The sequence below is a fragment of the Boleophthalmus pectinirostris genome, unplaced genomic scaffold, assembly GCF_026225935.1.
Source record: "Boleophthalmus pectinirostris isolate CB_2022bp ecotype Guang Dong unplaced genomic scaffold, ASM2622593v1 HiC_scaffold_7, whole genome shotgun sequence".
Classification (NCBI taxonomy): Eukaryota; Metazoa; Chordata; class Actinopteri; order Gobiiformes; family Gobiidae; genus Boleophthalmus; species Boleophthalmus pectinirostris.
Genome location: NW_026571473.1, coordinates 32,153,742 through 32,225,830, shown reverse-complemented (window position 1 = coordinate 32,225,830; position 72,089 = coordinate 32,153,742). Strand labels below are relative to the sequence as shown.

Below are 72,089 nucleotides of genomic sequence, written 5' to 3'. Positions count from 1 at the left end.
TTGCTTTGTCTGCAATGTTTCATAATACAGTATTAAACCTTTTTATCTTCATGAAGACTAAACCAGACCAAGTCACGAGTCAGATCTGTGAAGAGTGTCTGTTTTTCTAAGTATTTTTGAGCTACAAAACCACCTGTAGTTGAATACATATAAGGTAAAGTTGCTTAATGTCATATTGTGAAACATTTTAGGGAGAAAAGGTCAGAACCATATATCATTTAAAAAATATCTTTTTTTCCTTCAAATTCTTCGCATTTTTACACTGATTAAATCCGAGGGGGCTGATAATTTTACATGAATTCCTGGACTTTTTGCGTCATTACAAGTCTGTAAATCTCATGTTTAGTGAGATTTGCTTCAGTTTCGACATGTCTCTCGGGCTACGTTCAGAATGCAGCCTGAAGTGACCCAAATCTGATTTTTTCAGCCCTATGCACCTGTATCTGACCTATTAATGACACAGATCCGATTTTTTCAAATGCGACCCAGGCCACTTGGATATGTGCTCCTAAAACCGATACATATCCGATCTTTTGACATGCGACTTCAGTCTGAACGACCAGGTCACATTCATCCCACCTACATGTCAGGCTCGGAGTCTAGTCGAGTCTAGTCAATGGAGGGAAAATGAGGTTGACGAGTTAATTAATATTTGGGGGAACTCTGTATTCAGGCCAAATTGGAGGAGTCTTGGAGGGAACCGGGTGTTTTTTTAAATGACTGTCAGAGAAATGGCCGAGTGCGACTACAGGCGGTCCTGGCTCCAATATCAACAAAAAAATAAAGAGCCTGCGAGTCAAATACAAGGAGGCTAAAGACTCAAACAAACGAAGCAGCCGCGAACGTGTAACCTGTCTATTTTACGAAGAACTGGACCGTATTTTGGGAGACACGTCAAGCGTTTATGAGACTTCCGTAAACAATAAGCATGTTCATGTGTGTGACATCGTGCGGGACACTTTTGGGGTGTTTAAAAGTTGTATAGAGGATTTTCCAAGGAACGAGAAATCCAGCGACTGTTTGTCCTTTTTCAAATGTTGCGCATGCGTGAAACCCCCCCCTCCCCTACAGCTCCCTACGTAGAAACGCCTCCTCCCGCCTCCTCTTTACGCCAGAAACAGGTTTGTTTACAGCCGGTGCTGCACATGACTTGTAAACAACTAACTACAGTGTTGGTTAGGCAAGGCGGAGAAGTGAGGAGCGGGGGGAGCGGGTGTGCGGACATTTCGTTCGCGGACGAGAAGTGAGGAGCAGGGAGAAGAGCGGAGAGAGGAGAGAGGAGAGGAGAGAGGAGAGGGGAGCGGTGCGCGGAGATTCCGTGCCCGGAGAAGTGAGGAGCAGGGGAAGAGCGGAACGGGCAGCGGGGACAGGAGCAGGAAAGGGGTGCAGAGAAGGTTGCGCGGAGATTCCGTGCGAATGAACTAGCTACAACACGCAGCAGCAAGCAGACTCTTTCTTTGCCTTGAAAATTACGTTTTCAGACATAGGATATCGCTTTCGTGTCCTGAAAAACGTTTGACTAGCTCTTGGAAATAAAGTACGTTTTCATAATAAGCAGAAGTGACCTGTCCAGGAGTAATTTGGCGACCAGTGCGTCAGTCTTTAGACCCTGCGTCTGCTTCAGTCGCGCCATCGCTGGAATGAATCTTCAAGAATCACCTTAGTTTGGCTTCGCTGCTTTTCCCCTTGTCTTCTTCTTTCAGCGACCTCAAAAACGGACTTTCTTTTGCGGCTAACTGCTCCTGGATTCTTTTCTGCCATTGCAACAAACTTTGTGCGAACTGCGAGGAAGATATAGGTAAAAAAAAGCCGCTAAGAACTGTTGCGTTGGTGGAGTAAACAGCGTCTGTGCGGCTTGCGTCTGTGGACTGCGTGACAGGCGTACGTAAACCACGTACCGGCGGCGCGCAGGCAAGTCAGTTACGCTAGAAACGTAGGGAGATTGACTGACAGCCTGTCAGCTAACAGATAACGAGGCAGTGTCGTTATCTATTGGCAAATGTTTAGCTGGCCCCACCACGTCCAGAGTTGATGAATTTTTATTCTCTTTTTTTTGGTCATCATAATTACAAGGCTACTGCACCTCTATAATGCTATCATTGACAACTTGAAACAAAAAAAATCCTCCATACAACCTTTAAAGTTCACACTGGATATCACGTACAAGTCGCATTTGATTGGAAATGTGAACAACCTCGCAAACAAAATTGGATTTCACACAAAAAAAAAAAAAAACGAACTGAGCATTAAGCCCAGGCTGAACGTAGCCTCAGACCATCCCCAGGGACACCAGCTATACCTTTTCTTATAATTACCCCGTCTGACTTTCCTCTTTGTAGAGCTTGTTCTCACTTACAATGAGAGTAGATCAGAGGACAAAACTCCAAAGCCGCAGCTTCAGAAAGACTCCAGCCATTTCTTCATATCTGCGCTTCAAAAGGTTCAGAAACAGATTCCATTTTAACTGAGAATCATTTTAGTCATGCGTGTTTGGAAAAATAGGCCAAAACACAACAGGTTACCACTAATCCGAAGTAAGAGCTTTTCATACACAAAACACATATTTGGCAGCGTTTTTATTATTATTACTGTAGCTCAACTTGTTATTTGGAATATGCATCATTTCAGTGGGTAAACACACACACACGCTCGCAGTTTGAACCATTTTAAACAGATCTGAGTCTTGGTCATTTCTCTCTGTGATTAATTTATTGTTGAGACGTATTGTCACGTTGGCTTCTGTCGTCTAAATAAATATTAACCGAGCCAGGCTTTTGAACGACTCTTTGATGGAGATTCGGATCCCACAAAAGAGCCAAAAGTCCCATTACTAGTGTTGATCTGGTTCCAAAACTGGTCTAGCCTCATTTCAGACATTTCTTTTAAAATGTATTTATTTGAAACCTCATTAACTTCCACAAGGTCGCTAGTCTTTTGACGTTTGAATGATTGCATTATTTCATTCCATTTCATTTACATTTGTGTTATCAAGTCTTTTTAAAAGCCCCTATTATAATATTGCATGGTTCCCACTCTTTTTCACTGCCAAAATTTCAAAACCTTTCCGTAATTTTTCATGACCTAAAGTGAATTTTCCATAACTTTATGACACCCTACATGTGTAGAATTAATGATACTTTCAAGGCTAAATATGAAATGTTAACCTGCTTATTGTTAAAAGTTAGGGAAGTAAATTTGTTACTGTGTTCCTGATGCACTGAGGTTTGAATGTACATTTATGGATTGAGCTCAAACAGAGATGTACAAACTGAATTGCCCTTTGGGATTAATAAAGTTGTTAATTGATTGATTGATTTACCCTTTCCACTCACCTTATGGTTTGGTGTTATAGTTTTTTTAACATTCAAAATAGTGTCAGTGCATTTATTGTCGCCTCTTTTAAACAAAAGGCGCATACGTTGGGAAATAATTAGAACAGCCGAATGAGAACTTAACAGAACGCTGCAGTTGCATGAAAGATATACTAAAATTCCATGACTTTTCCAAAACTGTCATTGAATTTACAAAATGGCATTTTCAATTTCTATGACTTTTCCAGGATTTCCATGACGGTGGAACTCTGTCAGGTGGAAACAAAGGGAAGACCCAAAATGCAGGACTGCTTTAAAGTTATTTAATAACGAACAAAAAAAAAAAAAAAATCCATAAATCCAACAAAATCCCAAAATTGAAAATGAATTGCCATGAAAGGACAAGACGCTAAAAAAAGACAGAGACAATGGCAAATTAAATGGACCAACAAAGGGCAGAGGAGAACACAGGGTATTTTCAGCTGACGTCATTGTTATTAAAAGCCCGCGTTGCATGCTGGGAAATATTTTGGTCGGAGGCAAGAAACAGGATAGCGGTCAAACACAGTGCGTAACCTCGCGTATTTATCCCCGATAATGGTAAATTCCTGCTGCATTATCGGATGCACAAATAGAAGTACGGAAGAAGGAAAATGTCTTTTTCATATTCCGAGTGAAAAAACCCGCTAACGGTGAATTAAATGACTTTCAAACATTCGTAGAGCAAACGTAGAAGATCCTAACAAACCGTGGGCAACAACAAGTTCAACAACGCATCGAGACTCTTGGAGGTTTTCATCTTTTCTGCTGTGAATGGCCCAGGAGTTTCCACCAAGTCATTGTGGATATCGCCGAAGTGAATATTTGTCCAGGTAGTTGGCGATTCTGACCAGAAATTTGGTTTGGTCCACCTTTTGTCGGGGTTGAAAAGGGTGATTTGGCTCCATCGATGCTTATGACCAATTTCTGGTCAAGTGGTCTTCGGTCCTCTGCTGTTAGAGTGGATAAATAACCGGGATCAATACCCTTTACGTGCTTTCTCGCTCCGTCCGTCATGTTGAATTAGTGTTTCTTGCCGCCGACCAAAATAATTCCCAGCATGCAACGCGCGCTTTTGTCAACAATGAAACTCGCCTATATAAGCACACAGATACAGGTGAAACACATGAGGGCGGGGCAAACGATCAAGACAGAAAGTAAAATTCAAAACTATAAGCAGCCAGGACAAATAATACAAAATAAAACACCAAGGGCACATAACACTAAAGAAAAAGATACACCAAAATAAGCAAAAACAACGACTACAAAACATGAACCATGACACTGTATTTTCTGATCTATGCTATAATGTTGCTTGCCAAAAACACACCTGGAGTTGCATTTTGTTTCATCCACGTTTAACACAAAAAAAAAAAAAAAAAAAAAAAAACTCTATATATTTAGGCTGCGTTCTTCTCTAAAACTAAATACTCTGTTCCACTTTGTGATGTCATGTGGCAATACAGGAAGTGCTCCACTGGGCTTTGAAACTTCATAAACCTTCACTAGGCTCTGGAATTTCCAATATGTACAGAAAAAAAAGGTAAAAGGTTGGTGTTAACTTGAAAAACACTGTGATATGACATCAGGTGGAACTTTTTTGAGCTTTGGAGATATAGACAGACTAATAATAAAGGATTACTCAAACGTGTGAATGAAACAAAACACAATTCCAGGTCTGTTTTTGAGGAGGAAACAGCATTATAACATGGCTAAAAGCTCACAAGAGTCAATTTTGTGTCATATCAGACCTTTAAAAGAACATCTACTACTTACTCGCCTTGCACTCCCAGATCGCTGATTCCACACGGCTGAAGATCCAAATATACTCCTCTGACGGTTTAACTTTGAGAAAGGAACAACTAAATCATCAGAGCTGACCTGTTAACCTACTTAAGAGGGTTTTTTTTTTTTCCATTTTTGAGCTGCGGAACAAAAATGGTTTCCACGACACCATCCGCAAAAACATTTCCAAATTACACCTTTTAGGGAAGAAGCTGTGCAAATATTTGTATTGGCTCTGTGTCTGGCATCTTCTTTTTGGCAATGGTGATTGTTTTGCTTTCTCAACTAGTCCAGAAGTTGTTAAAGTTTCTCCAAAATGGTCAGTTATTTAGTTAAATGCAACAGAAATGGTCTTTTTTTCTTGCCTAATCAGCCAGTCGCTTCTATATTCTGTTAATTCTGCTAAAAAGGGTCTGGAACTGGACCGTAGAGCGTGAAAAACCTCTGTCCAAACTTAAAACGATCCAACCACAGCTGCTTATTTGTAGCACGAGTTTTGAAAATTCTCGTAACATTCAGGACAAAATATATAACTTATTTTACCTGAGATAAGTAATAGTTTTGTGCTTTGATTGTTGCTTCTCCATCCAAACTTTTGCTTTTTACTTTTTAATTGTACAAAAATATAATAGCTGGATTAGAGTATGGTCCGTGGAGAATAAATATAGTTGATTTATTTCGTATTTGGACCTAAAATAGTATGTAAAGATGTTTTTCAGTGACCAGACACAGGATAAAACTCACCTGAGGAGCTCTGAGTTTGCAGAATTATAGGAGGTAAAATTTGGGGGAATTTTCACAGACATTTTTACAGACATGGACGATTCACACGGGACTAGAAACACAAACAGCATTCGTAATTTTTACAATTTATCACGGGACCCGAGGTAAAACTAATCCTGTGCGAATAAGGCTTTCGTAAAGTTTTGTGAAAGCGTGGTTCTGTGTTTGTCAGGTAACTATTTTTCTAAGACATGCCTGAATACTCCAAGGTACAGTAGTATTTCCTGGCACATCCGCTGAAAAACAATGGGCTACTGGTTTAGACCTCGCCCGATCATCCAGTCCTTTCTACATTCGGTTTGAATCCAAGGCAAGGTAAGTTTATTTGTAAAGCACACTTCATACACAGTAATTCAAAGTGCTTTAATAAGAAAAAAAACATCAAAATCTTAAATACAAACAAATCAAAACATAAATAATCATCACAAAATTAACATTAAAAGAGAAGGGTCTGGAATTGGACAATAGAGCATGAAAAACCTCTGTCCTAATTTGCTCCGTGCATAGTCTGTGCTACTAAGGCTATGTTTAAACATAGTCAGGTATGTTGAGAAACAAATATTTCCCTCCCTCCATTTTCCAAAATAACAACGTGCACATAGTATTATTTTCAAAAAAAAGTTTTTGTTTAGATCAATCTGCATAAATACGCCACTGAGCACCATCAAACCTACGCCAAGCCTCTGGGCGGCACCTGGATTAGATTTATTTTGTTAACGTTGTAAGTATTACTCAAAAATACCTTGAAAAACGTGCACTACTGAGTGGGCTCGCCTCTCCACAGATCTGTTAAAGAAGTGGCAAAATTGCTGACCTCCAGACCTCATGCGTCTCTGGTCATGGATATGAAACATCAGCTGTGTGAGAAAATGCAAACACATGAAAAGTGTTTGCACCAGAAGAAATGCGACTGCTGCTCTGATGCTCCGTTAACATCATCAGAGCAAAAGTTAAACATTGGTCACACTTTGGGCATGTCAAGCTCCTAAAACTCTGTTTATCTCACTTTACACGTAAATGCAAACCAGTAGTTTTCCAGAATATCCAATCTAGCCGGAGTTTTTAGAAAGATAAATTTTCAGAGGTAAATTTGCCATTCGCGTGTAAAAGATGGTTATAATTAAACGGAAATGTCTCCATTTTAAAAAATATCTGTGTACGTGTAAACGGATCCTAAGCTCAACGTTCACACCAAAGCCTAAATGAAGGTGTCAAAGAGGTAGCGCACATATCTTTTCTGTCATTAGTGTGTTTTAAGCGTCTGCAGAGCCTTCACAATCTGTGTTTAACTTGCTCTGAGCGTTTGCAGTAGTTTAACCACTGACATACTCACATCTTTGAGTCCTCAATCAGGAAAATACAGAGTAGTATCAGATCTGTGACTTGGTCTGAGTTCTCGCCAATACCTGAAAAACGGCATACCATCGCTCCGACACTTCTTGATGCCGCCGTTCTGAAAACCTACTCATAGTTTGGAGCAGAGGTGGGCAAACTTTTTGGCTCGCGGGCCACATAGGGTCCTAAAATTTGCCTGAAGGGCCGGACAGAACAAAAGACATGACGCGTTAAGAGCTCAGCTGCATTATATTCCTATTTTGGCTTATGTAGGAAGTGCACTACGCGCTACGACATCGCCGTGAAAGATCAGAACACACAAAAACCAACAGATCCACTCCACTGCACAGCACAGGTGAAAGTGACTTGTGAGGAATTAGATTTTACAAAGAAACAGAACCCACGCTGCAAAGTCACGGGCGATTCAACAAGACTCTCAAGACATTCTGTATGTTTACTCTTATAACACGACGTCTATAAAGTTCTCGTTTTTAATTTTTACCAACTTAAAATGGAAGCAGTGCAAAGTTATATCTTGAACACCACTACTTCACTCACTTCACACATACTTTAACTCCTGTAAGAACACTTTCCCATAAAGCATTGCGGCCAACATAATACGCCGCACCTCAATGTATATTTATATAGTGCGCCATCTACTGGGAAACGCCGGAAATGCATAAAAAATAAAACATCAACAAGGTTTATTATTGTAATTTATTCCAGTTTGGCGGGCCGGATTAAAAGGTTTAAAGGGCCGCATATGGCCCCCGGGCCGTAGTTTGCCCACCCCTGGTTTGGAGCATCACCTTTTTTGCCTTGTATACGCCGCATGGGCCGCGCCTCTTCCCGTACGCCACGTGGATATATCAGCCAATATCAGTATCTGCATCGGAACAACCCTGGCATAAACTTTTCGCTGATCTTCACTTTCCCCAACTATATTGAAGGTCACTTGAAGGTCTTGAAATGCGAGAAACAGAACTAGTTCATTTGAAATTTATTGCTCTTACTTAATCCAGGCATGCTCATTATTCACCACAACGAGAATAGTTTGTAAGTGCTTTTCACAAGTTTTAGAGGCCACTCGAGCTCTCAGCGTGAAGACTTGGCACCCCTACTACCTGAGTGAAAAGCAGGGATGGAAAATAGGAGGGAAAAGAGCGTGGGAGGAGATAGAGAGAAGGAAAGGGAGCTGGAAGTATGTAGGCCAGGAAGATATGTGTGCGTGAGGTCTGCTCCCGCTCCAAAGCCGATGATAATGACTTCAATCCAGTGCGTATCTAATTTTTATTTAATTAAGTGGGTTAATATATGTTCTAATGATAGTTTTACACAAATGAAGCTGAAAAATATGTTGAGAATTACGGAGTTCCATATTCATGACTTCACACTGGGGACGATTTGGCACAATTTAAGCGTAAGAAACACATTTTTTCCCACAATTTCAACAAAATAAAAGTATTTTCTTATATTTTTGATTTGTCAAATAATAATCTCTGCATACATTAGAGGAGTTTTAACCCAGTGTCCAAATAGTTGCTGGGTTATGAAACAGTTACGGAATTCCCTAGCGTAACGTCCCATTCTTCTAGCCTGATCATCAGCCGGAAACCGTCTGACCTCACAGCTTTAGGACTTTAGTACACTTTAGTTCTTTTTTATTTAACCAATCGCTATTTGTTCGTGACATATGTAATGCGCCAAATCCTGTAAGAAGAAGGGCAATAACGTCTTTCCCCTTGATAAAATTCACCAAACATTCTCTTCGTTACAGCTTTAAATCCTCGATCTCGGGAATCACTGCCAACACAGAATGTATGTCTTCATCTGCATCCATCTCGACCGCTTTGTTTATTGTTGTACCACAAAACGGACCCAGACAGACGCTTGAGTTTGACGTCATGGCTTCACAGCTCTTCACTGATTGCCTGGTGCACGGTCTACAACTTCCTTTCTTGCAAACCGTCTTTTGTATTCCAATTTCTGACCTACTCGCTGGAGAGAAATGAAATTGAGCAGAGGCACTAGGTGGCACCAGCCTGATTCATCAGCCGGTTTCACTTTGTCGAAACGTCTGACCTCACAGCATTAGAATTCGTTCACTCGAAGGTAGGCGGGTATTTTTTTTTTTATTTAACCAATCGCTGATATTTGGTTGTGACATATGTAATGCGCCACTAATGGGTCTAACTGGTATATTAAGCTTTTCCCAAATCTCATAGGAAGAAGGACAATAACATCTTTCCCCTTGATAAAATTCACCAAACATTCTCTTTATTCCTGCTTTAAATCCTCAATCTCAAGAATTGTTGCCAACACAGAATGTATGGCGCTTTGCTGATTGGCTGGTGCCCGAACTCGCACTTCTGGGGTTCTTGCAAGCCGTCTAGTGTATTCCGATTCCTGACCTATTCGCTGGAGAGAAATGAAATTGAGCAGAGGCACTAGGCGGCCCCAGCGTGGCTACCAATCTCCAAACACGAAGTAAAATTTTAAACCTAAAAAAATGGCCAAACTGAATAGATAGGATAGTAACCTTTTTTTGTAAAATCTGAAATATTATGATCTTAACTGTGTTGTAGTAATATGAGTGGTCTAACCTGTCATGGACACTTTAAATTACACTAAAAAGTAAATAATCACAAGGACGCACTGAAGGCCTCACTTTTTATATTGTATCAAAACGGTTACGCAACACTATTGAATCCTACACAAACCATAGTCAGAATGCCTGTTTTTTCAAGGTATTTTTGAGCTATAAAACCACCTGTAATTGAATAAATGTAAGGTAGAGCTGTTTAATGTCATATTGTGGAACGTTCCATGCAGAGTAATGACATATTCATAGAAACAACATCAATTAAATGCTCTTAAAAACTACTGTGAGTGGGTTAATGAGAAGAAAAAAACATAGAACATTGTTAAACAGGGGGTATTTTTCTTCTATGGGGTATTAACTGCTAAAACATAACAGATTTAGATCACCATGTTATCTTTTATGGATTTGAAAATGCTATATTTGCCAAAAACATAAATTTTATGTTCGTTTTGATGCTCTGAGTCTCCCCTCTCCACGCCAAGTCACTCGTCCTTCAGAGCGCGATCACAACAAATCGACATGCATCCCACTAGAGTCCTGCACCGGGTTGGGTACGGGCAAATAGTTGCTGAAACAGGCAGGGTTTAACGTTCTGGAATTTTACGAGCGGGTAGCAATTACACACGGGTGGGTCAGGACTAAACCAGGTCCAGGTCTAAATCAGGACTAAACCAGTACTTATCTTGGACTCAAGAGAGAGAGGACACTGGGCAGGGTGTCCACAAAGCACGATCGGGTGATGGCTGCACTTACCTCTGTGCAGCGCGGAACTCTGCCTCGGTCCTTTCGCCTGCAGTCACCCGAAGGTCTACGCGAGGGCACCTCCTAGCCCGTCTTGACAGGGAGCCCTGGTTCAGTTCTGGTTTAGTCCTGTTTTAGTCCTAGTTCAGTCCTGGTGTAGTCCTTCTGGTTCAGTCCTGGAATCAGTCCTAGATTAATTCTGGTTTAGTCCTCGTTCAGTCCGTATGTGGCACAAAACTCTGGCATCTCGATCAATGTTTCTTCTGTTCAGTAAATTCCTGTGAGGTGATGACAGATTTTTGACAGTGGAGTCGCATCTGTGAATTCATATTCGTAACGAAGAAAGCGTAACCATTTATTTTCATTTCGTAATTGTAATTCTTGAACTTTTCAATCCATATTCTGTTAAATGCTTCAGTTAGAATGCTTTTAATATGTGTGTGATTTATCACGGGCACGGGTGGGTAACCAGTGGAATGTTAACGGGTCCGGGCAGGTGTGGGTTTAACTTTGATATAATCACGGGTTAACGGGTGGGTGTGGTGCTGTACTGCACAGATGCGGGCAGGTGAGGGTCTCTGTACGGCCCCAGGCCTTAGTTGTAATATTTCTGCAGAGTTCTCTTGATTCCTGCTGCACGAGCCCTGGTCTGTGATTGGTGGGGCAAGTCCACGCCCACTTCACCTGCAGCCACGCCCCCTATTTAAGGAGATTGCCAGCACCTGTTTGGGGCTGCTGGCCTTGGTGGACAGTCTGCCATTTTGGTTTCGTGTATGTAGTTTAGTCTCATTCTGTTTTGTGCCTTTTTTGATTTGGTCACTCGATTCTGTTTGTGGGTTTATGTGGTTTAATTTGGGGAACTTGTGTTTAGTTTAGTGTGTGTCCCTAAGTTTTACCACTCGTTTTTGTGTAAGCCTGCGTGACCCCTTAAACTCTGTTTATTCTGTTGTTCTGTTTCTTAGTTTAGGTTGTTTTCTGTATATTTTAGTGTTTTGTTCATTTACCTTTACATTCCTGTTAATTAAACATTACTTAATTTATTCCATTTTACATCTTGGTTTTATTTTTGTTACTTCCCTCACCCCAAACGAGCTGGGTCGTAACAGTCTCCAAAAATGGTTGTGTACAGTTTTGTGTCATGGTTTTGTATATTTACGGAGAAATGTCGTAAGGTTGTACAAAACCTTACAGCTAACTGTAAGGATAGTTTGAATAGTGCCCGGGCAAGATCTCTTAGACTCTCAAGCACACATGGATGCCATCTAAAACCTCTTCAGGCACGTCTCTGATGAGGTAACATTATAACATGATAGAAATCTCCATAATACCCCCTCTTTAAAAGTCAATTTTAGCATAATATTCAGAGTAATTCCTCACTTTAATTTCACACTTATAAAGCCCACGTCTCTCTTTTTTTATAATCTTCCTCAGTGATAATACCTGACCTTGACACGGTTGTGACTTATTTAGTAATCACCAGAGAAACCTGATTATGTTCTGAAATCAGCCCCATCCTGTCTCATTTAAATTCAGTGGCCAGTCATTGCATAAGAAGAAAGAACAGTGCGATGCTGCCGGCGGCGGACTCTGGACCCACACAGTCTCGCCGTCTGCAGATCAGCTTTGGGCTTTGTTTTATCAATCGGGGCACAGTTCCATTAGAGGAGATAATAGAAGTGATAAGAGGGAGGACAAAGAGACGAGTAGAGGAGCACGGAAGATTATTGGTTTTTCTCTCCCCTGCACGCTGCAAATGTTTGAGGAGACAGTGGGCGGGGGAGCAGGGTCAGAAAATGGGACTGACCCTTCTCACGTCCTGCATGAGAAGTTTGAGTCACTACCATCTAGCAAACTATATTTAAATCTTTCTTTTCAAAGGCCCATATTAAGCTATTTTCAGATGTTTTGATGTTGTTTCCACCTCAAAAACATACCTGGAGATGTGTTTTGTTTCATTCACACGTTCACATTTAAACCCTTTACGCCAGGGGTGTCAAACTCATTTTGGTCCGGGGGCCGTATCCAACCTACTTTGATCCCAAAGGGGCCGGATCAGAAAACTCATGTCATATAAACCCCAAAAATAGCAATAAGTTCAAATATTTGTGCAGAGAAACACAAATCTATTACAGAAATCTTTTTTAATTGATGAACTCTTTCTTTTACAAAATATAATATTATGAACAACCTGAAACTTTAAGAAAAATACAATTTCAACACAATGTTTTAACATGAACTTGTATGTTCATAGGAATAAGTCAGTTTTTCTTTGAAAATCCTGCACTCGGCTCCACTTTTCTCATGTTGGACATTTTTCTGATGAGGGTGTCACGGTCAACAGTCAAAACGATCGTCCTTTAAGAGCGTTTGGAAAGAGACAAGTCTTCATTTGTGCTGCTCTGGTGGGAGGGGCCACGTACAGAGACGCTGGAGATGCTGCTATGCTAAACACCGCAGAAAATTACCAATATTTTAATAGAAAATATAATAAAAATATTTTTGTAGAAAATCACCCAAGGGCCACATTAAAGGTCTTGGAGGGCCGGATCTGGCCCCCGGGCCTTATGTTTGACACCTGTGCTTTACGCCTTCATTAGAATCATTTGGATAATTTCAGACCTAAAATTGCCAAAACATTAGTAATGATACATGCCCTTTAACTGCAGAGTTGGAAGTAACACAGTATAAAAGTAACAAATTACTGTAATGCATTGCTTTTTGCTTTAACGCAGTAAAGTAAAGCATTGCTGGGGAAATTTTTTTTAATATTTTACTCGGTACAAATGTCAGTAGTGCGCGTCACAATGCTTTTTTAACCTGGATTGAAGTGGTGGGTTTTTCGTTTTTCTTCATATAAATTCGCTAAATTCACAGCGATAGCAGCGGTGAAATGTCATCGTTACGGTTCCGAATGTCGAAAGGTGTGCCTGCATAGACCGTCGTTTAACCACGGGCGAAAGGACCGGCGCAGAACTCTACGCTCCACAGGACTAATCGCAGCTGACGCCCGATCTCGCTTTGTGGACGCCATGCTCCATGGGCTCAGGGTTCTTTCAGGGGCGGTCCTAGATTCCAAGTCCTAGTCCAAGATTAGGGCTGGTTTGGTTCCTGGTTTAGCCCTGGTTTCGACCAGGTTTAGTCCCAGTTCAGTTCTGGTTCAGCTCTGGTTCAGCTCTGGTTTAGTCCTGGTTTAGTCCTGGTTCATCTCTGGTTTAGTCCTGGTTTAGTCCTGGTTTCAGTCCTGGTTCAGTCCTGGTTCAGTTCTGGTTTAGTCCTGGTTTAGTCCTGGTTGAGTTCTGGTTCAGCTCTGGTTCAGTCCTAGTTTAGTCCTGGTTCAGTTCTGGTTCAGTCCTGGTTCAGTTCTGGTTTAGTCCTGGTTTAGATTTGGTTGAGTCCTGGTTGAGTTCTGGTTCAGCTCTGGTTCAGTCCTGGTTCAGTTTAGTCCTGGTTTAGACCTGGTTGAGTCCTGGTTCAGTTTTGGTTCAGCTTTGGTTAAATCCTAGTTTTGTCTTGGTTCAATTCTGGTTCAGCTCTGGTTTAGTCCTGGTTCAGCCCTGGTTTAGACCTGGTTGAGTCTTGGTTCAGTCTTGTTTCAGTCCTCGTTCAGTCCATATATGGCCCAAAAGTTCAACATCTTCACAGTTATTTTGGTGAGAGTAGCTTAAAGTGCTGCAATCGTGTAATTGTTTACATTTTAAACACAGTAATATTGTAATGTAACAGAATTGTTTGAAATGACAGTAACGAGTAATAAAAATAAATAACACATTACAGTTTTGAAGTAACTTGCCCAACAGTGTTTAATTATAAGAAGCTAGTCTGAATTTTTGTGTAAAGTGAGCATTAATGATGGAGTGATGTGAATTTAACGATGTAAAAATGATGCAATTGTTCAGCTAACTAAGAAATACATTTCGGGTGACGTACGTGTGTGTGTTTTAGCAGCAGGACTGAGCACAATTTGTAAGTTTAAGTAAGAAACGTTTTGTATTGAAGTCAAGTCAATTATTTTTCATGATATCTGACATTACTAAATTGATGTTGTATGTGAATGTCATGGTAGTAAAAGTGTGGAAAGGAAACGCCTGATAGACTAACAAGAACAAGCAGTGCAGAACAACCTCTAATCAGCCGGATCCGGCCACTGCAAGAGACAAAACCACGTCATAGACTGGGACAGTGCCAGGATCGTCTGCTCTGAAAGCAATAAATACTAGTCCTGGATCAAAGAGGCCATCGAGATCCAGGTCAAAGAACATAAATTGTGACGAGGGAGCATACAACTTATTACACACTCAGGATGCAGTCTTAAAGAAAGCATGAGACAGCAGAGGCCATAAGTTTCCCCTACTGCGGGGTCTCCAACATTTTTTTCCTCCAGTGACCTACCTTTACAAAGAGAAAACACCAGAGAGCTACTCACAATAGCGGTTGCAAGCAATTGAGTAAATATAAAAGCCACAGCCTTAGATAGGAACAGTTAGAGGCCTATAAAACACACACCATTATTCATTTATTAGTACATAAAGTAAAGATGGCCGTGAAGAAGATACAAGATACAATTTTAATAGTCATTCTATTCATCAAATTTTATTTATTCAGCACAAAACTTATAATTCAGAAATTCTTTGGCGAGCTACTTGGAAGAAGGTGGAGAGCTACTGGTGGCTCCTGAGCTGTAGTTAGGAGACCCCTTCACTACTGTTTGACAAACCATGGAAACAGCCCAGAAGACATGGAAGGTACAAACATCAAAAAAAGTTATTTAATATGATACAGTACTTGTATTTTCACAGTAGGTGAAAATAATTCAAACACAGCAACAAAATGATTAAACTGATCAGAGCAAAAGGAGAAATTCAATTTGTGAACTGGACAAAAGTTCGTTTTTGGTCGAATACGTTTTACAGTTCATCCAAGCTGCTTCTTCAGTTCTGGTCAAAATGCTGGTGGACACTGCCTTATATCTGCCTGCAGGGAGGAGCGAACTACACTGAAACTAAATTGATGTTATTGTAAATGTTGGTTTGATGATATGAAAAGTTTAAATATTGACATATTGAGTACATCATTTTATCCAAAAATGTTACAAAAAGAGAGAAAATAGTCCAGTCACAGTAGGAGCAGACTAGGAGAGGCTTTCAACTGCACAATGTAAGAAACACTATCACTTATTTATAGATCAGCAGCAATGACAAACATAGTCTGATTAGGTTCAATCGATCTTCTGGTTAATGGTCACATTTTTATATGGCGCGTTTCAACCTTCAAGGCTCTCAAAGCTCTTTACATCGAGGAACCACTCACCCATTCACACACACACTCATACACCAGTGTACTCAGACACTAGGGGCGAGGTGGGTTAAGTGTCTTGCCCAACGACAGCATTCATCTGTGGGAGGTGGAATCACACCGAGACCTGTGGGTCAGTGGATCTAACCGCTCGACCAATGATGTTTTTTTATGTAGAGAGCGGGATTCGATTCAGCAGGATTCCTCGAGTCAGAGGACAAAAGCTCTACCAACTGATCTACCATCGCCTGTATAGATTTTTTCTTATGTACAGACCGTGATAGTTTTCATATGTTGACAGTTTCAGTCACACTCTGCTGACCTCAGAAGTGTCACATGATGTTTCAGTTAAGTGTCTGCTAAGCTGATTTACGTAAATGCAGGAGTGGGAATGTGAAAAGATAGCAACCAAAACATGCCACAAACCAACAAGTGTTAAGGTTTGGCAAGAGGGACCCCAAGCAGAGCCAGGACTCAGTTTAAACAGTTTATTTTACAAACGGAAGGCAGGCTGAGGAGGCAGGGAGCTGGCCGTAGTGATGTGACGTTCCGTGTCGAGTCTTCGAAGCGTGTGCCGAGTAGGGAGGGGGCGTTTCCGCGAAGCGCTTATCGAGGCTTGATTCATTTAGGGGAGGAGCTGAAAATGATGACGTCCGAAGCCTCGCTGCCCGGCTGTACCACGTGACTGATTCAGGAAGTGGTTCGGGTTTTGCCGCGAGTTTTGACAGCGATATAAACTGCTCAGTCTTCATTCAAAATGTGGGTGTTTGATGGAGAGTTGCGATCAGTGAGAGTTTGGAAGTTTGGAGACAGTTTAAACTCACAAAAAAACAATTCTTATTTCTTAGGTAACAACCTGTGGTGTCGCCTGGATGACAGAGTCAGGCAGACACAAACACAAAATGTAATAGCAGACGCAAATATTGAGGTCCAACGGTACATGATGGAGCCAAATATTGGAAGGCTGGAGGACCCCCTTCAATACTGGGAGAGACAGAAATATGTCTATCCCCATTTATATAAATTAGCAGTGGCATTCTTGTGTACGCCTGCCTCATCTGTGCCCTGTGAGCGGGTGTTTTCGAAAGCAGGAGAAATATTGTCAAAAAAAAGAAATCGCCTGAGACCTGCCACAGTGGAGAAACTGTTGTTTTTAAATAAAAACCAATGATGTGTCCCTGAACCATAATCACCCAACGTTACAAAAGCACAATCAATGTCCATACTCCAACCCCAACCACCCTCACCTCACTGTAAATGATCATTAGCTTTTTCATAATTTCCAAATAATAATTTTCCATACTGCCAGTATATATATATAAAGTATTTATATTTATATATATACACACACAGTATACATCACTACAATATACATGTTTTGCATACTTCTTTACTTTGCTGACAGTTTTATTCACAGGCTTTCTGCAAAATGCAACACACTTCAAATTCATGTCAACTGATATTTTTTGCATCCGAAGCAAATGAAGCTTCAGGAAGCTTTGCACCAGAGTGAACCAATTGGATGAAAGGCTTCAATGCTTCATGAAGCTGGCCGGCTTCTCCAGAGGCAACAGCAGACAACCACGGAGACACCTGGGCGAAAACAGGAGCAGGTAAGTCCAAGACAAACAGCAAACAAAACAGGTATATATCCAAGAGCCTGCTGGAACGCTACCGAACAGGACGGAATTATCTGGCAAAGTGGTGGTGAGAAGACCAGGGCTAAATACAGAGGCTGATGAAGGAACTGATTGCAGGTGTGCCTCATCTGCTCTGGAAGAAGCCACGCCCCCTGCCACATTCAAGCTCTGCAACAAAAGGGGGAGGGGGAGAAAACAAAAAATCAAATCCTAACAACAAGCCCACCAAGAAAAACTTAAGTCTGCAATATCGGAACACTGCAAGAGAGAAAACCATGTCATGGACTGGGACAACGCAAAGGTCATAGGTACGGAGAGTAACAAGTATCAGCGAGGCCATTGAGGTCTGGAAACATGGCCTCCAGACTGTAAATTAGGATGAAGGAGCATACCTACTTTTTCACACCTGGGCTACAGTTCTGAAGAAGTCATAAACTGCAAATCACGCTGTTATCGTATTGCTCCAAGGAAACATACAGAAGGTATGGAATTAATAAAGGTCTGGACAGAAGAATCTAATGTATAAGCAATGACAACTATGGCCTCTTAAGCGATGTTGAATATTTATCTGATATTTAAATCAATACAGGGCATGCTTTAGAATATTCCTATTAGATTGCCGTAACGTTATCAGAAATTGTTATCAAGACAGAAAAAAAGTGAGATTTCTATTTCTGTTAATATCGCCCGACGTGGCTCCCACATGACCAAAATGACTTCTGAAACTTCCAGTAAGCTCTTGTGGAGTGTTTGTTCCAGGCAGTGCTGTTTACTGTTGCACACATTGTCTTCATTAAGAGCTCAGTCCCAGTGGTCCGAGTGTCATCGTGACGTGACAGCAAAAGTCGGCAAAAGTCTCTGAGAGAGGTTATCTTCTGTTTACTATAAAACTTCATCAATCTCTTTATGATGTCAAGATCTGGAGATAGGTCACCAGTGCTCATGACTGGAAAATAAATCTTAACCATAGACTAGGGGTGTCCGAACTTTTCTCAAGGGCTGCATGTCTAAACACAGACGACGTGGACAGGCGAGTGCGGGCCATGGACTTGTAGTTAATTCAGCGAATAATGAAAATATTTGAATTTATATAATTTGCTTTAACAAGGTAAATATTTAATATTCAAAAATTTGCTTAAAAAAAGCAACTTAACGAAACATGGGCCAATTCACCTGGAGCGTGAGGTAAAAAAAATAAAAACTGATAAGAGGGCCACCTTTAGTTTAGTTTAGACATGCCAGCTATAGACCCTTCCAGTGCTCCAGTGTAAACAGAACGTCCCTATTCTAAAGACTGGCACTGTTCTTTGACTATGATGCATTTTCAAGAGAGTTGGCAGAGTTTGCATTAGGACCTGTTTACACGATAACACTTGCGGGTAAAAACTACAAAATAGTTTATCGGAAGTGCCTTTCGTTTAGACGCTGATGCCATTTTGGGGTTTTTTGGACTATTGGCTTTTCAGAGCTAGTTGTTTCCCCTCACCTTTTCCTCACCTGACGTTGTATTCGTGTATGTTTAAGTGATCTGTAAATTGCTTATTTTAGCCATTTTGCCAATCAACTCCTGTTTCCAACACCGCCGGCATATGCCCGCTCATCTGTACTTTCTTCAGAATTTGGCAGCATTGCCATTTTGGTAAAACTTTGTGGCTCTTTGTTGTGATGACCTTTACTGCAACATTTGCATTCTGTTGGGCAACACAGTTTTGTAACGCAAAATTCAATGAACTTGTGTCTTTTATTATCTGATTTTAAATGAATATTGCAATTAACATAATCATCCACGTGTCTCATAGATTATAACAATATAGCAGATACAAGAATGTCTTCTTTGCAATATGTTGAATAACAATGCAGAAGTCTTGGCAATGAAATTTGACTGTTATTTCATCAAGCACCACAAATCCTGCAGAGATTAGCGAACTTCAGAAACTGGAGCTGGAAGTTACATAAATAGTATTACGCCTACTCTTTGGGAAATGTGGAAAATGCAGCAAACATATAAACAGTCATTATTCTGGACACAGTTTACAAAAGTACAAAATCCATATATTTGTTTTGCTGTAGATAAATTATTGGTACCAGAGTATGTGCAGCTTTTCTAAACACACAGGCAGAACCATCAGCGTATTCATCTCCTCTTCATCAACCTCTCAGCATTTACATCCACACCAGGAAAATAGGATCACTGGCCTAGACCAATTTTAAACCAATTTTTTTTTAAAATGCACGCAAATCTGAGAGCTACAATTGAAATGTGGTGGTTTGAATCTGAACAATCCCAATAAGACATCTGGAGAGGTCTGCACGTACTTGGATACACAGTTCATTTGCATCAAGCTCAAACTGTGAGAGGCGTTCAACTGCACAATGTACGACTCAGCCAGGAACATATTAGACATTTTAAAGTATTTTTCATGGTCTTGCTCCTTGTGTAACGTGTGAATTGGTACAAAAATACAGGCATCAGGACAAAGGTTGGAACTGCAGAGTCAAAAGGCGCATTCTCAATGAAAGCTTCACACTTTTGGAACTCTTTGCCACTGGAGCTGAAGTCACAGTCAGACAGTAGACTTTTCTCCAAAAAACTCAAAAACTGGAAGGTCAACAGAGTGAACACTAAACTGACCTTACCTGGCCAAGCAGAACCACAGACTTTGACAAAACTTTGCAAAGATGAGTGGATTTTGAGGCATATCCTGTCTCCCCAACTTGAAAACTGTGATTGACAGGCGGATAGAACAATCAGAGCATAGCCTGTTCACATCAAAAAAAAAACAAAAAAAACATGGCAGTTTATTTGTTAAAAAAAGAAAAGAAAATCAACATAAAGGACTGAAAAAAGTGAGGAATCAACAATTGAAGCACCAAAGTATTATTTATTTCACTCAGATAAAAGTTACTGTATTTTTCAGACGATAAGGTGGACTTAAAATCTTTAAATTGTTTTTCAATAATCCGGAGCGCTTTATGTATTTATTCTGGTTGTGCTTACTGACCTCGAACCAATTTTATGTGGTGCTCAATGCTGAAAAATCAGTCAAAATGTTTTAGCACGACTTTTGTAAGATACAAAGCCGTGCCGCTTGATGGATTGTCGAAGCATTACATCTACCGAGGTCAGGGGCATCGCGGAGGATTATGTCCTGTATTACACCATCACACCATTTTATTACACCACAAATCTCCTTCCCTATTGATCATCCGCGCCCATCTCACCGATACTGTCAAAACCCAAGTGAACCAAACAAATTCGGAGTTTGCCATCTTTCCAAGTGGATTAATCAAAGAGAACTCCAACTGCTAGATATTGGTGTCAACAGGTCATTCAGAGTTAAATTACGAGCTGCGTGGGAGCATTGGATGACAGAAGGCGAATACACATTCACCTAGACACGGAGGCAACACCGGGCGAGTTGTGCCGTGATCTGCCAATGGATCAAATTACGCAACTGTTAAACTCAGACACGATGAAGAATTTGATGGATTTGTGGAAGAAGAATGAACTGAAAAAGTGAGTGTTTTGTATTTTATGTGTTACAACTGTTTAATGTTGGGAGTTATTCTGATTGAGTTGGATAAAGTTTGACATATCTGACTGTTTTGTTTCGCTTCATGTGCCTTTTAATCCGGTGCGCCTTATGTATGAAAAAAAAAATCAAATGGACCCATTTATTGATATTGCACCTTATAATCTGATGAACCTTATAGTCTGAAAAATAGGGTATATATTTTGTTCTGAATGGTAGAGAATTTCGAAGAGGAGATGTCTTTTGTTGTTTGGAAGGAGGCTTCTCTATGGTCCAGTTCCAGTTCCATCTGGATTCAAACAGATTGTAGAAGTGACTGGCTGGTCAGGCAAGGACATGAATGGTCTGACAGATTTATGGGCAAAGACAGTTTGAACATTGTATGCTTTGAATGGTTTCTAAAGAACACAAATAAAACAGACCTTTTCATATCAGTGCTGGCCAGTGTTTACAGCAATTACAGCCTTTTATGAGTTGAGGTGGCGTCCAACATGTATCTCAAGAGTAAATGAAAATCAATAATGAGCGCTATTATTTTTCAGTCCCTGTGATAGATCCAAAACAGCTCGCTCAAGCTCATGGAGTCATTAATCTCTTCAACACAAAAGCACTCTATAGAAAAATAAAATCACAAGCAAGCAGAGGTGGGTAGAGAAGCCAGTAACGTTACTTCAGAACAACAAAGCAATGGTGGTAAAAAAAAAGAATAAAAGTATTTGGGAAAAGTACTACTCAAGTAAAATATGTGTAAAATCCTTCAGTCGTCCAGGTAGAATCCTAGCCTGATTCATCAACCGATTTCACTCTGTGGAAATGGGGTCACATTGACTCCAAGAAAAATGTTTTTGTTTTGGGTCAATAAGGCCCAAAAAATATTTTCAAATAAATTATCTCAAAAATACATGTTTGGATCTGATTGACCCGCCCCAAGAGAGCGGGAAGGAAAAAATAATTATTATTTGGGTCAATGTGACCCCGAGGAGAGCGTGAGGTTAAAGAGAATCCTCTTGAACAAACATGGGGAACTCAGTCACCATCTGTCTCCTATTTACAACTCCATCCTCAAACCCAGATCAGTACAAACAAAGAGAACAATATAACCAGGTCAGGTCCAGAGGTGTGAAAGCTCCATTAAGACCCTGGATGATTATATTAATATGCCCTCACACTCAGTGCAAGTTCAGTAGGCCAAGCTAGCAGAAACTGTAAACAGGTAGGCTGTTAGTTTCAGAGTAGATTCAGTGTAGTTAGCTCCTTCCTGTGGGCAGATATATGGAAGTGTTCACCAGCATTTTGAAAAGAACTGAAGAAGCAGCTTGGAGAGGCTAGAAAACATATTCGACCAAAATAAACTTCTGTCCAGTTGACAAATTGATTTTCTCCTTTTGCTTACTCAAGTAAAAATAACTGTCGGGATGTAACTTCAGATTTTTTATTTGAACATTAAGTAATGTACAAAAGTCTGAAATTATCAAGTAGGACTAAAAGTTTATGGCTAGAAAAGTACTCTGAAAAGTTTTTGATTTTGTGTTTAAATGAATAATGGAAAAAAAAAGGATAACGGCCGTTTCTCATTTCTGTGACTTAAACTGTGAAACCAGACTTTTGCGCTGAATACAGACTGAACCAGTACAACACCAGGACTGAACCAGGACTAAACCAGGTCTAAACCAGAACTGAACCAGGACAACACCAGGACTGAAACAGGACTAAACCAGTTCTAAACCAGAACTGAACCAGGACTAAACCGGTCTCAGTCCTAGTCTCAGTCCTGGTCTGGTTGTTCCGATCTCAGTCCTGGTCTGATACCAGTCTCAGTTCCGGTCTAGTCCCGGTCTCATTCCTAATCTTACAGTCTACACGGGCACACCTATGAGCCCATCTCGACGCTCAGTCCTGGTTCAGTCCTGGTTTAGTCCTGGTTTAGACCTGGTTTAGTCCTGTTTCATTCCTGGTTTAGACCTGGTTCAGTCCTGGTTCAGTCTGTATGTGGCACAAATGTCTGGCAGCGCAGTTTAAGTCACAGAAATGGGAAACAGCCATTATCTGTTTTGTCCATTACTCAATCAGTTTTCACTTCATGAAAACTGAAAAAACAAATCATTATCCGTTTTTTCATTTTGGTTTTGGAGACAAATAATGAAGAAAATTGTTATTTCGGTTTCTTATTTTTGGTTTTATTTTGAAAGACAAATGAACAAATGATACACGGATTTAACGTGATGATCTAAATATGTTATGTGTTCACAATGAATACCCTGCAGAAGCTCATCCACCAGAACAAAGGTTGCCAGTCTGAACTCCACCTCTGTCTCTGTCTCAGGTCTTTTGGCAACACACTCCAACTTTCTCCTTGTGCTGTGAGTTCTTGTTGGTCGTCGGAGGGGCTGATGACGCAGATATCCAGCCTCACTTCCTTGTGTCTACCAGACTGTGCAGAGCAGGAATAGCTTACCGCCATCGAATTTGGGTTGGATGAATAATGCATGAAAAAAATGCTAAGTTTCAAACCTGGTAACTGAATTTGCATGTACAACAGTGTGAACTACATCAGTAATAATTTATATATATTAGAGTGCACAGATTAACATTTACATTAACTTGCTGCAAATGTATACAGTTGTAAGTGTTACAAATATGACCCAACATCATACTAATAAGGCTAAGGTACAATTTATTGGGTTATAGGTTATGCAGAATAAAATATTAAAATATTAAAGGGGCATCGTGTAACTTTTCTAGTAGAGGGTTTGTCAAATGCTTTTCTTCATGGGGATGTTATTGCTTTGTCTGAAATGTTTTGCAGTATGGCATTAAAATTTCTAACTTCATGGAGACCAGGCAGATCTGTGGAGAGGCAACCATGCTCACAGTGAGAATGCTTGTTTTTCTAGGTGTTTTTGAGCTATAAAACTACTTGTAATTGAATAAATGTAAAGTAGAGCTGTTTAATGTCATACTGTGGAACATTGCAGGCAGAGCAATGACATATCCATAGAAACAAGTTGGGACATTATTGATATTGTGGGCTGCTGTATCGATATATCTCCAAGAGTGTTTTTTGGCATATTTTACTAAATTATTTTGTTACAGCGCAACAGTTTTGCTGCTTGTTTAGAGGAGGGAAACTTGTATATGCGACACATTTGACATTTTCACTGTTTTTATGAGTAAAATGTTTGTGTTTCATATGAACTTTGGGCAATGATGTCTTTCCGCTTGTTAAAATTCACTGAACATTCTCTTTGTTCAATCTCAGGAATCATTGACAACACAGAATATATGGCTCTTCACTGATTGGCTGGTGCCCAAACTCACTTTTTCTGTTTTTTTGTTTCAAACCATCTAATGTTTTCTGATTACTGACCTGGTCGCTGGAGAGAAATAAAATTGAGCGGAGGCACTAGGTGGCGCCAGCCTGGCTAACAAAATTCAACAAATGATCAAAAACAATTACATTCTGTAAATATTGAACCAGAGCCTTTTTAAATGAAGGGACAGAAGTTAATGCTCGAATCGATGAGGGAAATTGTTCCAATCAGAGGGAGCTTTATATTTAAATGAGTGTTTTCCTATTTGTTTTTTGACTCTTGGGACAACAAAAAATATCTGAACTGCGTTAAATAAACTGTAAGAGGATCTGAATGGAATTAAATACTGTTTGAGATAGGTGAGTTTCATTGTTGACAAAAGCGCGTGTTGCATGCTGGGAATTATTTTGGTTGGCGGCAAGAAACACTAATTCAACATGACGGACGGAGCGAGAAAGCACGTAAAGGGTATTGATCCCGGTTATTTATCCACTCTAACGGCAGAGGACCCAAGACCATTTGACCCGAAATTGGTCATAAGCATCGATGGAGCCAAATCACCCTTTTCAACCCCGACAGAACCTGGACCAAACCAAATTTCTGGTCAGAATCGCCAACTACCTGACCAAATATTCACTTCGGCGATATCCACAATGACTTGGTGGAAACTCCTGGGCCATTCACAGCAGAAAAGATGAAAACCTCCAAGAGTCTCGATGTGTTGTTGAACTTGTTGGAGTCCACGGTTTGCTAGGATCTTCTACGTTTGCTCTGCGGATGTTTGAAAACCATTTAATTCACCGTTAGCGGTTCTTTTCACTCGGAATACGAAAAAGACATTTTCCTTCTTCTGTGCTTCTATTTGTGCATCCAATAATGCAGCAGGAATTTATCATTATCGGGGATAAATACGTGAGGTTACGCACTGTGTTTGACCGCTACCGTGTTTCTTGCCTCCGACCAAAATATTTCCCAGCATGCAACGCAGGCTTTTAATAACAATGACGTCAGCTGAATCTCGCCTACAGTATATTCAGGAAAACTGAGATTAATGCATCTAAAGATAAATTATAACCAGTGAAGTTGACGTCGGGAGTGACAAAGTACAGACAAAGTAATAACATCTCCATGAAGAAAAGCATTAGACGGACCCGCCACCAGAAAAGTTGCACAATGCATCTTTAACGAGACACTATCAGTTTTACATTTTTTTCCACAGACATTTTGCCGACGGGGAGAAAGCCACTGCCCGTGTGCTGTGTCTCCTGTCACATCCTCCTAAACCAGACGCCCTGTCACATGACACGTCCAGAGCACATGTAACCAGATTAGGCGCTGTCCCCTTTGGATGTAGCACACCTATTACAATTAAATGACACGTTCCCGCTGCAAATGCCCTCGTCTCCTGTCTCTCTCACTCTCCTCCTTGCATTTTTTTTTCTTACACCCAAGCCCCGCCCCCTCCCGTCCCTCTCGGCTCTCCGGTTGGTCGGCCCGAGCGCACAGCCCGCCCCTCGGTTTATAAAAGAGCTGCAGAGGGAGGAGAGCTTCAGCTTGTTGCCTCTCTGTGCGAAGAGAAACTCGAGACTTTTTTGGTGTTGAGAAAAAACTGTTCTCATATTGGATTTATTGAAACTGTCCAGCCATGTGCAAAGGACTATCTCAGCTTCCTGCAACCTGCTTAAAAGGGTAAGTGAAACAAAATGATCTGATTAAAGCTATAACTTAAAATTTCAACATTTGAGAATCGTAAAATGATTTAACTGCATACTAAAAATCTAAGTACTAATATGAATTCAAGCTACACAGTCATGAAGTAGTATCTTATAACGAAGTAAGTTAAGTACAAATTTCAGTGTATGTGTGTAATAATGTTGTTATGAATGGACATTTATAATATAAGAGTTTAAAAAAGATCTAAAACGCTATATATCTCATCTCCTATTGAAATACATGCACTGTTAAGGTCTTTATATAAATTAATGCAGTTTCATGGGAGATTTCCTGCATGCTCATTTGATGGTTTCTGTTGAAAATATTTAAAAATATATATAAAAATTTGAATTTAAATGTTTGAAAATTTTCATCCTGTACTGAAATGCATGTACTTTTAAGGTCTTTATATGTGAATGCAGTTTAGTGGGTGATCTTCCCAATGCTCTACTGATGGTTTCTGATATAAATATTGTGTTTACTTTTTTATTGTATTTATTTATTTGAATCAAATGTTGAAAAAGTAAAATTATGTGAATAAAATTTTTAGATTTTTTTTTTTTTTTACTTAGGTCTTATTCTGAAATGCATGTACTTTTAAGGTATTTATATAAGAGAATGCAGTTTAATGGGTGATCTTCACTATGGTTTCTGTTACAAATATTGCTTTTACTTTTTTTTTTTATTTTATTCGTTTTTTGGTATTAAATGTAGAAAATGTGAAATTATTTGAACACAATTTTATTTTATTTATTTACTTAGGTCCTATGTTAAAAATCATACTGTTAATGTCTTTGTATAAGTGAATACAGTTTAATGATGGTTTCTTTCACAAATACTGGGTTTACTTTTTATTTTATTTATTTATTGAGATTAAATGTTGAAAAATTAATATTATTTGAATTAAATTTTTTGATTTTTTTGCACTTAGGTCCTATACTGAAATGCATGGACTGTTAAGGTCTTTATATAAGTGAATATTATAGAAATACTGATTTTACTTTTTAAATTTTATTTAATCTTTTTACATTAAATGTTGAAAATCCAAAATTATTTGAAGTACAATTTTAGAAAATTTTGTAATTAGGCTTTTTTTTTTTTTTTTTTTTTTTGTCGCAAGATTTTTTTTTTTTATTTATTTTTGTCGCAAGAATTTTTTTTATTTTTTTTTTTCTAGAAACCAAAGATACACTGCAAAAAATACAAAATGGATAGAGACTATGAATTTTTTCATTATTTGTATAACCTATTTTGAATGACTGATATAAATTTGTTCTTATTTTAGGCTATGTGAACTGTTGGTGGAGTAAGAAAATTGCACTTTTTATGTCAAAAAAGAAAAGAAAATACTCAAGAAATCTAGTGTAGTCTACTCAAAACTTTTACTTCCATTCGTTACTGCAAATTCAAGTTGTTTTAAAGGTGCACTGCGCAGCTTTTGTGGTGAAGGGTCCATCACCTGACCTGCTTGTCTCCATGGAGAGGTTATTGCTTTGCCTGGAATGTTCCATGGTATGACTTTAAACATTTCCACATAGCATTTATTCACTGCAGGTGTTTCTATTGCTCAAAAACACAAGCATTTCTTCTGTGAATGTGGGCGACTCTCCACAGATCTGACCTGTAATGTAGCGTAGAGCTGTAACACGCTTGTGTAATCGTGATAGATCATTCCAGACAAAGCAATAACGTTTCCATGGAGACAGGTGGCAGATCCTACACTAGAAATATTACGCACTGCATCTTTACATAGACAATCTGACTTTATGTTTATATGAAAGCTGAAAACTCACTAATTTCTGTTTCTGTATCTTCTTTTTCTTCAGAGCTAAAGACATCAAGCACAAGATCAGCCACTTACTGCAGAAGCCCGAGCCCCAGACGAGCGAGTCGAAGCAGAGCAAAGAGAAGACCACCACAGCCCCGAACAGGAGGTGGGCCACTCTACAACCGTTATGCAACAGATCACATTAGATTTCATTCATAATTCAGTTTTTTCCACACAAATTCAATTTATTACAGCTTGATTCAATGTGAAGTCCCTAACCAGTTGTGAATCGAGACTAAAAATAGCGTTGGGATAAATTTTTTTTGAAAGAGTTATCAATGCCAAAAAAAAATAATAATTAATAAAAAAAAAGAAAAAAGAAATAAACAAACCAAAAAACCACAAATTTGACAAAACTGGAGTTAAGAGATTTTCATGACTATTATATAACATGATATTATTACAGAAACATACACACAAAAAATAAAAATAAAATAAAAAATAAAATAAAAACTATATATTTTTCTGGTTTTGAAATTGGTAAAATTGCAATATCATGGATTTTTCTTGTTTAAAAAAAAAAACAAAAAAAGGCGATTAAAGGTGCATTATGTAACTTCTCAGGTGTATCTTTTGCTATTTACTTGTTACTTCTTTACTTGAAATGTTCCACAGTAGGGCATTAAATAAATCTCTTTGCATTTTTAATTTTTTTTTTTTTTTATTACATGCACAAAAATACCTTAAAAACATGAATTCTTACCATGTGCAGGCTCGCTTCTCCATAGACCTGACCATTAACCTGTCTTTATTTCCATACTGTGGAATAAACAAGGAAAATTTGATGTTTCCGTGGCAACAAGCAGGTGGCAGACCCTCCACCAGAAAAGTTACACAGTGCACCTTTAAGAAAATTCATTAAATTTAACTACTAAAATGCGTTTACTAAAAGAAAAAAGTACTTCCAACTAAAGTAACTATAAATGCATGCAAAGCTACAAATTTTTCCATTTTTATTTTATTTTTTTCCAGTTTATTTAACCTGATTGTTCGCTGTAGTCTCTGTTCAATGTTCCACTTTCATTAAGCCCGTCTCCAGCCACGTATTATTAAATTATTGTTTTATAGTCCCCATAATGTATTGTACCACTGAACGGCTCCTTCCTTTTTATCTTTTTATTTCGATTCCACATTTGTTATCATGATCACGTCTGTTCTGTCAATGATTCACCAGGAAATCACTTTTACTGGGACTATTATTGTAACCGCTTTGAAACCAGAGCAAATGCCTGTTCTGTTTTTGAGGCGTGCTTATTTTTATGAAAAACGAAATTTCTGGTAATGCAAATGCAAAAAAAATGGGGGAAAAAGTCTACTGCCTTTCCTTTGTGTATGAGGGAGTATGAATGAGGTTGTTGGTTTGATTCCTGCTCTGGTAACCAATAGCAACTGGTGCAAACAAAAATTTAGGATACAAATTTAATTCCAATTCTACTACTACTACTACTACTACTACTGCTACTACCACAACTGCCACTACTACTACCACTATACTGCAATCACTACTACTACTACTATTACCACTACCAGTACCAGTACCACTACTACTACTACTACTGCTACACTGCAACCACAACTATTACTACTACTACTACTATTATTATTACTACAGCTACTACTACTGCCACTACCACTACCACTACTGCTACTGCTACTACTACTGCCACTACCACTACTTCTACCACTATACCGCTATCACAACTACTACTACTACTGCCACTACCACTACCACTACTACTACTGCTACTGCTACTACTACTGCCACTACCACTACTTCTACCACTATACCGCTATCACAACTACTACTACTACTGCCACTACCACTACTACTACTACTACTACTACTGCTACTACTACTGCCACTACCACTACTTCTACCACTATACCGCTATCACAACTACTACTACTACTACTACTACTACTACTACTACTACTACTACTACACTGCAACCACAACTATTGCTACTACTTCTACTGCTACTACTACTACAGCTACTACTAACACTACTAACACTACTACAACAACCGCTACTACTACTACTACTACTACTACTACTACACTGCAATCAATCACAACTACAGCTACTACTATTACTACTACTACTATTATTACCACTACAGCTACTACTACTACTACTACTGCCAATACCACTACTACTAGTACCATTGCCACTACTACTACCACTATACTTCAACCACAATTACAGCTACTAGTACTACTACTACTCCTATTACTAACACTGTTACTATTACCACTACTACTACTATTACCACTATAGTGCAACCACACAGCTACTACTACTACTATTACTACTAGTACTACTACCACCACTACTATTACTATTACCACTACCGCTACTACTACTACAACTACTACACTGCAACCACAACTGCAGTTACTACTAGTAGTACTACTGCTACTACAACAGCCAATATGACTGCAACTAGTGATTATTTTAGTAGTCAACTAGTCAGAGAACATGTTTTTGATTAATCGACTAATCAAACGATTATTTCTATTGTATAAGATTAAAATGTATCTATTATATTCTAAGTGTGTTATTGTAGAAAATCTGAATTAGTTTATCCTTTCTGACATTTAGGTTTAATAATGTGGCTCTTTGTTGTCATGTTGTTGCACTCATCAATAGTAAGACTAGTATCGAAACTAAATACTCATTTGGTACATGGTAACATGAATGTATTTTAGAGTCCAGTTAACAGTTATGATTATCAAAATATAAATACTATGCGCCCTACAACTACAACAACTGCTACTACTTCAACTACTACTGCTACATTAAAGGTCCATTGTGTAACTTTTCGGGTAGAGGGTCCACCACCTGCGTGTCTCCATGGAGATTCAATGCCATTCCATTCAAATATGTTTGTTTTTATCGCTCAAAGAACATGCACTTCTACAGTCAGTGGTCCTCCTCTGCATAGATCTGACCTGTATCTTGGTATCGGGTTGGTTTCCATGGAGTGAGTGAAGTTTAATACTCTAACGTGAAACATTCCATGCAGAAGAACCACCTAGAAGCATCTGAAAAAGCTCTTTGCCAATGAAAGTGGCAGTTTCCGGTCTGTCCTCACACCTCCACGGCCTCTGACGCACTCGCCATATTAAAGCTGCATTGTGTAACTTTTCAAACAATGGCTTCAAAGTCACGCTGATGAGTACAATGTGTTTAGAATGCAGTCCAAGTTCTGCCCAGGAAATCAATCAGAACAGGGAAGGTGTCTGATGAGAATACCAGCCCTTTGTTCAGCGGCGCGGTGTCGACTGCAAAGAGTACAAGCCATCAATAAGAAATTAGGACCGTTGCCATAGCGATTGACAATGTGACACTAAATAGTATGTCTTTTTGTTTTGGAAATACTTATGAAGAGGTTCTGTACAATGTGTTTATGCTTTGGTCTTGCTTGGAGTCCAGTTTAGTCCTGATGTAGGCTTGGTTTGGTTCTGTTCTGGTTTATTTTGGAGGTGTTACTGCTTTGCCATGAATATTCCTCAGTATGGCATTTAACTTATAGCCAAGCTGGCGCCACATAGTGCCTCCGCTCGATTTCATTTCTCTCCAGCGACTAGGTCAGGAATCGGAATACACAAGACGGTTTGCATGAACCTCGGAAGTGCGAATTCGGGCACCAGCGAAGAGCCATACATTCTGTGTCGGCAATGATTCCTGAGATCGAGGATTTAAAGCCGGAACAAAGAAAATGAGTTATTGCCCTTTGGTAAATTTGGGAAAAGCTTAATATACCAGATAGCCCCGTTAGAGGAAAATTACATACGTCACGACCAAATAGAAGCAATTGGTTAAATAAAAATTTTTATCCATCTACTGTTGAGTGAATGAATCCTAATGCTGCGAGGTCAGACGGTTTCCACGAAGTGAAACTGGCTGATGAATCAGGCCAGCTTTTCCTGGAATGTTCAACAGAATGGCATTAAATTGATGTTTTTATTACTCATAATATCTTGAAAAAAATGCATCCTTGCATAAGATGTGTTTGCCTCTCCACAGATCTGACCACCCACCTCCATAGAGCTACACTGTAAATTTTCTGGTGAAGAACATTCAACCTCATTGTCTCCATGGAGATGTTACTGCTTTGCCAGGAAAACTCCACAATATGGCATTTAACTTATCTATCTACATGAAGTGATCAGGGCCAAGTTATAGATCAGATCTGCGGAGAGACATACCCACTCAAAGTTAAAATGCATGCTTTTTGATTTATTTTGTAAGGAATAAAAACAACCATCCTTCAATTTACATCTATAAGTATATAAATGTAGAACAGAAACAAGAAGGTACCATGTTCTCCACCAGAAAAGTTACATACGCCACCTTTAATACCACACTGTGCAACATTTTCATCAAAGCAATGACATCTCCATGGCAACAACCAGGTCTCAAACCCTCCACCAGAAAAGTGACACAGCTCACCTTGTAGAATGTCTTTACAGATATTTCCCTTTAGCCTATTTGCCCATTCAGTCTGGCCACATCTACGTCATTTCATTTTTTTCATTCTTTTCTGTGTATTACGCCATCATATTCTGTACGCCCCAGATTCAGTTTTAACATTTTAGTTGGATCCACGTGCGTTGAACGTGCAGCGCTGGGTGGTATTGTTTGGTTTGGACCTATTTTTCTTACACAATAAGGTCTGAGCGGAGAGAGTTTGACAGAGGCGGTGAACGGGCTGGGTTCTCTGGAGGATTGTATTGATTTTGGGCTTTATTTTGGTTGAACTTCAGGCTCCGTCCTCCATAGCTCATAAAAGAGCGGTGCGGGTGACTCAGTGAACTCGTGTCGGGCGGCGGATGAGTCAGTGCCACAGGTTAAAGCCGGGTTTTCGGATCAGTGTGTGGGAAGAGTAGGTATGGATTGTAATGATCTAATGAGCTAATACACTGGTCCCTCGTTTATGGTGGGGGTTACGTTCTAAAAATAACCCGCATTAGGCGAAATCTGCGAGGTTGCCAGCTTTATTTTTTACAATTATTATAAATGTTTTAAGGCTGTAAAACCCCTCACCACACACTTTATACACTTTTCTCAGACAGGACAGTTACAACCCTTTTTGCATCCTTCTTAAAACTTATTGCTGCTGTTGTCCTTTTGTTATTTTCCTCCTTATTTATGTAACGAACCGAAGATTAATTTATTCCATAATGATGCCCTACAGCTGAGTAACTTCTACCTTCCTTCAGCGTGTCCAGAAGTCCAACTTTTTGTGCGATGGTTTGCATTTTCCTCGGCCTTTTGGGTGCGACCGCAGGAGCCTTTGATGGTGCAGAAAATTTCGTCGACATTGTGGGTTTTGCACCTCAAAACAGTGAGACCGTGAAATGTGAACATCGTTATAGCGAGGGACGACTGTATCCCAAAATAAGTCCTTTTAGATCATTACAGAGAATCCGTGTATCATTCGCTCATTCGTTTTTCAATATAAAACCAAAAATAAGAAAAAAAAAACAACTGTTTTCTTCATTATTTGTCTTCAAAACCAAATTGAAAAATCAGATAATGATTCGTTTTTTCACTTTTCGATTTTGCGTTTAACTGAAGAATGGAAAAAACGGATTACTCCCGTTTACGTGACTTCCGTGACTGCGATGCCAAACTTTTGCGCTGCATACGGACTGAACCAGAACTGATCCAGGTCCGGGACCACACTGAGACCAGACCGGAACTGAGACCGAGACCAGGCCAGGAGCAGACCGGGACCAGACCAAGACTGAGACCGGGACTGAGACCAGGCCAGGACCAGACCGGGACCAGACTGGAGGCTCTTATCACGGTCTGGTCCCAGTCTGGTCCTGGACCTGGATCAGTCCTGGTCCGTATGCAGGGCAAAAGTTTGGCATCGCAGTCACGAAAATCACTTAAACGGGAAACGGCCGTTATCCGTTTTTTTTCATTCTTCATTTAAACACAAAATTGAAAACTGAAAAAATTGATCATTATCTGTTTTTTCATTTTGGTTTTAGAGACAAACAATGAAGAAAATAGCTGTTTTTTTGTTTTCTTATTTTTGGTTTTATATTGAAAAATGAATGAATGAATGATACACGGATTACAGAGGCTATTGTATTTTAATGAAAAGTATAAAGTGTCCCTCTGTGTTCTTTCACCTGATCATACCTTTTTGCTTTTTTGGAAACGATGGTCCTTTGGGTGTAGCTTTTTTTATTTCTATGGGGTAACACTGGTCCAGAAAGTTCCGCAGTGTTGCTTCAAGCCTCCAAACAGAAACTTCTTTGGTTCATTTATGAGTCATTTTTATTGTGCTTCGCGGCGATGGCTCAGCGCTTAAAACTTTTGCCCAGAAATCAGATGTTGGCAGTTCAATTCCAAGTCCAACTAGTGCTTGCTGCCATCGTGTCCTTGGGCAAGACATTCATCCACCTTTCCTTTGTTTGTGAGAGATTGGAGGTTGTCTGAGGTGCCTTCAGGACATATTGGCAGCCTCACTTCCAGCAGTCTACCTCCTGTATTTTTGTACTTTCTTCTCAACTTTTTTCCACAAACTGATGTAAAACTATGATAATACTAGCCACATGTACTATCCAAGAAAAAAAAAAAACAGTCAAAATGGGAAAAACATGGGCTTCAAAAGGACAAAAATATGCACTGTAATAAATTTTCAATGGAAAAATGTTGCTCAAAATGTCACCTATAGACATTTCTTATCACTGGAAAAATTGAATCTCTTCTTTACAGTCTTCAGTAGGGGTGTAACGGTACACAAAAATCACGGTTTGGTATGTATCTCGGATTTCAGGTTCGGTAAATTTTTGGTACAGTATGGGAACAAAATGCAAAACTATTTGTGTTTTTATTAAACCAACACTTTGTTTTAACATTATACAAACGGGAAAATAAAATAAATGCAGAGATCCTGGGTGAAATGACTGTAGATTTGCGAGGATTCACGTGGTTTGGAGGAACATAGTCAAGGCGGAGGGCAACTTTTGTCAAGACGGCCACCCTAACTATAAAGCGTGACTGAAAACAGTGCCACCCCAATCACGGATGAGTTCCCTCATGAATATTAAAGAGCCAAGCCTTCCGTGTAGCTGGAATGTAAATATTCTCAAATTGTGTGAATTCACTCGTGCACAGTTCTGCACCGAACCGAACATCCCGTACCATCACCGTTCAGCACAAATACATGGACACCCCTAGTCTTCACCAACAATAATATTAATCGTGGTGATGTAGACCTAAGTGTCTTGCCTAAGGACAGCATTCATCTGTGGGAGCTGAAATTGCACCACCAACCTGTGGGTCAGTGGATCTGGCCACTTTACCAATGATCTTCATGTGGAGAGCAGGACTTGAACCTCCAACCGTTGTATCAGTGGACAAACACTCTATGAACTGATCTACTTTCACTTTGAGAGACTTGACAAGATTGATCGAATGACAAAAAACATCTAAAAAACTTATTAATATAACAAATTCACACTATGAAAATTGCATGCATCAACACTAGGGTTGCTCGATTATAGAAAAAATCATTATTACAATTATTTTTGTCATTATTGAAGTTACAATTATTCAAACGATTATTTTATTTATTTAGCATTTCTCTCAGAAAAAAAACAAAACTTTGTTATTGAAAATTTACGCAAAACTTTCAAATTGAAAATAAATATAGGCTACAAATACAAATGTGCTTAGAGCAATATTGCGATGTATAAAACATAATGAATAAAATATACTTTGAACATGAAATAAGTCATAGAAAAACCTAAATGTATCCAAAATAAACAATATATCTAGCTGTTCTACAATCTCTATATTTTAAAAAAGTACATACATATACTTATTTATATAAAAATATCCCTCGTTTCAACTTGATTATATGAGTTTGGAGATCGTTTGACACACACATTGAAATCAAAATCAAAATTCGATTAATTGCACAGCCTTAATCGCAAACATTCCTCAAAACAGAAAAGTGACGAAACCCATTTTTAACCGTGACATTTTCCAACTGTTTACTTTCCCCGCAGTGACCGAAAGACACTCACCTCATGTGGAGATCCGCGCTGGCTATCGGCGAGGTCCACAGCAGCGATCGTTTAAACCCTTTAAGCCCTCACCTCCCCTTTAAATCCCATTACAAACCTTTGGCACTAATACTCAACTAGTCCTGTTCAGCATTGTTGACATTTCCCCTATTCACCTGCATTCACCTTGTAACATTATCCACAGATCGTTGTATCATTATCTACGGATCAATAGTAATCTCATTTTCTCAGCACGTTTTAATCCATTCAAAAGACATCTGGATCAGCGTACTGTTTGATTTGGACGTCTTCTTGGTATTGGTTGGTATTACTCGTCAATGGAACGATATTAATTATTGGCGATATTGACGTTTTAAAGGTCCTATTGATGTTTTGAAGGTCCAAATTTACTGCACTGTGGAAAATTTTCTGGTAGAGCGTCCGTCACGGAGAAAAGCATTTATTTCTTCGTCTGGATTGTTTCACAGAACGGAGTTAAACATTTGTATCTCCAAACCAGACCAAGGTACAGGTCAGATCTGTGGAGGGGCGACCCCGCTCACAGTCAGAATGCCTGGTTTTCTAGGTATTTTTGAGCTAGAAAACCAACTTTTCAATAAATAAATGTTATGTAGAGCTGTTTAATGTGACATAGTAAGAGTGTAACGATATCCAGTACAATATTTATTGCGATATCGTGGGAACGCTCATGATATATTGGGGAGGCTCACGATTAGGGATGTAACAAGATCCAAATCTCTCAGTACAATATTTTCATGATATACATCTATATTAACTGGTTTTCCTCTTAAAATGCCTTGACAAAACTTAATCCAAAGAATTAAGACTTAAAAGTGCTTAGAACTGTTACTTCTTCTTGTAGTCTGCACTGAAATGGAACAAAGGATCATGGTCTATGTAGTTTTTTTTAGCTATTGCTGCATCATAACTCTTAATTTAAGCAAAGATACTTTTAATTCGATATTTTGTGATGATCCACGATATTATTGTGAGGACTTTGACGATACGATATCACGATATGTCGGTTATTGATACATCCCTAGTGGGGAGATGACCCCGCTTACAGTCAGAATGTTTTTCAAGGTATTGTTATAAAACCACCTTTTGAATAAATAAATGTAATGTAGAGCTGAATAAATGTAATGCAGAGGTGTTTAATGTCATACTGTGTAATATTTCAGGAAGAGCAATGACATATCCATAGAAACAAGCAGATGATGAACCCCCAATCAAAAAGTCACACAGTGCAACTTTAAACCATATTAGAAGGTTGTTACTTCCACCCAAAACATACCTGGAGTTGTTTTATTGTTTCATTTACACGTTTGAGTACCGTTTATTTGTATATTTATTCTTTATTTATTTCATTCTTAAAGTATAAAAAGACATCAACAGTGTCACAACATCAAACATGCAAGAAATGAATGAAAAGTAACAAAAAGAAGAGTCATCTTATGTTCTGCATTTTTCAGACTATAAGGCGCACCGGATTATAAGGCGCATTAAGCGAAACAAACAGTCAGATAAGTCAAACGTTATTCAACTCATTCACAATAACTCAGCACTGGGGCATCCACGATCCATTGGTAGATCGTAATTGGTCGATGCTCCGACAATCCATCAACCGGTGTGGTTTCGCAGCTTACCAAAGTCGTCTTGAATTAATACATAAGGCGCACCGGATTACAAGGCGCAATTAAAGGATTTTAAGTGCAACATATAGTCCAAAAATTATGGTATCTCTGTCTTCATCTTCAAAGTTCAAAATGCTCTGCCCCACCCTAATTTTCACATTAGTAGATACCTTTTACCTTCAGTTCAGCAAAGATTGGCAATTCTTTGGTTTTAAATCATCCAAATTATTCTAGTGAAGGTGTGTGGAGTCGAAGAATACAGCAAACGATTCCTGTATTTTTTTGCGTTTGAGAAGAACTCAACTGTGTGTTAAACGTGTGAATGAAACACACAATACAAACACAACTCCAGGTATGTTTGTGATGAGGAAACATTATAACATAGATCGGAAAAGCGTAATATTGACCCTTTAATATGCCTTTTATTAAAGTCAATACCAAATTGCACAAAATGGTTCAAGTGAGTGACAAATATTGACTATAGACTTGAGCAAAATCAATTCCGCTCGGCTCCTTTTCACATGTGCTGTCTGCAGATGTCACTTCATTTGAATAGAAAGAGATGTTTTCAGCAGTATTTTGACATTCCGCGAGAGTTAAAGTGAAGGATGTACCGCGTCGACTGTTTTCCAATTTGGAGTCGAGAGAAAATTGCAACGTAAAATGGAGTAAGAAAGACATGACATACGAGAATTGGACTGGTAAATGTGTCTGTTATTGTGCTGTCATTTACTACATGGGTTTAGTGTTTGTGCCATGACTGCAAATAAGAGAAATAACAACATGACAGGCGAGAACCCATTTCACGCATGTTTACGATTTTAATAAAACTCATACCTAGTTTTACTCCTTGTTTTGTTTTGTGAAGTCGATATTTTTAGCTTCCTGATGTTTTAAAGGTCCCGTAATAACACTGACTCGTGAACTTAGTCATATTATAATGTTTTTACCTCCTTACAAACATACCTGGAGTTATTTTTTGTTTCATTCACACATTTCACACTGGTCTGTCTACATCTCCAAAGCTCAAAATGTTCTGTTCCACCTTGTGATGTCATGAAGCGGTAGTTTTCAAGTTATCATTTGCCTTTTACCTTTAGTTCAACAGAGATTGGCAGTTATTCCAAGGCTGAAATTATAAAAAAATAATTCTAGTGAAGGTGTATGGAGTTTAAAACATAGTGGAGCACTTCCTGTATTACTACATGACATCACAAGGTGGCACAACGTTCAGCGTTTTCTGTTCTGAGAGAAAAACTTAGACTAATTATACAGCGTTTGTGTGTTAAACGTGTAAGAATGAAACAAAACACAACTCCAGGTCTGTTTGTGATGAGGGAACAAGTATAAAACATAGATCAGAAAATGTTGTGATATGGGCTCTTTAATGTTAAAGCCACAGTATGTAACTTTTTGGCCAAAAAGTCGACTCAAATATAAGCATGTATATCTTCATAATGGGGATGTCTCCTCAAAATATTGCCTATAAACATTTCTTATAATCTTTAAAGAAGATAAACATTGAATCTCTTCTCTACAGTCTGCAATAGTAATAGTAATAATCAGAGGTGGGGACTCGAGTCAGACTTGAGTCACTATTTTCATGACTTGAGACTTGGACTTGTTAAAATGGACTAAGACTTGGGACTCGACTTGGGCTTGAAGGTCAATGACTTGGGACTTGACTCGGACTTGAGACCTGTGACTTGAGAAGACTCGAAGCTTCTCCTGAAAAAATATATGTTTTTAGAAAATACTTTTCTCTTTTCAGTTCATGTGTAATATACAGTACAATTCAGTGCAGACTACATGATGAAATAACTGTTATTAAGCACTTTTAACTCTTAATTCGTTCTATTCTGACCGTAATAATTCACACTAAAATCTTGGCAAGACATTTAAAAAGGAAATATTTGCATTTCTACAACTATTATATAAATACTAATTTATAAATACACCATGACTTTTTAAGAACAATTTGGCTTAAAAGTCATATAAATCGCAAAAATGTAAAGACTTGAAATGATTTGAAGCTCAAAGCAGACGACTTGGACTTGACTTGGACTTTTGGGGCAGTGACTCGAGACTCGACTTGGACTTGCCTGTCTTGGACATGGGACTTGACTTGGACTCGATGTCAAAGACTCGAGACTTACTTGAGACTTGCAAAACAACGACTTGATTCCACCTCTGGTAGTAATAGTGGTACTAAAGCAGTGGTGTAATAGAGGAAGTATAGAAGTATTTTATTTAATCCTCATTGTACGGGTAGTGGTACTGGTATAGATGTAGTACAGGTAATAGTATTCAGCAGTATTTCATTAAATCTTTGTACTGTTTCCAGGACCCCGACTGCAGTGGATGTGGAGAAGTGGAGGGAGTCGTTCAGTCATCTGGTGAAATCGGACGGTGAGTTTGACCATTTTTTTCCTCTCCTTCATTCAAATGTCTTGTGTATACGGTGATATTTGGGCCTGTAGTCTTCGGGGCGCCTCATGTCTCCACCAAAATACCAAAAAATCTGTGAAAAGGCCACACTAACCCCACTATGACAGGCTAAAACTGATGACAGAGGAGCCAAAGGAGCCGTCAAAACTATAGAAAACTATACAGTTAAATCTTTAATAGTTCATATGGAGACGAGTGGGTGACACCATGAGCCCAAGTTACAGGCTGAATCTGTGGAGAGGCGAGCCCACTCAAAGAAAGTCGTCTGTTTGCTTCATGATGTTTTTGACCATAAAAAATACCAGTAAATTTGTTTTAACTTCACATTAATTAATTATAGATATAGCAAATACAGTATTATATTAACTTAAAGCCCCATTGTGTAATATTTCATCTTATAAACACTCCTTTATTTCATTATGGCTGTTTTTATTGCTCAAAAAAACACTTGCAAATCATGAGTGGACTCGCCTCTCCGCAAACCTGATTCGAAACTTGAGACGTGACGACGTGCTTGTTGCCATGGTGATGTTGTTAGGCTTTAACTTTCATATTCTTAAAGTACAAAAATAGACTCAAAGAAAGTACAAACGTCGTTAAAAGTGATGACCTAATTTCGCACCATAGCAGAGTTTTTGTATTTTCCCAAAACGATCTCTTGCAGAAATAGCTTTGAGGGTTTTTTTTTTATGTTTTTTTTTTTTTTTTTCTTGGCAATTTGTAGTAGCTCAAACACAAAAGACGCTCGCTGGCTCCTTTCACAATCTCCTCATTATCTCCATCTTCTTTTCGTTTGGACAGAAAAGACTCGGTAAATATGAGGTCGCTGGAGACCCATTGCCTTGAATCAACTCAATCAGAGCTAACAATGCTAATGGACCGTTTTCAGACGCCAAAAAAAGGCAAAATCGTACTTCCTGAAACCTACAAAACTAACAAAAGTGTTTTTACGCTGGTGAATGTGTCGTGTATTTGGGTTAGGGTTGGGCTAGAGGTTGGGTCAAATACTGATGACACATTTCCCTGTTTGTACAAGAGCAGCACAGTTCTGAAAAAAAATACATCAACATGAAAATTGAGTATTGAGATTTGATTTGCCGTTTATATTTGACAAAGTGTCTGGACTGAATCTCATGCATTTCGGAAGCAGAGTGACAAAAAGATGTTCAATTAAAAGACAAGAAGGATAAAAACATAAACAAAAATTGTTATTTTTTGTAGACATTCTATTATCTAAAAGAATAACTATGGAAGATAATTTGCTTCTTCAGATTTTGGATTTGAAATGCCGTTGAATTTCTGACTTTAACATTTTTATAACTCATTTTTATTCTGAATGGCAGTTGCTGAAATGTTAAGTGTAAAAAAAAAATCTAAAGTTTTAAAAAATCATTTAAAAAAACCAAAACAAAACAAAACAAAAACTTTAAAATATTCAGCACAAATATTTTCAAGCCCTTAAATTGAACAGTTGTAGGGAGTATTATCTGTTACAGAAGAGTGAGCTATTGTTCAGTTGTAGGGAGTATTATCTGTTACACAAGGGTGAGTTATTGTATAGTTGTAGGGAGTATTATCTGTTACATAAGGTGAGCTATTGTTCAGTTGTAGGGAGTATTATCTGTTACATAAGGGTGAGTTGTTGTACAGTTGTAGGGAGTATTATCTGTTACACAGGGTGAGATGTACAGTTGTAGGGAGCATTATCTGTTACATAAGGGTGAGTTGTTGTACAGTTGTAGGGAGTATTATCTGTTACACAATGGTGAGTTGTTTTACAGTTGTAGGGAGTATTATCTGTTACATAAGGGTGAGTTGTACAGTTGTAGGGAGTATTATCTGTTACATAAGGGTGAGTTGTACAGTTGTAGGGAGTATTATCTGTTACACAGGGTGAGTTGTTGTACAGTTGTAGGGAGTATTATCTGTTACATAAGGGTGAGTTGTACAGTTGTAGGGAGTATTATCTGTTACACAGGGTGAGTTATTGTACAGTTGTAGGGAGTATTATCTGTTACATAAGGGTGAGTTGTTGCACAGTTGTAGGGAGTATTATCTGTTACACAATGGTGAGTTGTTGTAAAGTTGTAGGGAGTATTATCTGTTACATAAGGGTGAGTTGTTGTAAAGTTGTAGGGAGTATTATCTGTTACATAAGGGTGAGTTGTTGTACAGTTGTAGGGAGTATTATCTGTTACACAGGGTGAGTTATTGTACAGTTGTAGGGAGTATTATCTGTTACATAAGGGTGAGTTTCTCCAGTGTCCTCCTATATAAATACAGTAACAGTACATATATAGGGTGGCAGAGTGGCTGGAGTTCCTGACGAGGGGTTTCTTTTGTGGAGAATGTTCTGTATGTGTGGGTGGGTCTCTTCCTGCTATTCTGGCACAGCTTCCTTCATCAAATTAAAACATCCACAATAGTCTAAACCTCCGGCTGGGGTCTCCTCCTCCGGCTGGGGTCTCCTCCTCCGGCTGGGGTCTCCTCCGGCTGCACGACGGGCGCTCACTGCTCCTGAAAAGTTCGACGGGAGAGGACAAATTTCCCAATATAGTGTACATGGGTATCGGAGTGACGAAAAAATATTAACAATTCAAGATATCGTATTATCTTTTGAATCTTCTAAATGACTCAAAATGGCGCTGAAACTGAAAATAACAAACAGGCATGATCATTTTTTCACAACAACATTAAAAACGGAGACGGGGCGTTCAATGCTAATGCAATCAGACTATCACCTCTGAGCCGGTCTGGTAGACATCAATTTTTTGTTATAATTCTGGAGCTACTACCCTGTAATTTTTCCTATAGCTGTAAACACACAAAGAATAAGAAAAAAAAAAACATTGTTAAAAGTATTTGCTGAATATAGATGACGATTTGCATGTAAAACAGGGTGATCAGATGTCAGTATTTACCCGGGACGGTCCCAGTTTTGAGTCCTGTGTCCCCTGTCCCAGCAAATTTATACAAAACTAGTGATTTGTCCCAGTCTTATACAAGAAAAGTCCCTGCCAACAGTAAAGAGAGGCATAATTTTCAGTCATTTCTTTTGGTAAAATACAAAAAAGCTGCACAAAAATGATCAAAACACAAAGAAAATGTGATTATACTGAGTCACATTAGTGTCAAGCGCAGAATAATTTCCCTTAAATTCGCATTCGTTTTACTATTATTTTATTAACAACCACCATAAAATACAAATGTCCCAGTTTTTAATTTTGAAAATCTGGTCACCCTAGAGCAACTGTAATGAAAATAAACACGTTATGTACTTTTTATTTGCGGTTTGGCTTCAGAATCCATTTGTATTCGTTTGAACATTAGACGCAACAAAACTAGTGTGACCAGACGTCCCTATTTACCGGGGATTGTCCCAGTTTCGTATCCCCATATCCCAGCAGATTTATCCAAAACCAGTGATATGTCCCAGTTTTACAAAAGAAGTGTTCCTATTTTTGACAAATCTGATCCCTGCTAACAGTGAGGAGAAGCCTCAATTGCCATTTATTTTGGTAAAATACAGAAAAGCTGCTTACAAATTAACAAAACACAAAGAAAATGTGATTATACTGAGTCACATTAGTGTCAAGTGCAGAACAATTTTCCTTAATTACACACTCTTTCACAATTTTATTATGACCAACCCAAACCAAGGATGTCCCAGTTTTTAATTCTGAAAATCTGGTCACCTTAGTGTAAAACTGTGATCTAAACTAAAGGCTAATTCATTTTAAGTTAAGATTTCAATTTATTTCATTACACAAATGTAATGAAATATATGAATATATGTAATGAAATAATTTGTATCGTTTGAACATTAGATAGCTACAAAACTATGGTGACAGACTTAACTATCTACCTGGGACAGTCCCAGTTTTGAGTCCCTGTCCCAGCAGATTTATCCAAAACCAGTGATTTGACCCAGTTTTATACAAGAAAAGTCCCAGGTGTCCCTATTTTTAACCAATCTGATCCCTGAGAGGCATGAATTGTCATTTCTTTCGGTAAAATATAGAAAAGCTGCTTAAAAATTACCAAAACACAAAGACAATGTGATTATACTGACTCACATTAGTGCCAAGTGCAGAACAATTTTCCTTAATTACGCACTCGATCACAATTTTATTATGACCAACTAACCCAAACCAAGGATGTCCCAGTTTTTAATTTTGAAAATCTGGTCACCCTAGAGTAAAATTGCAATCTAAACTAAAGGCTAACTCATTTTACGTTAAGACTGTGTTCTAATATAACACAAATGTAATGAAATAAACAGGTTAAATACTTTGTATTTGCAGATTGGCTTCAGAATTCATAACTTAGGGTGATCAGACATCCAGTTTTACCCGGGACAGTCCCAGTTTTGAGCCCTGTGTCCCCTGTCCCAGCAGATTTAACCAAAAACAGTGATCTGTGCCAGTTTTACACAAGAAATGTCTCAGTTGTCCCTATTTTTGACCAATCTGATCCCTAAAGAGATGCATACATTGTCTTCTCTTTTGGTAAAATACAGAAAAGCTGCTTAAAAATTATCAAAACACAAAGAAAATGTGACTATACTGACGCAAATTAGTGCCAAGCGCAGAACAGTTTTCTTTAAATACACAGTCGTTTTACAATTTTATTATTACCAACCCAAACCAAGGAGGTCCAAGTTTTTTATTTTGAAAATCTGATCACCTTATACATAACTTCGAGCAACAGAAACAGGCGTATAAGTTGGGACCTGCATCCTGTGTCAATCTCTTTATATTTTTTTGTACTGAAACATCGTCAAACTGAAACTGTCCGTCCGCTAAACTCCCGCACAGTTTGTATGGAGACTCTCTGTTGCTATACACAGAGCTGGTGGGTTCTCATGCTCTGGTGCTGGGGCTACGTGTCCAGAGGCAGCGTTATCAGTCCCATGAGACCTTATGTCCACTGCTGTCCGCTTCTGTCCGCTGCTCCATGTGTGAGCCTCTCCCCCCGGGCTTTACAACGAGTCAACACTGACCCCTCTCCCAATAACCCCGTCGACTCGCTCCGATCTCACTCTCACAGACTAAACCGGGATCAAACCTAAATCTGGAACGAAATATAAACTTAATGGGAGTAAGATAAGTGCCATTGCTTGTCAGTGTGCCCCAGGGCAGCTGTGGCTACAATAGTAACTTACTATCACCAGGTACAGAGTGAATGAATAATGCTGAATAATGCTCTGTAAAGTGTCTTTGTGACATATGTCTTTGAAAAGCGCTATAAAAATCAAGACTTACTTACTCTACTCTCTAAAAAAAATGGCACAATGTGTTCTCCATGATTCCATTGAAATAGAAAGTTAAAACCGTACTTCGAAACATTTTTTTACACGTTTTATGTCATTGATTTATTAATTTATTTTGGTCACATGTATATTCTGACATTATTCCACAGATTTATCATATTTAACATACACAGACCAAAAACGTGTAGGCTGAAGCTTGAGTTTATTATACTTACACTTTACACTTTTTTTTACTGTTAATAATTTGGTGGTTTATAAAGTTTTAGAAGCAGATTTTAAAGTAGATTATAGGTCTTGTAGCTCTTATATATTGATTACTTATTTCGGTCACAGGTATATTTTTACATTAATTCACAGACAGTCATATTTAACATACACAGACCGAAAAGGTGTCTACCCTTTATTCCTTTGTCAGAGCGTCATCTTGACACCAGTTCATCTTCATAAATTCAGCAAGAGGAAACAAACAAATCAGAAACAGAACAACAAAGTACTACAGCACAAACTAAGTATCATATTTCATGCATCTGTCCAGAGTTAAACATTTGAACTTCTTTATAAAGTGAAAGAGACTGGTGCACAATTTTAGGTTTTCTGTACAGTTGTTCCACAGCTCCACCCCTTTTAACAGATATACAAAATTTCATAATGTTTGTTCAAATTTACTTTTACTTTAGTTTTTAGTCACCGCAGAGCTGATTACGCCTGAGCAAGCTTTCAGACTTTTAGTATTGGAAGATTATAGCCAAAGGAATAATATTCCCATGGAACCAAACAGGAGGAGGCCCTTTTCCAGGACTAATGACTCAGTTTTTCAGCGCAGTAAAAGAAAAAAAGGCTTTATTTTAGTCTTTTTTTTGGCGAAGAAGTTACATACTGTCGCTGTCAGTGCTGATTCACATGGCATTTTGGTGCAATTGAAAAGAAAAAGTATTATTTATCCTGCCTACTATAACTGCCAGAACATAAAGCGACACTTCCACCACTACGTACCATAAAGAGGCAGGTCAAAATCAGCTCCAAACTTGTATTTTTTAACTCAATATTGCCACGTAAACTGTTCAAATACACAATAACAATCCATGTGTGTCACAGAGCGTAACTATACACACAGAAATCATAGTATGTCTCTTTGAACAGAACATAGAGGTCCGCAGTCCGATGCTCCGTCAGCTTGCGTACATGGATTCTCCCCTGAGTTTTAAAGCATCTAAAACTGTGCAGTGACGGAAACTGCTGGAGACAACGACCTCTCTCCCAATAACCCCGCTCACTCTCGCCTCTTTCCTGTCAACGCAGTCATTCTGGAAAATTCAAAACGACCAAAGTACCAAAGTCACATTTTCACGAGATAAAAAGCATCACTGATTAAGCGAAGAATAAATAACTCTAAAGCCAAGGCCAGCTTTTGAACGAACAGGCTCTTATGCTAATGTAACTCAAAAAGGTCCTCTTGAAACTGTTGATTTTTACATTTTCAGGGTTGTTTTAATTTAACCTCGACCTAGATTTTGAAGCACTTTGTAAAATACACGGTGTCCCAGGTCAGTCGTGTTGGCAATTCTTGTTGAAATAATGTCATTTTTTTTTACAGAATTTATAGAAACTGCTTATGTAGGAGCTAAAGCAGTGGTCCCCAACCTTTTTTACCCCACGGACTGGTTTTATATGCGACAATATTTAGTGGACCGGAGGGGGTTGGGGGTGGATGGGAGGAAACGCGATGCGCTGTAGTTAAGTCCTGGCTAAATCTTGTTTTAGTCCTGTTTTAGTCATGTTTTTAGACCTGTTTTTAGACCTGCTTTAGACCTGCTTTAGACCTAGTTTAGACCTGGTTTTAGTCCTGTTTTAGACCTGGTTTAATCCTGTTTTAGACCTGTTTAGTCCTGTTTTAGACCTGGTTTAGTCCTGGTTTAGACCTGGTTAAGTTCTGTTTTAGACCTGGTTTATTCCTGGTTTAGACCTGGTTAAGTTCTGATTTAGACTTGTTTAGTCCTGGTTAAGACCTGGTTTAGACCTGTTTTTAGACCTGGTTTAGACCTGGTTTAGTCCTGGTTTAGACTTGGTTTAGACCTGTTTTAGACCTGGTTAAGTTCTGATTTAGACTTGATTAGTCCTGGTTAAGACCTGGTTTCTACCTGTTTTTAGACCTGGATAAGACCTGGTTAAGTCCTGGTTTAGTCCTGGTTTAGACCTGGTTTAGACCTGTTTTTAGACCTGGTTTAGTCCTGGTTTAGACTTGGTTAAGTCCTGGTTTAGACTTGGTTAAGTCCTGGTTTAGACTTGGTTTAGTCCTGGTTTAGACTTGGTTAAGTCCTGGTTTAGACCTTGTTTAGTCCTGGACCGGTTTAGCTCAGGTTTAGAGGCGCAGCCCACGCGACCTATGGGAGGTCCGTGTGGGAGGGGGGTTTGCACTTTTGTGGCCCGGTACAAAACGACCCAAGGCCAGAGAGTTGGGGACCCCTGGGCTAAAGGATCTGGTAGACCAACCACAACATCAGAAGAGAAGGTCGCGCAAGTTCATGAAAAACTCTTGCGAAGCCGAAGCATTGTACTAAGTCAAAATTTGTTTGCCTTTTGATGAAGTTTTTTGCAAATTGTGCATTCATCCATAGTCTTGGGTGACTGCGTGCATATTCCAAGACACAAAATGACTTCTCTTTGGGAGTGAATAGCTCAACCTGAAAACAGAAGAAAAATAAAACATTAAATACAAAATCTTGATTTGTTTCTATAAATTCTGTGAAAATTTGAGGTTATTTCAACATGAACTGCCAAAATTATCAGCCTGTGAAATTATATCAACATTTTTGGGACACCCTGTACATCTGCAGAGGTCATAAACTAGATAAAATGTACTTATATAAAAGTGCAGTAACCTCAGATTAATAACGATTATATGCTACTATTAGTACAACTGCATAATTAGACTGAAAGCGAATAAGGACAACATTTCCGGAAAGCTGTTTACTGCTTTAAATCTCACCAATCTCAGAGAAAAGTGGAACATTTGAAAACACAGATGGACTTCCCTTTGGAGAGGCTGTTAGTTTGAGTACACTTGAGTTTGTAGTTTTTCACCAAAAACGTTTACTCGTTTCCTAACCCAAAATTTGACACCGTTCAAACTCAAAAAAGTACAGTAACCTCAAACTAATAACTATTACACTCTACTACTACTATATACTTGAAGATAACTGGAAGGACAAAGATTTACATAATACACACAATCTGTTCATTTCAGAGGATAGACCACAAAACATATCAAAAAATGTATCCAAGGAACACGTATTTTGAAGTAATTTATGAAGCAATTGTCTCTTGTACTTACTCATAGTGTAAAGAGTTAAATATTTGACTCAAGTACACTGTTACATTTCTCTTGTAAATATCCTTCATTGAGCACTATTGATCTCAGTATTTTCAGTTTTTATGTGAAAAACAGACATATTTTGACCTCAAGAGCTGCTTATACAATGTATTTTTACTCTTAAAAGACATTTTCTCTAATATAAGGGGAACAATATCAATGGAAAATCCCATTACGTGCAAAATCTCAACAAAATTCAAGATATGGATGTCAACAGTCCTGTCCACTTCAGTTCTGGAAGTACATTTTTCCCGTAGACTTGCCAAAAAATGTAAATATTAAAGAGTTCAAAGACATCGCGGGGGCTAATATCCATAATGTGGTTGTTTGTGGTCCAAAAAGCTCATTTAAAACACAAGATTTGGCGAAATACTTTAAAAACTTAGTGGTTTATAAAGTTTTAGAAACAGATTCTAAATAAAATCACAGGTCTTGTGGTCTTTAGTTACCACAATCTTTCAACTTATAGTATCACTTTGTTTTTTGAATGTCTTTAAGGGAAAAATCCATGAGAACTTTACTTCCAGAACCATGGGGGGTGTGCGGTCACTGTTTCGCTCCATTGCTTTTCGTGAGAGTCCAATTTTTTATTTTGTGTTTGTTCTATTGCAGTGGGCCGGACGGTCTTCTCCAGTTTCCTGAAGTCAGAGTTCAGCGAGGAGAACCTAAAGTTCTGGGAGGCGTGTGAGGAGTACAAGAAGAGCCCGGCGTCGCAACTGCAGAACCGTGCCGTGAAGATCTACCAGCAATTTATAGAGGCCGACGCTCCCAATGAGGTAAGAATTCACACATAACACTTTTTAATTACTATTTACTTTAACGTTATAGTCAAAAAATGATGTAAGCCGTTCTATACACTCCAAAAAACATAAAATAAAAGTTTCAAGTCTTGATTTTGTGTGATTTCAAGTCGCTGTACCTGATTTTTACTGTCTTAAAAACTTGGAAAAGTTCACTTTGTAATGGTCTTGATAAATATTCACTACAGTCACTTTTCACAAATTTTACTGGCTTTAAATATTCAAAGCTTTTTAACAATCGCATAATCACACTGCGTCAACATTTTCCGGAAAGCTTTTCACTGTTTTAAATCTCGTCAATCTCAGAGAAAAGTGGGGCGTTTGAAAACTCAGGGCTGCTTTTGGAGTCTTTGGAGAGGCTGTTAGTTTGAGTGCACTTGAGTTTGAAGCTTTCACTTCACCAAAACATTTACGTCTTCGTGCCTTAACCCAAAATCTGACACCGTTCGAACTCAGAAAATATTAGTCGTTATTTTGTTCCTGCTAGGAGGGACTTTTCTGCGATTCTTAAGGGCATCCGTTTTGTCCGGACAGCAGTCGATACGGTATTTTAACATCGATAGAAAGGCTTTGAACCATGATAATAAGACAAAGCCGTGAATGTGAATGTGTTTGCAGTATAAATTTTAGTTTATTTAGCGGCCTGTTTTGATAAGACTTCTTCACCTTCTCGCTTTCTTGACGCATTCATTCATAGTCAGGGATGTAACAATAACCGAAATATCGTGATATCGTATCGTCAAAAGTCTCACAATATCGTCAAGTTTATCACAAGTTTATTAAATTCACTGTTATGGTGCAGCAACAGAGGGAAAACAGAGGGAACTACATAGACCCTGATCCTTTGCGCTGTTTCAGTCCAATCTACATGTTGAAAGAAACTTTATTAAGCACTTTTAAAGCTTAATTATTCGGATTACGATGAAACAAAAGTGGCATATTCACAATTTTGTTCATAAAATATCGTACCGTGAGATGTATATCGTGAAAATGTCGTATCAAGAGAATTGGATCATCATTACACCTCTAATTTATAGCAAGTTTTTACTGAAATTTTGCTCTGATACGTGGAAAACAAACACATGATTTTGTTTCCTTCTCGTAAACTCAAGCCACTCTTATATTTTTGAGGAGGTTACAACATTTTAACATGACGTAAAGTTCAAAAGAGTGAAGAGTTTTGCATCATATGAACTTTTAATGAAACCGGGTTGGCAAAACATAGACTAAAGACCGTAAAAATCACATTAAAGTCAGCTTGCAGTTTATTACATTTGCTGATAATATTTCCGTTTGTTCGTAGGTGAGCCACACAAATGTTCCAATCAATTTTTGACAAGAACTAATCACGAAACAATCAAAAGCGATCAAACGATGTTGCCGTTATGAAAGAATGATTTATAAGTGTTACATAAGAAACAATTGGAAAAGCTGAAAATTGAGCGATAATCTTAAATTGGTTTTACGAAGATGACTTGTGGGAACAGAGGTGGATTAGAACATGCTGAGACTGATGCAGGTAAAATTAAGATTTGTTTGAGAAAAGGACAGAATTAGAGCCGGTGTTTGTGAATTAGAAGAGGGAAAGTCGTCAGAAGTAATGAGAGAGTTTAGTTTTGACGTTGTCTGCAGCAGGTTACGACAGTCGCTGAGAAGATGGAGGAAAAACGGTTAATTATAGCCCAAGGACGAACCACAATAAAAAGAATAAAGAATTGTCAAATTACTGTATTTGTATTTTTAGTAATTTATTGTTTTTTTAAAGGTGCGAGAATGAAACTCAAAAGGGAACAGGGACATTATGTAAATCTTAAATACGAAATATAAGTATAGTTTGATGGAGATTAATTGGGCTGCAGTCCTAGAGTCGTTTAGTCAATTCATTGGTCAATAAGTTATGATTGTCTTTTTTTTTTTTTTCTTCTCTCTCAAGCTGATAATTTAATCAGAATGAAGCTCACACTTTGGGTAGCTAGACCTTTTGATTGAAACTAGTTTAACCCAAAAGATAGAGAGATCTCAGTGCAGTTTAACAGGAGGACTGGTCAGGTAGAGTCTGCAGATCCTGTGTCAGAGCAGTTTCAGAAGAGTAACAGCCCTAAGGACAAAAGTGTCCCTCCTGTTTGTCCTGCAGCATCACAGTTAGACTCCAGGGAGAGACACGAAGGCAACTCAGGACTTACAGCCAGTCATGAGTCAGTGCTAGTGCAGCCTCTGCAGCTCAGGGAGGGAATTCTGGAGGTTCTGAGCTTTAAAATGAGGCCTGTCAATAAACTGAGAATGAGAAAAACTTGTATGTGCTCTCTATCAACTGTGACTGTAGGAGTAAAGGATGCACCTTTTTCTCTTCCGATATCGGTACTTATTCTATTTGCCGACACCTGATATCAACCGATAATACGACAAAGACTGAAAATATTTATTTCCTAAAAACTCAAACTACTAATGGTAAAAAATAAAAATGATCCAGATGTATTTTGTAACTGTTATTTATCATTTACAGTAACTCCAAAACAACTTACAAAACTTACACCAATTTATCAACCAAAACCAAAATTATCATTCAAAATGTTCAATATCGGAGCAGATATCTGATACCGTATAATATTGTGATATCATATCGTCTCACAATAATATCATGGGCTGTCACAATATATCGAATAACAAGTTTCTTTGCTTAAATGCATGGTTTTATAGCAGCAACAGCTTATGAACATCAGAAACTACATATCCCATGATTCATTTCAGTGCAGACAACATGAAGAAATATGTTTTTGACTTGAATTCTTGGGATTTTCATGGAAATAATTCAGACCAGAATGTTGTCAAGGTATTTTAAAAGCAGAAACGTGTCCTATTTACAATTATATCAGCGTCTCCAAAATATTGTTATAAATATCGTACTGATAATATCGTACCAAGAGAGTTGGACATCGTTACATCCCCAGTTCCCTTAACTTATTTTGTCTTTTTTCCCGTAGGTCAACCTGGACGCAGCCACCCGGGAGCTGACCAAGCAGAACGTGGAGCGCGCCTGCCCCACGTGCTTCGACGAGGCCCAGAGGATGATCTACCTGCTCATGGAGAAGGACTCGTACAGAAGGTTCCTCCACTCCAGCCTGCTCCACGACCTGTGCCCCGCCAAAGTGTCCCAGGACGGGGGGAGCGTGCCCACCGTGGCCGGGGGGGCCTAGACCACGCTCAGAGACTTTGGAAGAGACCGGGCAGCCATCGCAATGTAGGCAGGAGGATGACGTATAATGACTTTCGTTTCAGAATTTTCATCTAGATTGAGTTGGTTTTAGTAAGATTATTTTACTGGTTTCAAGAAATATCTGACTTTTGTTTTCTTTTGTTTTTTGTTTTTTTTCATCCAATAGCAATTTCGCACTCATTTTGCTGAATAAAAAAAAAAAAAAAATGCTGTATATCACAACAAGTTACGTATATCTTGAAATTAGTTAAGTCATCGATGCTTAAAACGAAACAAAAAAATCGAAAATATTCTGAATTTTAAACGATTTTATCTGAAGTAAAGTGTAAAGTGTTACGATTTTTTCAGTGTATGGACTATTAACATTTAGCTAAAGCTCCACTATGTAACTTTTCCGCTGGAGGGTCCGTCACTTCGGAGGGTCCGGTTATTCGGACGTTATTGCTTTGCCTGGAATGTTCCACAGTATGGCATTAAACTCACCTCGGATCACCACGCGAAGAGTTCCATAGTGCGTTTTTAACGTCGTTTTGTGTCGTGTGTTTGTTGTTTTTTCTTACTGTTGATTGCCTGTTTTTATTTTTTCGCATATTTTTAATATTATTTTATATGTTTTATATTTCGTGTGGTACATTTGCAGTTATTATTGCATACTGATGTTGACGATCGGACTAAAGAGGCATTTGTAACAGAATAATAGTGGACCAATGGGTGACAGTTATGAAATACACTCCAAAAAAGACAATAAAATGAAAATACACTCAAATAAAGTAATAAAAAATGTCAAATTAAATGTTAAATTGTAGTGTATTATGTCTTTCTCCACATATAATCAAATACTCATTGCATTTGAGTAGATATTACTTCAAATTCTTGCTTTGGGTCAACTTAAAATAATTGAATCATATTTTTTAACACTATTTGTTGATTTTAAAGCAAGTTTTTGTCTTATACGCCAATGGAATCTCTATTATTCAACAATATGACCTTATACAACTGGACAATAAGCGATTTTGCAAACATACCAGTAGCACTTTTCAAATTTCAGTTTTACTTTCAAGTTCATTTGTTTAGATTTTATCAATTTTTTGTATGTATCCTCGTGTTTTTCGTTATTATCCAAGTACTAACCACCAACTAACCACTCTGCTTAGCTTCTGAGATAAAACCGTGCATAATTCAGAGTTCATGTAGCCAGAATGCCAATCCGATTACACGCGTTTATGGAAAACCAAAGAACAGGCAGTGTTTTTGTGTCCGCAGGCAAGACACTTTACCACATTCGCCGCATTTGACCCCAGTTTAGTTCTGACGTAGACTTTTGCAGACTTAAAAGTTTTATATTGGTCTACTATTATTTTTTTGTTGTTGATAATCTGTTTTACTTTTTTTTAAGTCTTTTTTTTTTATCATTTTAAACAACACTGGGTCTAAAATCCAGTCACATCCACCGCCAGCTTGTTGAATAGGCTCTCTATTATAATCATGAATGTTCCAAGTGACAATTTTCACATCTTCTTCTGCTGCTAAGGAAACAAAACTGAAAACTACCATCACGTCGGCTTGCATTTTCAGTAGTAAATGAGAAGTTGTGTGCTTTGTAAATGAACCAAGCCAAACTACCTACATAGAAATTTGTATATCTCTTTATAACTTTAGCGAAATGTGTAAAGCCCGGTGTCCAACGCAAGATTTTATTCATCGTATAAGATTGATAAAATGGTTTGTCTGAGCGGATATCAGGCTCCAAGGCTCGGTACGGTGCTGTCACTGTAACGTAATTGTAACGTTTGGATAAGCCTAAGTGCATTTTCGGGTTTTTAAAAGTTCGTAAATGAAAGAGACAAAGAGAGAGATGGTCGTTCTGCTGTTTCGGTGATAAAGCACTTGGGTTGTTGTGCTCGTGACAGAGATCGATCGCAAGGTATCAGACCAGTCGATTTGAAGTGGCAAATTATTCCTCACTTAACTTTGAACGTCATTATTACCGTTATTCACTAAAATGAGTCGATAAGTGCTTTTGTTGAGTGTTGCCATGGCGGTAAAGCAAACAACTACTAACGGGGTAGCTCGTTTTTGGTCGTATAACAGGTCCAAGTTTGATTTTTGTCCCATTCCCCGTGTGACATCTACGACCACAGGTGCCGATTCTCCGAGCACCCACGTGAGTCTTAAATTGATTCTGTTTTTGAGAGTGCACGCTTACAATGAGATGTAGTTTCTCTCTCTCAGTCAGTCATGTCTCTGTGAGTCTGATTTTAGGATTAATAAGGATAAGGGGAATGGTTAAATCCTTGACTGTGCGCAAAACAGAGATCAGAAACAAAACGAACCTAAGAGCCAACAGGCCAAAGCAAAACGATATTCATTAAAACGTGAGCCGAGGACACCAGAGACAGTGAGCAAGTCCAAACGGATGCAGTGACAAACTAACAGAGCTGTAAAACTTCATGAACCCGCTGGTCAGTGAGTAGCCCCGTGTGATGAGATGTAGTTTCTTTTTCTCAGTCAGTCATGTCTCCGTGGGTCTGATCTAAGGACTAATAAGGATAAGGAAAATGGTTAAATCCTCGATGTAAAACTGTGCAAAACTTACCTCACAGCCAACAGGTCAAAACAAAACGCTCTTCATTAAAACGCGAGCTGAGCTGGTCTATGTGGGACATTAAAGAGGGAGAACACCAGAGACAATGAGTAAGTCCAAAAGGATGCAGTGACAAACTCTAACAGAGCTGTAAAACTTCGTGGACTTGCGGGTCAGTGAGTAGCTCCGTGTGTGTTTCCAGTGCTACGTAAAGAAACATGCACTGAGCACCCCATAGAAAAATCAGAAATCGGCGTCTATGTCTATGACCCATGATTTTGAGCTCAATTTCATTTCTCTCCAGCGACTAGGACAGGAATCAGAATACACTAGATGGTTTGCAAGAATCCCGGAAGTTGTAGACCGCGCACTGGCCAATCAGCGAAGAGCTGTGAAGCCATGACTGGGTCCCTTTTGTGGTACAGCACAAAAAGCACAACAGTAAACAAAGCGGTCGAGATGGATGTAGACGAAGCCAGACATTCTGTGTTGGCAACGATTCCCGAGATCGAGGATTTAAAGGTGGAACAAAGAGAATGTTTGGTGAATTTTATCAAGGCGAAAGGCGTTATTGCCCTTCTTCCTACGGGATTTGGGGCATCACATACGTCATGACCAAATAGCTTCGATTGGTTAAATAAAAAAAGTACCCGCCTACTGTCGAGCGAACGAATCCTAATGCTGCGAGGTCAAACGGTTTCCAAGGTTTTCCCCATGATCAGAAATCTTTCATCGCAGATGAACAAATTCATGCAGTGGACACCTGGCTTTTAGATTAGAACAGAAAGCAGGACTCATCTTGTCAGTATTTGCAGTACTGTCACTTTTCACTTTTATGCAGAAACTTTGGCAAAAAAAAAGTCAATCAAACTTTCACTGGCTCTGAATGGTTTGAAATAAGCTACCCGTGCCATGTAAAGACTGTGTGTATAGAACAGTTACTCTTTGGTCTGGATCATTGTAAGTAACCTTTACTGTCAAACTACGTAAAAGTATTTTGTTTTCGAAGCAATGCAATGTAACGTAATGTAAAAGCCATTCTAGCGTTCGTGACTTTGGCCCTGTTCAGATCTGGCTGTGCTTTGGAGATGGAGACTTGCACGTAGTCTTAGTCATGTTTGTTTAAAAAGTATACAAGGAACTGTATTATATTTCGTATGTGTTTTATTTAGGGAAGAAACTCGTACCTCTTGCAAATATCATCAGCCATAAGCCTTAAAACAGCATCAAATGTTTCAGGTTTCTTTAAATGTTGTGGAAATAGAATATTGAAGTTGTATGTTGGGATATTTTAATACATATAACTTAAATAATACTTTTTTATTATTTAGATTTTAGTTTTGGGGATGGTTCCCTCTAATTTTGCAACCACAAGTCACTTCTTGCCTTAAATCTACATCACAACAGATAAAGAAACTTGGCGAAAACAAACAAACAAAAAAAAAAAAAAAAAAATCATTGCTTCCTTTAAAGGACCATTGTGCAACTTTTTTGTTAGGAATCCGTCATCAGCTCGTTTCTATGGACATGTCATCGCTCTGGAATGTTCCACAGTGTGACATTAAACAGTTTTATCTTACGTTTTCTCAATTACAGGTGGTTTTATAGCTCAAAAGTACCTTCGAAAACAGGCGTTCTGACTGTGAGCGGGGTCGCCTCTCCACAGATCTGACCTGCAACTTGGTCTGGTTCGGTCTCCATGAAGGAAAACAAGTTTAATTCCACACTGTGAAACATTCCAGACAAAGAAATAACATCTCCACCGAGAAAAATCTTTTGACGGATGCACTTTTTAATCTCATTTCCACCATCGTAAAATGGACTCTCTCTTCAAACTTACCTCTACTAAACTGAAAGCCATGTACGTCTACAAAACATGCGTCTTTTGAACTACTTGAATTAGTATTTTTAGCGTTATTTTTAGTTTTACGTTAAAATGAAGTCAGCGAGATGGACTGTGTAGGTTGAAAATTACAGCTTGGGCCAGATCTGAACAGCGAAATTAGATGGCATTTTGCAAATCACTTGTGCAACGATGCGTTTTAAATGTAAATGGCCTTTAATGACACGCTTTCTTTGCATTTTCTCTGCACTCCGCTGTTGAGATGTTGTAAAAAACCTTCTCGTTTGTTTTGCATAATGCCTGTACTTACACTATCTGAGCTGCATGTTACATAAATGGGGAGTAAAGTCAAATATCGTTACGTATTTTGACGTTTGTGATCCAAGCATGCCCAAATGTCCTTGTGCGAATTGTACCCGATGTATTGTCTTGTGAATTCATTTTTGACAGTATGAACTAACTGTACTGGTAGGAGACTATATACTGTAACAGATATTTATTAAATGATTGTCTTATTTATACTGTAATATTCACGTAATAAAAATGTCTCAAATGGAAAACGTTCAAATGGCGTGTGTGTGATTTTTACTGACATAAATATGTTTAGAAGCGATTTCATCAACTCTCAGAGACCAGTGCGGAGTTTTGCTGTGATGGTAAAGTTAACAGCAGCTAGCATGCTAACTACACCCTTCCTGAGTATCATACAATAGTTCTTTGAAAAGGGAGTATTGTACAAAATCAGCTTTTTGGAACGTTATGCCTTGTTATAACATTGTTCCCTGATCAAAAATTAGAAGTTGTTTTATATGTCATTCATGTATGTTTGAGTAATTTAGTGATCTCTAAGGGGTAATGTTCGACCCGTCCTTATGGTTAGTAGCAGAGGTATGGTGAGTGTGGTACACAGGGGTACGCCGTCCACTCACTTCTCTCGATGTGAGATATGAAAAAAATAAGAAATACAAAATAGCTACAACTTAAATGTCAAATCGGAGCAACGGTGAAGACAAACTGCATAGGCTCATGATATCTGCACTATTGTCCTTTAGTGACCTGAGACATGGGGGACCAGGACTGAACCAGGACTAAACCAGAAGTGAACCAGGCCCAGAGGTGCGCCCGCGTAGACCTTCGGGTGACTGAGGGTGAAAAGAGTGGCACAGAGCCCCACGGGGCTAAGCGCAGCCATCACCCAATCGTGCTTTGCGGACACCCTGCTCCATGGGCTCGGGCTTCTCCCTCTCTTTCAAGTCCAAGATTTGTCCTGGTTTAGACCTGGTTCAGTTCTGGTTTAATTCTGTTTCAGTCCTGGTTCAGTCCTGTTTTAGACCTGGTTTAGTCCTGGTTTATTCCTGGTACAATCCTGGTTTAGTTCTGGTTTAGACCTGTTTCAGTCCTGGTTCAGTCCTGTTTTAATCCTGTTTTAGTCCTGGCTCATGTGTTGTAGTCTATGATTTATGTTCTGTAGGAGATTATAAACGGCGTTAATGCTAATAACATTAAATATTACAGATTTTTACTGGGTTGGGGCCTTTATGTTTGTACTGAAAGTGAGTTGTTGTTTTTTTTTCAATCAATAAACTAACAATCTACATGCCATTTGTGTGTATTTCAGCATGTGTTGAGTGTATGGCTCTTGGAGGTGGAGGGGGTGGTTGGGGGGTGTCATCGATCACGAATAGTGTACCCCCACTTTAAAAATCCCCACTACACCACTGGTTTGGTTGGTTTGGTATGATTCTGTACAAAGCTCAGCTGCAAACCTACATGACCCATGCTTCCACATAACCGTTTTTCATAAATATACAAAAACACAATAAAAAACAATGGATACTTTGGAGCTGATTTCGTTTGTTTGGTGCAATCTTTTGGTTCTTTAGCTTTAGACACCCGCGTCAATGAGCCAGGAAATACCAGAGCAGGTGCTCATGCATCACGACACGACTGAAATGTATTGTGTAACCAGGGTTAAATTCAATCCCATTATCCAGATCCAACCCAGGTTTTCCCCCACTCCAAATGACTTGTCACCACCTTTGTCACCACCCATCACATCGCCCATTTCACCAATTATCCAATCACACGTCACCAGTCAGAGTATATAAGGTCCCCAGACTTCTCTGTCCTCAGTTGTGTTGGAGAGAATCAGGGGACAGAGCTTGAAGGTCGGTACATCGACACTTTTTCATTTCAAATTCTCATGTTTCCCATTTTTAACTTCACCATTCACACCTTTTTAGAACCAGACCCGTTGTGCGACATTGTCACATGTGCTTTCAATACACTGAAACAATACTGAACTGGTAAGTTAGAACTGAACCCCATTTATTGATTGATTTAATGACTTTTGTTCTAGTTAGCTTTTCACGCTAGTGCTAATGCTAGGGCTAGCATGCTAATGCTAATGCTAAGGTCAGACATTTTGTCAGGGCCCATGTAGCATCTGCCAATGCTAGTTAGCTTAGCATTAGCATGCTAACAGCTAGCGTGCTAATGCTAGCATGTGCTCCAAGTGATCGGTTTGTAATCTTGTGAGAGATTGTGACTTATGAACTCATGTAATGTTAATGTTAATGCTAATGCTAACTGTAAACGTTACTATGTTCTAAGAGGCCTTTTTTGATGTGCACACAGGCCGGGTGCCCAAACTTGGGTTCAATTTGATGGCGAGCTAGGAACTGTCCTTTTGAGAGCTTCGGTCTGGTAGGAGGCTACTCTCCTGTCCTCTATCTCCACCTACTCCAGCTACCTCCACTGCTTAACTGTCCAATCAACTGCGCTTAATGGACATCATACCCCCTCAAAATCATTAATACCGGACTCTGAAGTAGCTTGGACTCCGTTTTCCACCCTGGGCAAACAGACCCGGTTCACAAGGACGTTGAATTGATTGAATTGCTTGATTTTTGTTTGTTGCAGCTGCTGTATATTTTGTTATCTCACTTTTTCCCTGTATAATACACTTTATTCATTTTTCAACTAATCCCATGTCTCGATTTACTGCCCCTGCCCTCCAGTAGCCTTACTTAGGATCTTCTGATCATTCAACCTTGCTAATTACAGATAGTAGTCATAACAGTTATTACATGGTTATAACACAGTAATAAGCAAACACATGTTACAATTGCACAAACTGCACTCAATTGTAACATCACTTATGTGATACATCGACTCGAATGCCCATGTGGCAGTTTTTACATAGACCGAACAAAACGCAAACTGAAAAACAGACTCTAAGGACCTGTGACCCTCTGTATCCTATGGCCACGCATCACTTTCTACCCAGCCTCCAGGACTCAGTGGAGAGGTACATTTCTCCCCCTTGCTTTAAAACCACAAGCTTTAAATGTGTAAACTTTCTACTTTTAACATCTTTCTCTTATGAAACTGTTTAAGACTAGCCCTCTAATATATTAAATTGTATTTACTTGTATACATGTTGTATTTGTTGCACTTTTGTTTTTTGTTTTTTTTTGCACTATCTATATTTTTATACAATGTGTTTTACTCTCTATTGGTTGTTGGGAATATTTCTATTTCTATCTTGTATTATATCGTATCTTAAATAGCTTATAACTAAAATCTATTTTGTACTTTTTGGGTGACTCAGCTTTTTCAACTTTGTATTCGAAACTGTTTGGACACATGTTAAACATGAGTGCGAAGTGCAGTGTGGTATAGGATTGTGACCCCGAGTTCAACATACCATATAGTATTTTCAACCCGGGGTCAGAATCCTATTATGGTATGTGACCCCCCCATGAAAATCTCTATTTTATTAATAAAGAACTTGAATTTTATAGTAATAATATTCAAAGTTTTTCTATATCTGCAAATTAAAACATATAGACATATTTAAGTGTTTTTTTGAAGAACTTAGATGAATTTTTAATGTCGATTATAACTTTTGAATGCTAAAAATGACTTAGTTGTTTAAACACATATTTTACTGAAAATGAGACAAGTAGTTATTAGTTAGGTAATCAAAGTGGTGTATAATGAGTTGGAATCTTGTTAAAATAGACAGGGCTGATCAATTGAGTAGTTAAATAGGGGAAACCTATGGCTACATTAATCTGACCCCCCAATATGTTTATTATAACATTACTAAATTCAAGGTCATTATCTTTACAATTACCATTGCCGAAACTGGCATTATGATTAAGAAACTAAAACTAAATTAAACTAAAAACCATAACAATGTAAAATAAAATATAAAAAGTGACAAGATTGCTATGTATATGCAGTTTTAACAATACGTTACATTTACACAAAATACCAAGTCGTTCTCCATCCAAACATTCCTTAAAATACTTTAAAAGAAAGTGAATGTGTAGCAATATATAATAAAAGTAAATTACATGGGAAATAATGATCATATAAGCAACCACTAAAGAAAAAGGTAAGAGGAGTCAAAATCCTATAGACAGGGTCACTTTACTATAGCGGTATGTTGACCCTGGGGTCAATATACTATGGGGGTCAAAATACTATCTCACACCGGTTAAACAGAAGAGCTGAAAACACCAGTGCGCAGCCTTAACAGTGTCTCAAAGTCAAAGTGTTGTGCCTAATAATAAAACCACATCCAGTCACAGTCTGTAGCATCTGTGTAAAGTTGAAGCAAAAACAGATAGCAGAAAATTGTTGCATTTTCCAAAAAAATAAAAGGTAACATGATAAATGGTCACATTTTTATATAGTTCTTTTCCTCCCTCCAGGCAGTCAAAGCACTTTAGATCAAGGAACCACTCACACATTCACACAGATTCATAGACCAGTGTACACAGACTCTGGGGGTGAGGAGGGATATGTGTCTTGCCCAAGGACACAACGACAGAATTTTCAATCAGTGGACAAATGTTCTACCAACTGAGCTCCTGTCACCCATCATGGATGTGATCTACACACTACAGACTTATTTTAATCTCAAGAGCTCAGTCTCATTTGCTCAAATACATGGAAAATAATCGGGACCTGTAAGAGCTATTTTTGTTTGTTGTTTAGCACAGCATGTCCGGTGCGCTTGAAACTGAAGCTATTCAAGTAAAAAAAAAAAAAAAAAAAAGAAAATGTGTCGTTTATGTGTGAAATGCTTAATCAGACCTGTCCTTAGAAATATGGTGCAAATTACCTCTTAAAATAGTTGCAAGTTGATTAAAAGAACAGCATGACAGTAAGTAATCAAAGGAAAAAGTTTTCAAAATGTACAAAGCCAAAAAAGTGAGAGCAGTGGTGGACAAAGTACTAAAAGTATAAAAATGGAGGTAGTTAAAAATACAAGTGAGCTTTAAGCTGTGTTATATGATGTTACCTCATCAAAAACAGACCTGGAGTTGTGTTTTGTTTCAGTCACACATTTGAGTAATCCTTTATTATTGGTCTGTACATCTCAACTACAAGTTCATCTACAAGTTGAGCTTATAAATGAACTTGCTTAACCTTGTGATGTCATGAAGTGGTCGTTTTCAAGTTAATAGCTGCCTTTTATGTTTTGTTTATTAGAGATTCAAAACTCCAGGGCTGAAATTATCCAATTCTACTGAAGGTGTGTGGAGTTTAAAAATGTTGTCATAGATAAAGGAGCAAATACAGTCAATGCTAGATTTATACTCAATTACAAGTGAAGATTTAAAATGTATTCAAAAAATTACTCCCAAAAATCAACTCACTTACAGTATATGTAACTGTAACCAATATGTTTCCACTCTTTTTAAGCAAATTAATGCCAGAACATGATTTATTTTGGATGAAAAACATGTCGTGCTCTCACATCAGGTATGACAAATTTCCTTCTATTCCCAAATGCCAGAGGAGCCTTCAGGAGTGACGTGTTTGGAGTATGCACACAGGCTGCTAATGAGTGAACCCCGATCCTTTTAATGAGGCAGTAAAAACATTTTTTGTTGTTTGTAGACAGCGCAGACAAATGGTTGTTGTTTATATATTAATTATATTTACCAACAGGGAAGGCAAGGCAAATTTTATTTATTGAAAGTGCTGTACAGAATAAGAAAGACATTCAAATCACAATATAAATAAATCAAAACATAACTAACGGATGTCTGGAAGATACAGCAGAAGATGCTTGTCCTGTTCCTCAAGAGAACCAGTCTGAGGAGATCCAATCATCAGCAGTGGACCTGCAATCTGAAGCTGTGGCTGAAGACGTCATATCTGGTGTTCCTCAAGAACCATCTGAAACACTTCAGGAGGACACATGTACAGAACCAACAGGCGACGAGCTCCACCTGCTGCAACCAGACGTCCTTCCAACACTGGTGACTCTGGGGGAGACTCAAACCAACCATGAGACGATCCAGTGTTGTGAACCTCAAGCTTCTCAGGGAAGTGTAGAGACGACACCTGAAGATGCCCCAGTCCACTCACCTGAGGTTAGTGAGGCCACCAGTGTTGTGCAAGTTCACACTTTTCATGAACTAGTTCAAAGTTCAGTTCACACTTGTTCAAAGTGAATAGTTCACGTTCATAGTTCACAATTTTAATTTTGAACTAGTTCAAAGTTCAGTTCATTTTATATTTAGATGAGATCTGTAAATGAAAGGCTGCATTTATTTTTCAAACTGACTTCTAGTTTACAACAACTTTACAAGATCCACTGTTGGACAAGTGACTTTAAAACTGTAATGTGTTATTTATGACTTGTTACTGTCATTTCAAAGTCATTTGTTACATTACAATATTACTGTATTTAAAATGTAAAACATTATATGACTATTGCAGCACTTTTAATTTACTCTCACCAAAAGAACTGTTAAGATGCTGAACTTTTGCGCCGTATATGGACTGAACCAGGACTGAACCAGGACTAAACCAGAACTGAACCAGGACTAAACCAGAACTGAACCAGGACTAAACCAGAACTGAACCAGGTCTAAACCAGGACTAAACCAGAACTGAAGCAGGACTAAACCAGGTCTAAACCAGAACTGAACCAGGACTAAACCAGAACTGAACCAGGTCTAAACCAGGACTAAACCAGGACTAAACCAGAACTGAAGCAGGACTAAACCAGGTCTAAACCAGAACTGAACCAGGACTAATCCTGGATTAGAACTTGGAATCTAGGACCGCCCCTGAGAGAACCCCGAGTGCGATCGGGCGTCAGCTGCGTTTATCTCGGTGGAGCGCGGACTTCTGCGTCGGTCCTTTCGCTCAGGATCACAGTCTACGCGGGCGCACCTCCGGCGTTTCACCGCTGCTGATATCGCGGTGATTTTAGCAAATTTGTATGAAGAAAAACGAAAAACCCACCATTTCAATCCAGGTTAAAAAAGCATTGTGACGCGTGTTACTGACATATGTACCAAGTAAAATAATACGCGCGCGGAGCAGCACGTCCTGTGCATGTAGATTTCAGAAAATAGGATCCATCCTATTTTTTGACGCTCTACACGAGCGTAGGCGCGTATCCCCGTCAAAATCCACAGAGAGCATGTATCTATTGTTGTATTTGTGCATTTACCATCAGCACATTGTGCTCCCTGGGCAGTTGTGTATCATGTGAAAGAGCCCAGATCCACATAGACTGTTAATTAGTGCTTTGAAATTTACTTTTGAAATCCTTGCGTTTGCCGTGGTCAGCCTGTACAGAAGGTAAATACAAGCAGCTAAACGGGCCCAGTCAAGTTTGATTGACTTCCCATTGAGAAACACAAGAGCCCGTACGTTCCGCTAAAGCTGCCGGTGGAGTCGACTTCGCGTTGACACGCGGCTGTGGTTTCGCGAGGTGAAGTGCGAGCAGATCGTCAGTCGTCAAATTCCTTTAACTGAACCCCAACAGTGACGTACGTCGTTCATCACACATAATTTGAACAAATTCACGTTCAAGTTCTTGATTTACAAAAGTGTTGCGTTCAGTTCAAAGTTCACTGAAAAATGAACGTGTTCAATGAACGCGTTCATTTGAACTCGTTCATGCACAACACTGGAGGCCACCACACCTCAGGAACAAGAAGAGATTATAACATCAGAGCCCAATATGGCACATGACACGATCCAGGACCTGGCACCTGATGTAATCCAGGAAATTACTCCCGACACACTCCAGGGAGATGAGGTCACGTCGTCACTGGAAAATGTAGCAACATCCCCAGAGCCTCAGGAAATTGTATCTGGATTTCTACAAGAAACTAACCTGGAAAATGCCCCAGTATCAGAGGCCGGTGCCAATGCTGAGCCCCAGGAGGAGGTCCAACCTGCGGCAGTGAATCTACAGGTGCTGCCTGTGGAAATCCTGTCCCAGTTGGCCTTCATTGGGGTTATAAAAGAAACCGATGGCATCGTAGAGTGGTGCGAATCAAATACAACCAGCACTCACCAAGAAGAGCCTGAAATCTGCAGCCTGCACCAGACTCAGGCTGAACAACACCAGAGCTGCACTACACCAGTACCATGTGAAAGTCCACATGAGCCAGAGGACCACAGGGAAGACAGTCCAGCAGAAGAAACACATCAAGAGACTGAACTGACCTCTGTTCTAGAAACTATAACAGAGAAAAACAACCCACCTGCGCCCTCTAGACATCAAGTGTTGTACACCGTGACACACGCTTTTGTCAAAAAAATCTTGAAAACGGGAAAACACCACAGTCATGACTGTAGACAAATGGCCTTCGAGCTGCACAGAAAGATTCAGGAGCAGCTCATAGTCAATGGAGATGGTCATGTCAGCTATACAGGGCTCAAAAAAACTGGCAAAAAAGCAGCCAAAAGTCTCAAAGTTGAATATGGCTCGGCTGACTCCCTCCTGAGGGCTGCTTGTGCTCCAGATACTGAACCTTTCGAAGCAGCCGCCGTGACCCATCTCAATAACGCTCTGACAGACTTCTACAACCGCCCCAGGTCCGCCCTCAAACGCTTCTTCTCCAGACTGAGGAGGGCGTTCACTTTTCATTAGCCCCAATTTGACAAGTATGTACATTTATACACATTGTGATGGAAATCATGTTTTCATTAAAATGTGTGAAATTACATATATTTGTCCATGTAACGCCCTGAGAGCCTTCCACAACCAGCCCAAGTCCACTCTCACAGGTCTCCAGACTGAGGAGGGCGTTCACTTTTCATTAGGCCCCGACTGACAACAATGTGCATTTTGAACCATTTTGAAGGAAAGAACGTTTCCTTCCAAATGTGTTAAAATGCATAAATTTACTCAAAAATAAAGAATGCAAATCCAATTTATTGTTTACTGTTTATTGCTTATTTGTGTGCTTTAAATGCAATGAATATCTGAAGAGAGTTGTGTATTTCTGAAACGGAAGAACAGAAAAAAGAATGAACAAGAGAAAAACTAAATGACTGTATCTGAAGTAGAACACTTCATAACACTGGTCACTGTCACTTTACACAACTGTAATTTATGTACTTCCACTGGTTGTTCTGACCACACTGTGCATTTAGTTTTATGTATATCAAATATTATATAATCAGGGATGTCTCGATCACATTTTTTTGTGTGAAAAATCAAATGTCCAAAACTTTAATTTTATTAACTTTTCTAACCATGAACCATTGTTGAAAATCTTGACTTCACAGTATGGTTCTGGAATGAGTAACTTAATATCGTATACAATATAGTATATAGTATATAGCATACTTAATGAACTGAACAAAACAGGAACCAGACCAGAATCAGATCAGACCCTGAGACTAGACTCTGCACAATCTACAGTTTGTATATTTAATATTATATGGAAGCCTGTGCATTACATCTGAAACATTTAGGCTGGTCTATGATATCCAGATAATACAAAATCTTACCAAATAAAAACGAGATGACATTTATTTTTCATAAATGTGCACCCCCATTGGTCATTCTGTGTACCTCTGGGAGCACACGTTAATAACTCTGATATTTATAATGTCATTCTTACAGTATAATGTAGTTAAATACTATATTCACTTGCAGTAAGACTGTAGTTTAAGACAAAAAATGTGATCGGATCAGGACAACACTAATATGAAGTAACAGCGATCATTAATTTCCTCCTGTCTGTTCGTCTTGTCAAGGCCAATTTCTCCCATTTTGATCGTTATTTTGGGGTTTATTGTGTTCATGACGCTTGTTTAGATCAAACAATTGTCTGTGTTGGGCCGGATCGAGACTGGTCACACTGAAGTCCACTTGGAACTGTGATCTAGAGGTCGGAAGAGGGCACCTAATTTGTCTGTTATTAATGTTCAGATCATTCTTAAGGGACAAAGTATAAAAAATAAAAACACCAGGATCATCTAGAGCAGATTAAGATGAACATTTTAAGACCAAAATGACGAAGCTCACTGCAGCAGTTTGGTGGAGGAGATTGACCAGCTTCACTTCAGCTTTATTGACAGTAAAGTATGGAGACTTATGTCAATTCCTAAAGGTAATTTAAGTAAGAAATGGAAACCGTCTGACCTTGCAGCATTAGGATTCGTTCGCTCGACGGCAGGCGGGTGCTTTTTTCATTTAACCAATCGCTGCTTTTTGGTCGTGACGTTTGTAATGCACCAAATCCCGTAGGAAGAAGGGAAATAACTTCTTTCCTCTTGATAAAATTCACCAGACATTCTCTTTGATCTGGCTTTAAATCCTCCATCTCAGGAATCGGTGCAACACAAAATGTATTTCTTCATCTACATCCATCTCGACTGCTTTGTTTACTGTTGTGTTGTACCACAAAAGGGACCCAGACAGGCGCTTGAGTTTGACGTCATTGCTTCACAGCTCTTCGCTGATTGGCCGGTGTGCGGTCTACAACTTCCAGGATTCTTGCAAACCCATCTATACACTCGATTAACAGACACGGACATTAAAAACATGCAAAAAATGAGTAAGGCTTGGCCCTGCAGACTAAATGTTCAGACCAACCGTGGGGTAGCTGGTTCAAACCGAGCTCAAATACATGTTGTCTTTGCTGATTCCAGGTGCCATCAGCGAAAGGAGCAACAAACCAAAAAGTTAAAATGCCATAATTGTTTGCCTTGTTAGAATATAAATGTGTCATTATTATGTTTTGAGACCATGCATTGTGCGCCGGTATTACTACCTTTTGGACATCTAAAGCTAAAACATTTTACAAAGCAGGAACCGCGTTGGGTGTAAACAAATAGTCAAAAGGCATAGGTTTTCGAAGCTTATTTTGAATAGATGCAGTTTCAGTCAATAGCGAGCTCCAAAACATGTTTTTTGGCTGGAGCCGTGGGATTTGAAAAGGTCAAAAAGAAAGGCGCGTATTGTTGCTGTGTACTCGGGCTATACACAGAAAAATGGTTGGAAAAATAGACGCTCTTATCAGGCTAAAAGTGGCTGAATGTCGGCTACTGTATTTTCTTTTAAAGAGGAGGTATGTATTTTTCTTTTTTGCAGAAATCTCCAGAGGTAAATGTTTGTCTGATCATAATTGAAAAAAAAAAAAAAAACATGCATTGGTATTTTGCTTCTATGGGGTATTAACTGCAAACACATAACATATTTAGATCACCGTGTTACCTTTTATTGTATTGCATTAACATTCTCTTTTGTTTTTATTGCTCTGAGTCTCACCTCCATGCTAGGTCACTCCCCCTTCAGAGCATTATCACAATACAATCTATGTGTATCCTGCTAATGAAACTACTGCACATCAGTTTGTTAAAGGTCCTACATCGCACAAAACTGACTCTTGTGAGCTTTAAGTCATGTAAGAATGAAGAATGTTGTTACATCCTCAAAAACAGACCTGGAGTTGTGTTTTGTTTCATTCACACACGTTTGAGTACCGTATTTTTCGGACTATAAATCACTCTTGAGTATAAGTCGCACCAGCCAAAAAATGCGTCATGAAGAAGAAAAAAACATATAAGTCACACCGGACTATAAGTTGCACTTTTTGGGGGAAATGTATTTTATAAAATCAGGGACCAGGAACCGACATTTCATCTTGAAAGGCAAGTTCTAGTAATAATAACAGAACAGAGAACAACAGGCTCTTAATGTCATAAATGAACAGTTCTTCAGATAACTATAGCCTAAACAACAGAACAAGTTTACCAAACTCTCCATCTCTCTCCAAATCACTAAATCCATTGAATTCTTCATCTTTGCTTCCAGTTAGAATTATTCCGGCCTTTCTGAATCTCGACAGGATGGTTTCTGTTGTCACTGAAGTCCAGGCTTTGTCGATCCATCTAGTAACTTCCAGGAAAGCTGCATGGTGCACACTCCCATTTGCCATGAAGCTGTGTTCTCCATCCTCTCCATTTGTCAGTCCCTCACAAGGTTCTCGCTCACTTAAGACTTTCTTTCTGCTGCTCGATTACAGTTTTTAGCCGCATATTTCCCTACTTGCAGCAGGACAGCGGCTCTTTCTGCAGCAGACATGCGCAGTAGAGCCAAGTGTAATTGGTACAGGAGTCATAGAAATAGCAGATACAGACACACAAGACTAGAGCACCCTCTCGTGGCGGTCAGTGTGAAAATTTTAATATATAAGTCGCACCGGAGTATAAGTCGCAGGACCATTCAAACCATGAAAACAAGTGCGACTTATAGTCAGAAAAATACAATAATCTTAGTCTGTTTATATCTCCAAAGTTCAAAATGCTTTCAGTTCAATGGAGATGGACAATTCCAGGTCTAATTATCCAAATGATTCTAGTGCAGGTGTATGGAGGTGCTATGTTTAAAAACACAGTGGAGCACTTCTTGTATTATCACATAAAGTCACATATAAAACTCCCTTGGGCGTGTTTTTGAAGAGGGAACAACATTCTAACATGGTAGAAAGCTCCAAAACACCTTTAATGAGGTAAGCTGATGATTTGACAAGAGAGCAATGACTAAATCAATGCAGATCATTTGTTTGCAGTTAATTGTGATGGTTCATTCCAGAGGGAACATTATTATAGATCGGGAGAGCAGTGTAATGGATGTAGCATTGTTCGGTCTGCATTGGAAACGCCTTTTGTGCCTGTTTCAATGTGGCAGCTGCAGCACTCGGTCGACTCTTTGTTCCATTTGAATAAAACTACATATGTTATAATATGTCCCGTAGCTCAGTGCAGAGCTGGGTGCACTCAGCTGTTACTGAAAAGATTTTACATAAAAGCAAATCTGAATCTACTAAGAGATATCCAGATGTAGAGAGAGAGAGAGAGAAAAAAAAAAAAAAACACAGACAAAAGAGCTATCTCAAACTGTGAGAAATGTACAGCTGGAGGAAGGTAAGATTTCAGATACACTACACTGTAAACATTAATATTATTCCTTACAAGAAAATATTCTGTTTACTTAAAGTTCATTCAAATGGGTTACTTAATAAACACGAACAAGTAATACAGTGCTTTTTTCAACAATACAAGACTGAACTCAGTGGTGTTACTCACAAAGTTTAAACCTAAACATCAACTCACCTAAACAACAACACTCAAAATGCTCAAGTCAAGTTATAAACCTGGTCTGGATTGAACCAGGTACTAAACCAGGACTGACACAGGTTCTAAACAAGGACTGAACCAGGACTAAACCATGACTAGACCAGATACTAAACCAGGACTAAGCCAGGTACTAAACCAGTACTAAACTAGGTACTAAACCAGTACTAAACTAGGTACTAAACCAGGACTAAAACAGGACTGAACCAGGACTAAACCATGACTAGACCAGATTCTAAACCAGGTCTAAACTAGGTACAAAATCATGACTATACTAGGTACTAAACCCGAACTAAACCAGATTCTAAACCAGTCTAAACTAGGTACTAAACCAGAACTAAACCAGATTCTAAACCAGGACTAAACTAGGTACTAAACCAGGACTAAACTAGGTACAAAATCATGACTATACTAGGTACTAAACCAGAACTAAACCAGATTTTAAACCAGGACTAAACTAGGTACTAAACCAGAACTAAACCAGATTCTAAACCAGGACTAAACTAGGTACTAAACCAGGACTAAACTAGGTACAAAATCATGACTATACTAGGTACTAAACCAGAACTAAACCAGATTCTAAACCAGTCTAAACTAGGTACTAAACCAGAACTAAACCAGATTCTAAACCAGGACTAAACTAGGTACTAAACCAGGACTAAACCTGGTACAAAATCATGACTATACTAGGTACTAAACCCGAACTAAACCAGATTCTAAACCAGGACTAAACTAAACTAGGTACTAAACCAGAACTAAACCAGATTTTAAACCAGGACTAAACTAGGTACTAAACCAGAACTAAACCAGATTTTAAACCAGGACTAAACTAGGTACTAAACCCAAACTAAACCAGATTCTAAACCAGTCTAAACTAGGTACTAAAAACCAGAACTAAACCAGATTTCTAAACCCAGGACTAAAACTAGGTACTAAACCAGGAACTAAACTAAACTAGGTACAAAATCACTGACTACTAAACTAGGTACTAAACCAGAACTAAACCAGATTTTAAACCAGGACTAAACTAGGTACTAAACCAGAACTAAACCAGATTTTAAACCAGGACTATACTAGGTACTAAACCAGGACTAAACTAGGTACTAAACCAGAACTAAACCAGATTTTAAACCAGGACTAAACTAGGTACTAAACCCAAACTAAACCAGATTCTAAACCAGTCTAAACTAGGTACTAAACCAGAACTAAACCAGATTCTAAACCAGGACTAAACTAGGTACTAAACCAGGACTAAACTAGGTACAAAATCATGACTAGACCAGGTGCTAAACCAGGAATAAACCAGATTCTAAACCAGGACTAAACTAGGTACTAAACCAGGACTAAACTAGGTACTAAACGTGTCATCTGGCAGCCTTTCTGCATTTCTTCAGCACATTCAGTTGTGCTAATAAACACTTTTTCCTACATTGAAAATCTCTGAACATGCAATTTTATAACTCCTAGTTGTTTGGTCTTAGACAAAGAATTTGTTGACTAATCATTTTATTATAAGATTATTAGTATTTATAA

At 38.8% G+C, this 72,089-nt stretch overlaps 1 protein-coding gene across 1 annotated transcript; it reads left to right on the top strand.

The window, feature by feature from the left end:
- Positions 1-25,935: 25,935 nt before the first annotated feature.
- On the top strand, positions 25,936-53,524 carry LOC110154594 (regulator of G-protein signaling 4-like). Its single transcript, XM_020918591.2, has 5 exons — positions 25,936-26,061; positions 27,912-28,019; positions 39,948-40,012; positions 49,306-49,469; positions 52,475-53,524. The coding sequence occupies exons 1-5, from the start codon at positions 26,018-26,020 to the stop codon at positions 52,685-52,687; spliced, it is 594 nt and encodes a 197-aa protein (XP_020774250.1). The 5' UTR covers positions 25,936-26,017; the 3' UTR covers positions 52,688-53,524.
- Positions 53,525-72,089: the final 18,565 nt, after the last annotated feature.

Excerpts from the sequence above, each read along its gene's own strand:
- LOC110154594 (XM_020918591.2), top strand. The coding sequence starts at position 26,018 with ATGTGCAAAGGACTATCTCAGCTTCCTGCAACCTGCTTAAAAGG. Across the intron at positions 26,062-27,911 it reads CCTGCAACCTGCTTAAAAGG|AGCTAAAGACATCAAGCACA; the intron begins GTAAGTGAAACA and ends CTTTTTCTTCAG. Across the intron at positions 28,020-39,947 it reads ACCACAGCCCCGAACAGGAG|GACCCCGACTGCAGTGGATG; the intron begins GTGGGCCACTCT and ends TACTGTTTCCAG.